The sequence below is a fragment of the Gossypium raimondii genome, chromosome 1 (genome assembly GCF_025698545.1).
Source record: "Gossypium raimondii isolate GPD5lz chromosome 1, ASM2569854v1, whole genome shotgun sequence".
Taxonomy (NCBI): domain Eukaryota; kingdom Viridiplantae; phylum Streptophyta; class Magnoliopsida; order Malvales; family Malvaceae; genus Gossypium; species Gossypium raimondii.
Genome location: NC_068565.1, coordinates 35,745,445 through 35,817,533, shown reverse-complemented (window position 1 = coordinate 35,817,533; position 72,089 = coordinate 35,745,445). Strand labels below are relative to the sequence as shown.

The window sequence follows — 72,089 nt, the reverse complement described above, 5'->3', positions numbered from 1 at the left end:
AATTAACATTACAAGTTCACCATTTCAATCGAAACTCTGTTTATTGTATATATTTCATCCCATGGTAAATGTAATATAGTCTAATATATATATATATATCTATAACATATCAACCACACATGCCTCGTGTTGTTCAAGTAATTCTTACTTAATTTCTTACGTAACTGCAAAATAGTAAGTAAATGAGATTACATTTTAAAATTTGTTTTAATGTGATGGGAAAATCAAAATGATTAACCTAATTAATCAATTTTAAAACTATTGTAATTAAAAGTCTGCATCTTATTAATACGGTAAAACATAAAGTTAAAAAAATTACAATAGTTATATTTTTCATATTCAATCTAAAATTAACTTAAATAAATTTAAATCCAAACAATTTAAATACCATATAATCTAAATCCAAAATAATTTTAAATCCTCAATCAAGAACTCTAAGAGACAAGATATAAAGATATTTTTATACAATTCTTAATACTACTTATAATCTATGGGAGATAATAAACAATATTTTGAAATCGGATTGATGGTCGAACCGATTAAATCACTAAGATAATAAACAATATTTTTAAAATCGGATTGATAGTCGAATCGATTAAACCACTAATTTTTAGCTCAACCAATCCGTCTAGCTCAAAATAAATAAATCGTTTAAAATTAAAATTTTTAATTTAATCAGATTTTAATCTAATTAAATTAATTCATTCCAATTTGCAAATCAATTAATTTTTACTTTTTCAACTAATTCTCCACATATTGATTTGATCCGTTTGGGAAGTTTGATAATAAACTCTTAATTAGACTCCAACCTGCATCCTTTTAACGTGTAAAAATAATAAAAATGTTTTAAACCCTAGGTGTCCCTTCTAAAAGTAGAAACATTGTTTACTTTTTATTTACTTTTCTTTTTCTTTTTCTCTTTTCACATTGTCTTCAGATGCGAGTACGAGCGCTAGGGAGAGACAAAGCGATATTATTACTGAGAAGTAGCATCCCCATCTTAAACCCAATGCTTACTCTCTTTTTTTTTTTTTTCTTCTCACTTTTTAGCATCCTTAATTTGAGTCTCAATCTTATCACCTTCAATATTTTTTTTCTTTACGAACTTCACAGCACAGCTCAATAACCTGTTGCTTCTTCAAAAATGGGATATCCCCATATCACTGACCTCAACTTGTCTCATTCATTCAACATTGCAAAGCCTTCACCCTTGGATCCTAACCCTACTAACACCACCAACCTTTTAGCTTTGAATCATGGTGATTTGGGTAAATCCCACTTCTTTTTTTAAACTTGTCATTCATTTTTCTCCATTGTTCTTTTAAATGATCTCTTGTTAACACAGAATATATTTATAATTTCTTGTTGTTGGTATAGCAAGTAATGCAAATGAGGGAAGTCATACGACAGAATTGAACACTCAGCAGCAGCAGCCATTAGGGAGTTCACGTTGGAATCCAACGCCGGAGCAGTTACTGACCCTCGAGGAACTCTACCGACGTGGAACACGGACTCCGTCGGCAGCACAAATCCAACAAATCGCGACGCGGCTTCGGAGGTTCGGGAAGATCGAAGGGAAGAATGTTTTCTACTGGTTCCAAAACCATAAAGCAAGAGAACGTCAAAAACGCCGCCGTCAACTCAAGACTGAACAACAACAACAACAACAATGTGATACCGAAAGCTTGGAAAAGAAGGAATCCGGTAACCTACATACATAGAATTTAAACATGAATGTTTTGAAAGAGAAGTGACGAGATTTCTTTTTGTTTTACTAGTATTTTCGTTGCCAATAGGATGCTGCGAAATTAAACCGACAAACAAGGGTTCTCCTTCAAACGTTAGTAAATTTTCAGAGGTTTGTTTCATGCCATATTATTGCTTACTGCAAGGCATAATTATAGAAGCTAATTATTATTAGATCAAAAGGTCAAAGGTTTTCAAAATAAAGTCAAGGGAAAAAAAAGATGAAAAAGCATTTGTTAGTATGTTGGGAAAAGAGAGGTCTAAAAGCTGCATTTCTTACTTTCTGTTGGGGCTGTTGTTCATGAAATGACTGAATATTTTTGGATTTATTGTGAGCTGAGCATGTTTATGATCAGCTTTAATTACTTTCTTTTTGTCTTTTTTTTTTTATTGCGTAGGAATTCATTTGGACGCATGGATTTGCAAAAAGTGAAGGAAATGAGTGGATGGAAATTGAGGAGAAGGAATTACGCATGGAGTTGTGTTGTACACCAATTGACCTCACCAACACCACCATAACAGCTTCATTGGACACTCAGAAAAATTTATGTTCATTCAAACCCCACCAAGAAAAAATTACCACTCTTGAAGATGAAAACAGAGAAGATCAGACCCTCGAGCTGTTTCCCCTTGGAAGCAACGATGGAAACGGCATTAATATCAGCAACAAAGACACCCAAGTTCCCATCAGAGCCATAAGTACAACCCCAAACAAGTATTTCGAGTTTCTTCCTCTGAAGAACTGAAGAAGAAGAGTAGCTTAGCATGTGGCTAAAAGTGCAGCAATTAAATACTAGTTTTCCATTTAAGTAAAGATGGATAAGGCTGTATTAGTTTTGTTTTGTTGTGGGGAACTAGGGACTGTTTCATCTGTGTCTGTCACGCATGGTGCAATTGTGAGATAAGGACATGTAGTTATTTTTGGGCTTTGCCTTAAAACGCATTCTGGACCATGTTGGCTAAACCAAGGAAGAGCCTCGTTCATTTTCCTTTAAACGATGCAAAAAATTACAGAATTTCTCTTTGTTTTTGTCTATTTCATACAACTCATTGAACAACACAAAAATGAAAGAGAGATGAGAAGGCCGTGGGGAGACAGAGAACAGGAGAAAGATGTGAAAGAGTTTGATGTAAAGTGACCTAAATTTTGGACTGCGCATATCTGGGGGTTTTCAGGTATATGTCAGTAATATTTTTGTTTTTATCATGTATGTTCAATTCCATATATTCCTAGGGAATTAAATTTGTACTGAACTAACAGTACACTAGTCCAAATGCAATATTGAATATCTCCTTTCCTTTGGAGACTAATCAAACCCATCAAAGTGCTACACATTAGAGTAATGTCACAAGGAACATGGGACATTAATGTCAATGGTTGTTCAACTGTTTGAATATTATTTGAGATTGCAGAGTAGTATATGAGAAAGTAGTCTCAATTAATCCATATATTGGTGTTATAATTTTCTTGCATTATGTATCTATCTGATCTGTAGAATTAGGTTATTACTGTTGTTTTACCAACAAAAGGTCAAAAACAGAAGCAAGGGTTGACCTTGATGACACCTGTTAGACGTTTTGTCCTTTCACCTCTTGAAAAACCCAGACATATTCATTCATTCACCAACAAAATAAGATTAAAAAGACCCCCCATGACAATGTTAAATTATGAGATAACGAGGGAGGTGGCCTGGAAAAACTCTGGAGAGATAAAGAAGATGCCTAATGAAGTTGTCACTGAAACTTTTGCAGCTGAATGTCTGCAGGGTATGCATAATGAAAGAAGCAGTGTTCAAAGAAAAAAAAGATAAGAGAAAGAAAGAGTAGGACAAATACAAGAAAGAAAGCGCGTATTGCCGAGAAAGACCGACCATGATCTAGTGAAAAAATCCAATCAAGTCCGGAAGCAGCCAGCATTAATTGGAATTGGCCAAAAATAGGGAAGCTAAGGGGATTGTCCTTGTTTTTCTTTTACTCTGATTTCCCAGCACTGCCTCGTCAATCAGGACAAACACAATCTCACGCCATGAACTTCAAAAAAAAATAAAAACCTAAGTGGAACAGTTGGGGTAATGGTTTGAGATTCCTTGAAAATCTGTTTGCAGAAGTAGACTAGCAGTAGTAGACGACCCATCCTTCAATAATGAAGAAAGCGTCAATATTTTCAGAAATTTATGGACCCCTTTACCCCATAGCTCTGATCACAACCTAGCCTTTTTGTTTTTCTTTTTACTCCATACTCTCTCTTTTACAATTATTAGCGTTACTTTGAATTTGACTTCTTTGCTTTCAATTTTTTCACTCCCTCCATCTTTGCATTGGTAGATATATGAACGCGATGCAGAAACATAATATGACATAACGTGTTTAATACATGCAACCAAATATCTTCAAACATGATTAATATGATACACATTCAATACGCGTATCAGAAAAAGTGAAATAAATAAGCATCTAAAAGTTTGAGGTACGTTATTATAAAATATGGTGCTTCTTTTTTTTTTTTTTCTCTCAACAGGGTTAATGTTAATAGCTATGTTGGAGTCATGTGAGGATGAAAGTACGAAAAAGCTAACTCATTAAATCTATGTACGTATATGTTAGAAGAGAAAGGATTATATGAATCAAGAGCGTCACATCATCTTGCATTTTTTTTATTTAATGACATTTCAGTAATTTTTTCATGTCATTGATACATAATTTTGATAATTTTTAAACTCAAGCCCAAACCTAAACCCTAAACCTTGAAACTTAAACATTAAATTTTTAAGATTATTTTTATTTAGTGTTTTCAAAATGTGACTAGATAATTTAATAGATAATTTTAACAGTAATATAATTAGACTTGAATTTTTTAATCTGAAAACTAGAGGCATTAAATTTCTGAATATAAATATAAGGAGACTAAATTTCAAATATACTGAAATGTATAGGAACTTAGAGTATGTTTTAATCTTCAAATTTTACCCTATAATTTGACCTAAACAAACAATCAACTCAACGCAGCATAGGCAAAGACAAAGAACCATACTAGTTAACTTGAATTAAATGATTATAAGAATAGTTATTTATACTACTTATAAAATTTTTAATTAAGTTGATATCACTAGTTAATTAGATACCAATTTAATTGAGAAAAAATATTATTGATGTCTTTCAATAATTTATATTTTTCTTAAAAATAAATAACATAAGATTACGATTTTAAAATCAATGGATAAATAGTTAAGTAGTGTGAATTTGACAGATTTTTATAGATAAATGTATATAAATTTTTTATACAACATTAGGGATGGGAGGGAGGTGACCAGATTTAAATTAGTGCCAAATAGTAGTGAAATTAAGAAATTTTTAGGGCGAAATTAAATTATAATTTTATGATATAAAAATGTAATTTTATTATTTTAATAGCTTATATCTTCATAATTTTTAAAAGATTAAATCAATTTTTTTATATTTTTAGAGGGGGTCAAAGTGCAATTTTATCTTTATTAATTTAAAATTTTAAAAACTTTAAGGAGTCTAAATAGAAAATTTTCCATTTTAGGGGGTTCGGGGCCCTACTAGCCCCCCTAGGTTCGCCCATGCTGCCAAACGAGTGCCTAATAAGAGCTTTAACCTAAGTCATTGACCCACATAATAAATATAACATAAAAGTAATTATGTCATTTAATATTTTTATAAGAAATATTCTTTAAACAATTTATATACTCCAATAACCACTCTTATTAACAGTAACTTAACTTTTAATATACACACATTTTTTGAAATATAATATATATACATGCTAGTATCTATTATCCAAATATTTATTTCTCATATTTTTGAGTATGCATCCCAAATTAAACTGGTACTTATTAAAATACATTATTTCAAAGATTTTAACAATATACAGTTCAATAATTATAAATATTAGATTGATATTTTAATAAAAAACTTTTATATATATCAAAAGCTATATATATATATATATGTGTGTATGAAAGGATATTTTATGAAAATTTAAATATACTTTAATAAAATTAAATATTTAAACTTGAAAGGTTATATCATGAAATAATATAGATAGATGATGAACATATATTTCTTTTGTATACTGCTATTTCAATCTCCTCTAAATCTTTTTCCCTTCTACAAATACAAAGTTGTTTTAAACCTATATTATTTCTTTTGTATACGGCTATTTCAATCTCCTCTAGTCTTTTCCTTTCGACAAATACAAAATTGTTTTTAACCTATCTTCTAAAAATATACTTTTATTTACATATTTTTTATATAAATTTTGTGTGACTTGATCTAGTAACCATTAATAGGAATGCCCATGGACCGGAAGGACAGATTTTGCATATCATTTTTGCATCCTTTATCCAATAAATGTTGAGCCAAATGTCAACCAAAAATCTAACATTTTCTAAGCTCCAATAAATTATAATTAGACCCCAACTCCATGCAATTAACACTTTGTTGAGAGGTCAATAAACAATGTGTTATAAGCGAAGGATCATTAAAATGACCAGGCATTTTGGTTATTAGTACATGGTGAACTAAGTTGCTCTGACTTTTAAGTGTCCGTGTCGAACATCTTTATTAGACTCCTATTATGGCATGGGAATGGCATTACAAATCTTCAAAATACATAGAAACTTAGAAAGAAATGAAAACGCCCATCTGGGTCACATATAAGTATCCCACACTTGCATCTGAGTTAACATAAACGGTGATCATCATCCTGTAATCTTACTTTCAACAAGAGGGAATAATTTTTCTTAGACACGTACATGAAAGCTCCATGCAATTACCAGGGACGAACTCTCAAGTCTGTCCAGAAGCGTAAAGGGGCTTAGGTTCAACTTTTCTTCGGATCCTGAAAAGGGGAAAAGATCAAGCGGAAAATGATCAATCATGACAAACTACAAAGAGAAGTGGAAGCATATAGTCTATCAAACAACAAATCTAATGCTGATATCTATAACAGATTTCTATATTCGATTACTATAATCAATTCATTTGTATGCCTCTTCGATAACTGAAGTATACTAATTAGTTCTTTTCTTTAATTATGTGAAAGAATAAACGAAAAGCATTTCTCTTTTTGCATCTATGGCATCATATTAATTGTGAATATAATGAAAAAGGAGTACAACTTTGATGATTACAACATATTATAATTTAGTATGATCATCAGACCGAGGAATATCAGATGAATTAGATCTTTTCTCAATCCCTCCAATGGTGAATGGCGACGGATGTATTTCTCTAGACATCTTTGGATAGCAAACCCACAGGTTTACTACCAGGAGGTAACTACATCAATTACCATTTTTAATCGGAATATTGTTTTCTCAGTGAGAATATAAACTATAGGAATATAGGTAAAGGTCTTTAGAGGTTGCCCTAGCATAGCTATACAATGACGAAATACTATGAGACGGTTGAATTGCTTCTCGATTATTCATCATCCTGATAAAATGAGAGTCATAAGATACAAAGAAAAGGCTTGATGATAACTTTGCCCCACAATCTTTACATTTTGTCATTTTGGCCCTTATTCTTTTCTAGGGACTAAATTTGGCGCTGAACCTATAATTTTATTTTTCTTTTATGTTCTTAATTGTCCTTTTTTTTTTTATGTTTCGTTTCTTAGGGAATTTTCAGGTTTGTTAATTTGATTTAATGTTTTATTTTTAAATATTATTTTTAATTCCACGTCATTTTTTATTTTTATGTTCTAATTTCTTTTCCAGATGTAAGCATTTTGCTGGGCCATTTAAGTTTGAACTGCCACGTCAATTAAATTATGGCACGCATACTTGCCACATTAGGACCGTTATTAACTGCCAAATTAGCAAATCAGTTAAAAACACACCAATTACAAAAAGATACAAGTTGAGGGTCCAATTTAGTCAAAAAAAAAAAAAGAAAAGGACCAAAATGACATAAAAGGTGAAGGTTGAGGGCCAACGTTGTCATTAAACCAAAAGAAAATGTTAAATATCAGCGCCTTCAATAAAAATACTATGCTTATCCTATGAAGCATGAAAGAATGGAATTGTGGAAAATAAAAAAGATGAACCATCAAAAGACGGACAGAAATGCTCAAAGGACTTACCAATTATCTTCTGCCCACTTGCAGCCATCAGTATCTACCGCATGCAAGCTGTATGCATGCCGTGAATTTGAAGACTGATTTTCAAAACTGTAGTATTAGCATAAACAGAAGACACAAATGGTTAGTAGCTATAAGGCCATTAAGCTATAATGAGCTCCAAATATAATTCTTTAAACTAACCTTTGATGAATAAGGTCACCATGAATTACAACCAAAGACCCAGCTTTTACTTCAATAGGCACAAAATCTTTCTGGTCATACGATGGGGACGGCCTATCAAAGTAAACTCCATCATCACCCCTAATGAACCTTCTAACAAGACCATCTGGAAACAAAAAATAAAAAGAGAGCAGATCAAAATAAGTTATCTTCTATATACTTTAAAAAGTTGTACATGGGGAAAAAACCCCTACTTTTTTGAGATTCAGGAATGGCCCAAAGGCAGCCGTTTACAACTGTAGCATCTTCTAGAGCTAGCCACAGACCAGTGCAAGTTTTAGGTTCAGTATAAAGAAACGAGTTGTCCTGGTGAGGAGTTACCTCACCTCCTATACCTGGTTGCTGTCAAAATCAGGTCACAGTTAAGTATGACTGGAAATTCAGTATTCAACAAAATCCAATTCACAGGATACAAGTTTCGAACTTCATCACAAACTATATAGTATTCAAATATTCATCTATTAACAAGATTAGTAGCGTCTTTTTCTGCTTTGGAGGAGATACAGAAGTTTGGATTTCCATTTTGGCGAAAGAAGTAAAAGCATCAAAACAATCTGCCATCACCTCAGAATGAAATATTTACATCTTTTAAATGAAAATAATAAAATTATTCGATTAACCATGGTTAACATCTTTTTTTTTTTATGATACACCGTGGGAGCAGACAGCACCAGAAAAAACAACATAGCCAGCAAATAGAACCTCACTGACAGAAATTCCTAATTTTTACAGAAAACTTCATGCCACTGCATGTCAATAGAAGTGCAGCAATAGCAAGGTCCCGTAGGATCCGCACAGACTACCACTAGAGAAGGAAAAAAACTGAATAATCAAGCATGAAATTAGTATGTAATTAGAAATAAATGGAGGCCAGAGAAAAAAAATAACTCCAGGATTATGAAAAGGATGTCATTCCATCAGAATTCAGCTCAATCTTAAAGCTTTATGCAAATATTAATTTCAACACCTTCAAAGAGCCAATTAGTTGTAAGGAGAGATATGAGCTAACATTATAAGTCAAATAAAGTTCCTGTAAAAGGAAACATCAATGAAAAATGGACACAGGTTTTATTGACTGGATATAAATAAAAGAAGAATCAACCTATATTAGCAAATACACTATTTCCCTCTAAAGTTAAACTATTGTATTCAAGTCACTAAAATAAGAACCTCTGAATTTCTCAGGTTACTAGCAAAGGGTGTTATCACTAGATAAACACTGCCTTTGTGGTCAAGTTAAAATCAAGCTAAATACCTTAAAGATATACATTGATTGAATGATCACGGGCTTCTTGTAACCTAAGGAGAAAAGCAAACTCGAAACCTTCTCAGAGCAAGAGAATTCTTTGAAAACTGGATCAATCTCATGTAACGCTGCACAAACAAATAAAACTGAAGGATTAGCTACAATAAACATACCTATAATCTATTTACATGAGCATGCAGCCAAAATAAGAGCATAACAAAACAAATATAAGGCCTTTGAAATCGCATACCATGCCCGACTTTATTAATAGAAAGTTCCTTCGGTTGCTTTAAATTTCCATTATCATCAAATGCTTTTTCTGCCAAAACAACAAAAAGAACCAAAAAAAAAAAGTGTAAAAGTAAAAAGGAATCAAACTTTACCACGTAAAGTTGGCAATCTTAACTTATTTAAAACTTCAGTAAAAAGAGTTCACAACATCCAAACCTTTCACTTTCAATCTCACAGCAAGTTCATATATCCCAAAAGTATATTTCTCAAAAGTAATTTGATTTTTTTCAAAGTAAAGTTAAGAAAAGAAGAGAAAAAGCTAGAATATCTAAGTAATAATAAAAACCTACCTTCAAAGAAAAAGGAAATCTTTTCAGCACTTTCATAGAAGTATTCACTGGTCAATTGTACCTACAAAAAACTCATATCGAGAAACTATCAAAACTTAAGGTTAAATTAAATAAAGTCAAATTATAATACAATTCCTCCAAGAAAGGAGGGAAAGAAAACAAACTTGATTTTTGGTGGAGAAAATAGAAGCGGTGGTGGTAGGGTCAAAGGCCTGAAGCATTCCGTCCATTCTCTTCCTCATAGCTTCAATTTCTGCAGGGCTAGCAAATGATTCAATCACAAGAAAACCTGCAAAAAAACAAATTTGAAATTAATGGAGTAAAGAAAAGAGTAAAAGAAAACAGCAGCTGTACAGAGTATGAAAAGAAATTATTTTGCTGAAAGCGGCGGGGGCGCTGACCTTGAGAGTCGAAAGATTGGCGCTGCTGTGGAGTGAGATTTCCAACGATGCCCATGGCGGTAGCTTTTGGCTGAGACACGGAGGATTGTCGAAAGGATTCTATAATTTGCGTAGCAAATATTTTTTTTCTATTTCGATAAAAATGAATCGAGTTCCCACCTATGAAGGAAATGAAGGAATTCCCAAAATGTCATTTACTTGGATCCGGACCCGGAAGCCCTGTAATTATAAAAATTGAGAAATAACCCTTTATAAATTATAATAGCTCCATTTATCTATTAAAATTTTAAATGGTTATCTCATACACCCTATAACAATATTCGAGGCATATATAATAGTATTTGAGATTTCTGTAATATTTGATTTTATAATTTTTTCAATTACAAGATTATAATAAATTAATAATATTAATTAGTGGAATTTATGTTCATCTTTAATAAAATTTACAAATATATTTTTATTTATTAAAATTATTTTATTTTATAAAATATAATTAGTAATTTTACATAAAATTTCAACATTTTATTGAAATAATATATTAACTAAAATTTATTATGTTTATTTCACTTAGTAATAGAGTTAATTTTATAAAAAAAATAGCATAGGTTGTTATAAAATCTAATTTAATCACTTTTTACTTGTTATTCCTGTTATTAAAAAAAGTTGTTATACAAGGTAAAAATAAAATAAAAATTGATTCTACAACAAATTTACTATTATAAATAAATGTTGCTATAGAGTATGGTTGTCATAAATAGGGTTGACTTTATTACTATAAGATTAATTATTTATTACTATTATAATTAACTGTTGATATAGAAGCTTGTAACACCCTCTACCCAACCTGAATCACTTAATCCGAATTTCGGATGTTACAAAACAAACACTTAGCAAAAATTTTACAAACGACATATAACCATTTTAACACATTTTTTATTTCTTATTTACTGTTCTTAACACCAAAAGTTTATAATAGAAAATGTTTTAAAATTTACATCAGACTTCAAAAACAACATATAGCGTTACAACTTTAAAATTTGTTAAAGACAGACTTTTCATGGCGTAGTGTACTAAGTGTCACGCTGCTATGATACCCTCTGTATGCATAATGACGCAACTCGAACTGCTCCTTGATGCAATCTTGGCTTGGTCCCTCCTAGCACACCCACTCTTAAAGCGGAACCTAAAACATAAACAAATACTTGTAAGTTCAAAAAAACTTAGTGAGTTTTAACCTAGATTACCTTGAAGCATTTGTTGTTTAATTCCTCATCTTGATTACCTTGAAGCATTTGTTGTTTAATTCCTCATCTTGAAGATTTTGGATTTCATTTCTGTCTTTGGCAGATACTTTCTTAATATCGATTGTATACATATACATCAACTTCCATAATTAAGCATCCTACACACAGTTCACTCATTGAGCAGATTCTAGACTTCACCACTCAATACAGATCTCATTCCTTTTCGGGAAACGAATACACTTCTCAGAAGGACATCTATAAAGAACCTACCTTCGACGGATCCTCACTCAGTCGGATGTTGAACACCTCCCTTAGAATAGGGTACTCACAGATACCATTCTTGGTGGATACTTATACTAACTGATCTTTTAAGACGAGCTTCACACAGATCCTACCTTTGATGAATCATCATACTAAATTGATAGTTATCAGATTACCAATCAAATCATATCTTAAATCAACCCATATCACAACTTATTCTGATGGATGAAATCTTCTAAGTCATCCCGCGAAATCCCAGACAACCATGTTACATATCATGAGAACACTCTGATTTGATAGACAACTTATACTTCAGATAACCTTTTTATATATAGTGTGAAACACTCATATTTGGCGGATACCAGATAATTCAGGTCACTTTCTTATATAGCATAAAAAATTCAGATCTGGCAATCTCTTAGACTACTCATAGTTACGAATACGCCAAATTTCCTATACTGATAGACTATTATGACAGATTCAACTTTTAAGGAACACTGCTGGGAGCTCTTTTAAGAAATGCCTTAAGTCATATTTAAATTTTTCCACAAGACTTACCAAATAAAGATATCTTCAAACTTACCAGATCTTTATCATAGCATCCATCAGTAGAGGAGTCTTAAAGCTTTCCCAGATCACACCACGTAGACAGTTAACCAGATTTTGCCACAATAACGTTACAGAATACGTTACAGAGGCATCATAGAATACACCATAAAGGCTTTACAAAATATGTCAGACATGCTTTACATAATACGCCACAAAGGCTTTATAGAATATGCCACAAAGCTTTGTAGAATATGCCACAAAGGCTTTACAGAAGACGCCACAAAGGCTTTATAGAATACGCCACAAAGGCTTTATGAGATAAGCCGCAAAAGCTTTATAAAACATTACGTCTTCACTATCTCGGCAGACTATCTCAGAGAGTGCCATAAGTTTCTCCCACATGGTCTTGTATATATTTTCATGCCGTGCTCTGCCAGTCCGGTTTACATCTTACTGGAGGCAACACTATGAGTATTCTCGTTTTCATATGATGCCTTAGGTCTCTACCACATAGTCTTACACATATTTTCATATCATGATATTCTTGTCCGGTTAGCAACGTACCTACCCTATTGGAGGCATCACAAATGGTTGTGTTACTCATTTAACACATAACATACTTACCTAGATTCATTCACACGCACTTGACAAATTCATACTCTTCCATACCTGATTTCACATGCGTACATACTACACATCATCTTATTCATGCAATAACTCATATACCTTATTTGTCATCATGTAGTAACTTTACAATACTTCATACATACATACACTCATTAGCTATTAGAATAGACATCAACACTTGATCTACCATTATAAACTAACATGCATGAGTCAAGATAAAGAATCACCTAAAACTTACTTTTACTATAGCTCAGAGTTTCAAATTCGATCGTCCTTCTCAAACTAGCAGCAACAATAGGAGGTTGAAACATCCAATGATTAACCCAAAAACCTTAACTTCTAGGTTAGCGAAGAAGAAATGAATGTTTAGGTTTAAGAAGAAGAACTAGAGGGTGGAACAAAAAGAAGAAAAACCATCCTCCGTGTTCCCTTCTTACCATATATATATATACTCAACTTCTCTTAGTGGATTTTGACAAGTGACAATATTTATTGAAATTATCCTTTATTTTCCCTACTAAAAATCCAAGGTAAGTAAAGGAAAATCTGGTGAAGTTGACGTCTAAAGATAGGCTAGTCAAGAAGAGAGTCAAATCAGTCCAGTCGACTCTCAACCAATCCCATTACGAGAACCAACTAGAATGATGTTCATATAAACCATGTGTATTACACCTTAGTGATGACTCACGTATGACGTGGCCTTAAAGACACTTTAGTCCCTTACAACTTTCTCATATACTTAGTAGGCACTTCAAATTCAGCCAAAAATTTGAGGTGCACCCTTCATTTGTTGCACTCTTTCTTCAATTGAAGAATACTCTTGGATGAAATCTTTAGATACTTTTACAGGCAGATACTTTATGCACCAATTTTAGTTAGTTAGAAGTTTGTAAATTGGCGGACTATACTACCATAGTGCACCAAAACAAGAAATATTCATATCTACTTGCTTTCGTCATGGATACGCAAACTTTGGGGTGTTACAACTCTCTTGTCCTTAACGAAAACTTTGTCCTTGAAATTTTTATTAACTTAGGAATCCCCACTACTAAGAATGCATAACTAACTCTTCGTGCTAGACGATAACACTGGTTGGCAGAATGCCCCACATAGTCATAGCTGGCTTTTCGTAGGTGACGTACACTTTCTAGATCCCAATTGGCGAGAATGCCAACAGTTAGTTTCAATTGGCAGATTCTCAACTTGATGGGTACTCCCGTGTTTTCAAACGTTATGTAACTCCAGTCTTGATAGATGTCAAGTTGCGATTAAAAGATTTAAAAGGTTGGAAAAAGTTTTTAAAGCTTCCCATAGACGTTTGGTTCCCTATAAAATTGAAACCTAAACATCTTCCCGAACACTATGTTGTATCATCAGAACCCTAACTTCCTTTCTGTCAAAGCTTCTTACTTCTTTCATCTCCAGTCATCATTTTCTAGAGGTAAATCTTGCTTTTTTTTCTTTCATTTCTAAAATTACAAAATGGTTCAAACAACCACTCGAAAGAGAGGCCATGGCAAGAGTAACAGGAAAGACAGTCCCAGAGGTTGGTTACATTCGGACCTGAGGTCCCGATAACACTCTCCATGTAATGGTTGTGATGTACAAATCTAGGACTACTGAAGAAGAATTAAATTGATATTTAAGATCCCGAGGCGCCCTTCAGCCAAACTTTACCTACAAATTCTAATGACCCCGAAGTTGTTGTCTGAGTGACAATATCAAGGGTTTCGTAATTCCCCTAATCTTATTGGAGGCTGGCTTCCACTTGCCTCTCCACCCTTTCTTCTGCGCAGTGCTCAATGAGTACGACATTACACCGGAACAACTATCTGCCTTATCCTAGTGGACCTTAGTGGCATTCTTCATAAACTATTATATACACAATGAGCCACCGATGTTGGGTGTATTCTAGAAGTTTTACCAATTAAAGGTAAAAAGACAATGAGCTTTAATTAGGAATGCCTACTTCTGTGTATGCCAAGACTGTAGACCCATAATCCAAACTTAAAACCTTCATTTGAAAAAGGATAACTTTGTGAAGGTTATCAACAAGCTCGAAACTGGGTTCGACTTTCCCATCTTTTGGTCTCTACCCTGAAAAAGTGTTTGTATGCAAAGTTAGCCTGTTAGCTCAGAGATTACATAGATTCAAATACAAATGGTTAAGGGTGTGGTGTGTACTAGAATTGTTAGAAATTGTCTCGGTTAGAAATGGTTTTCAATATTGCCTAAAAGAATTGAGTTCAAATGGTTGTCGGGCAAATGATCTCTTATTTTAGGTTGATTCTCATAATGTTCCTTTCGCTTCAGTGGCTTGGGCTCATGACGTAAGTGGTGATTTGGCACAATTTTTAGTAAAGGGCTTAAGAGAACCCCCCTTCTTTTTCTATGACACTTGTGGACTACGTCCATGCCACTGGAACATAATAAGTCATGGTACATCTTCTTCTTCTTCTAGTCAATCTAACTCTCCTATTGATGGTGTAAGGTCTTCTTCAAATTCTCATACCCCTTTTCCTGCTCCAGTACACGACATAAATGTCTTGGCCTTTTTGGATGAGGCTCATGCTAATAAGGGCGCTACTGCTACTCCACCTAGGAAAACAAAGACTAAGAAAACTCAGGAAAGACCTAGGATGGAAGAAATTACCCAAGAAACTGAGGATCGTGTGTGCCCACAGTTGATACAATGTAAACTCAAAAAAGGGCCTGTTACTCTGAGAGTTAATAGTTCTCATGTTCCGACCCTTCCACTAGTGCCAACCTTACTAGTGGAGTCCGCCCAAACTACAGACTCCCAAGTCCATACTACAGATCCTCATTTGGTTGAGGTTCCAACAAAGACAATATGTCTAAACCAGCTAGTGGTTCCTTCTTGTTCCTAACCCCAAGATACTTCCTTTGGCAAAGCAAATGAACTTTTTCCCTGACGAAATTTGTTAAGGTCAGAGCCATCTCCTTTCTCATTGGATGTCATCTTTTAGTAATAAAATAATTTTGTGCCTTAGTAGGTGAAAGGGGCTGTACTCTCTTATCACTCTTCAAATTCCCAATTATCTCTTTTTTTCCAATAGTAGCGAGGTCTTCCCAAGCCTTATCAGTAGAGTATGAACTTATGAGTTGGGCCCTCTAAAAAGCCTGTCGACAAAGCAGTGCCAAAGTGGTAAGATTAGAAAATACTGTAAAGTCTAGCGAATAATCTTTGGCTCAGCTACGCCAAGTTCATCAAGGTGCTATGAGCCAAATCAAGGACCTCAACTCCTGTATCCTAGCTTGGAAAGCTAAGTATAAGGATACCCAAACCAAATGTGTATAGTTGGAAGAGGAAAACAAGTTACTAAAGGATAGAGAGTACTCTTGGGAGGAGATGTTGGATTGCTAGTACACCCTGTGGCGTAGCAAAAAAAATATATTTCGATGATCATCAGCCATGGATCCATGTACGAGGAATGAATCGAGTTGAAACAAGGGTCAAAACTATACCTTTTGAAAGAAAAAAAGTGACGACTAACTTTGTTGGTGGGATCACTTTGAATGATGTCAATCACAAGCCATAACAATAACATCTTGGCCTCTACGTAATCCATCCAGTTAAAGAACAAACAACAAAAACTCTCTTAAACTTTTCAGAGTGAATTTCTAAGAATGGTTGCTAGACCTTTTTATTTGTTTTTCTTGGTAACCCTAACACACTAAGGGATTATATTCCTTTTATTTTCTTTGATATCACATATAAAAAAATGGGATTGTTCTCTTATTATTAAAGAAACAAATGGAAAGTCAGAAAAAGAAATTATATTCTTTCCTAAAGAATATCAATTTCCATGTCTTTTATATATTGACCTGAAATTAATTATTATATTTTTATATTAATAATTTGGTAAACTATATATAATTAATATTTTATACGAATCAATTCATTTATTAATTTTATCTATGTTCTTTATTTGTGTACAATAAGTTTGCACATATAATGGGTTCAATATTGAACTATCAAATTAAACTAATTCATGTGACAACTAAATACAATACCAAATGTATTTGGATTCTATTCGCTTCAACTATAGGGTGTGACCTTATTGGCTCTTGTAATATTAGTGGTAATACTAGAACGTTTCTAATATTAGAAGCAATGAGTGGCATCTAGCAATGTATCATTGTTACCTAAGTTACAAGAAGTTGTGATTCGACATGATCTTTCTGTGATAATTTTTTATGTGTTATATCTTTTTATCCTTAATATCTAGATTGGACAAAAAGTCATAGAATAGTCACACTTGTATAGTCTAATATCATATTTCTTGATATTCTGAGTAGACTACAATAAACAAATAAGTGTGATATCTCACATCAACTTATTCGAGTATTGTAACAACCCGGTTTGACTCTAATCGGAATAGTGGTTTCGGGACCACAAATCCGAATTAGAAAAATATTTTAATATTATTTTGTGTGTTTATTTTGTATGCATTTAATTGTGTGAAATTTTCGTGTTTTAATTTCGTCGTTTAAGTGTCTGATTTAATAAAAGGGCTTAATCGCATAAAATGAAAATTTAGGGGTTAATTATTAAAACACCTAATTGTTGTTGTCTTTATAATTTAGAGGTTTTATTATGCAATTATCCCACTATGTAAGTTAGTGGGTGGCAAAGGACTAATGTAACCTTATTATATATGTTTTATATATATATATTAGTAAAGGTTAATATAGTAAAATAATAATAAGGTTAATATATGTTTAATATAACAAATCAAAATGCCATGTTCTTCATCTTTTGGCCGAATTGGAGAGAAAATAAAAGGGGTTTAAAGCTTGTTTCATTCGGCACTTTCAAGCTTTGATTAAGGTAGGGATTTTGTTCGGTTTTTTATGATTTTTATGTTTTTGAGATCGTTGCTCCGATTACTATTTGACCCATGCTTGAATTTTTTATTTTGATGAATATTTTGAGCTATGCCATTGATGAATAATTGTGTTTTGTGATGTTTGATAATGAATAATGAAAGATATGTTTTAGATTAATATATTTTGTATTGGAATTTTTGGTGAGATTGAGTAAATAGGGCTAAATTGCAAAAATAATATTTTTAGAGACTAAAATGTGAAATAAATAAAATGTGTGGACTTAGATGGACTATAGGAAGATTCGGCCTAGATATGGTATATACAAATTTTGTGTATTTTGTGTTTTATGCAAAAAGGATTAAATTACAAAAAGTGTAAAATGTTAGGGCAAAATGGTAATTTGCCCATTTATGTATTTTTGGACTAAATTGAATGTTTTGATGAATGAAAAGGTTAAATTTGATTATGTTTAGATCATGAAACGAAGAAAACGAATTTGGATCGGGGGAAAACGAAAGTAATTGAATAGTCGATCGTGTTCGCTGATAACCGAGGTAAGTCTATTAGCTATTTAATTTTATTAAATCAACATATGAGTATGTATATCAATGGTATGTGTGTTGAGTTAAATTTAAAAGTATAAAAAAATTGGAATTGGAAGTATGAAATTATGTATACATATATATATGTTAGATTCGAATGGCTATGAATATGCAAATATGCATATGAATGTCCATGTAATAAATTTAGGTATGAACATATATGTATAAATTATATTCGAATATACATGTATATATATATGTAAAATTTGTTGTATTGAATTTAGGTATGAAATTTCAAAGGTATGAGATATATTTGAACATTTGTATAAGTTGAAGTGAATAAGTATGTGTACTTATGAATAATAATTATATTGAGTATAAGTATGAAATTATATTCAATTATATATATATGTTAAATTCGAATATGTATGAGTATTTAGGTATATGTTCTTGTTTCAAAATAAGTATAGAGTAATATATGGTTGTTAGATTCGAATATGCATATATGTACATGTATAAGATCTTGTATTGAAATGGTATATGAAACTATATAGGTATATAGGAATTCAAATGTTTAAGGTACCTAGTATATTATAAGTTAAATTTTATGATATTAGAAGTGGAATCTATAGTATGAGGTTATATATACATAAATATGTTTCGTTGAATCATTGAATTATTTAAGTTAGATTTGATGATTGGGATTTATATCTATCCATGTGTTTTAAAGATATAAGTTATGAATATTGAGCTGAATTTTATGTGGATTTTATATACAAATAAGAGATACAAATTCTGTGAATTGAGATTCTTTTGTTAAAGCTCAGTATCAATCGGATTTATTGCCAGTGAAATTGTTCAGACTATACGTCTAGCAGGCTAAGTGCCAGTGAATTGAATCGGACTATACGTCCAAAGAGCTAAGTGCGGTGAATTGAATCGAGCTACAAGCCTAGCAGGTGCTAAGTGCCGTGAATCGAATCAGATATAGGCCTAAGGTGCTAAGTGCCGGTGAACGAATTAGACTATAAGCCTATCAGGTGAAGTGCCAGTGAATCTGTTTAAATTAAGTGATTCTACGCATTGGGTATAAATATATATATGATTTTAATTATATGAAATGGATAAATATATGAACATTGTTTCAAGATGTTTGATGAGTATATAATCATTCGAATCTTTGTGATTTGTGAGTATGTATATATATATCGGTTGTCATGAAATCGTTTGATATTTAAGTGTGTATATGTATGCATTCGGCATAGGTGGATATATATATATGTATGCATTTGGCATAGGTGGGTATAAGTGATTATGTGCATTCGGCACTTATAGTTGATAAGTATAAAAATTTTGCTTTTGGTATATGTAATTGATCAATTATATATAAATGGATCCGAGGAAGTGCGAACAATAAGTACTCTAGAAATCAGTATATGCAGTTAATGATTATGTTAGTAACTTGATTATATGCATATAATGTATATACCTTTGTCCGCTTATGTATATTAGTTAAATATACATTCTTTTAGATTTAAACAAAATGACTTAATATAGCAATGTTTGGTTAGTAATTATATTTGATATTTGTGATTTCAATAAATTTACTTAAAGAATTATGTGATTCTTTTATATGTATTTTTAGATATGCTATAGACTTACTAAGCTATAAAAGCTTACTTTGATTATTTTGTCCATTTGTTTTATAGATTTTGGAGACGCGTTTCTGAGCTCTGGGGATCATCAGCATAGTCTATCACACTATCGACTTCTTTTGGTATTTTGTTAAATATTTGAACTTGATCTTATGGCATGTACAGGTTTGAGTACGATGTTGGTTAGATTTTGATTGTATATTATAAATAGCTATGCGAAAATGATTTAATTTTCATGTTTGTGATCAGTTTGGTTTTTTAAAAAAATGGTTGTGTTTGTTCGGTAATGCCTCGTAACCCTAATTCGGTGACGGATACGGGTTAGGAGTGTTACAAGTATGACCATGCATTTCTAGTTTGAGCTATCAAGAGGCCTAAGATATTGGTCCCATTATGTAGGAGGGACAAATCCTATCTTGATCAATCATATCCCACTACATAGATTGTGGCATACCCAACATCAGTCTTTATAGTATAACCTGATATGGTATATGTTTGATTGTGTCAAAATATACTACTTATGATATTGGGGCAATGATGATATCAAGTCTATGGATCATATACATAGTTATTACTATAAGTAACATTGTGACTATTACATAATAATCCAAGAAACATAATCATAGCAGGTCAGTCCAATATGTTGTTCTTTAAAACATACTCATGTATCGATTTTGACATCCCTATGTCAATGACAACACTTTGTCATCAATCAACTATAAATTAGCCTCAATGCATTATCATTGTCCAATCCCACAATAATACTTGACTAATGAATTTTTAAGAATAATCATATTATTCTCAGGACTTTATTATTAACTAGTTTATTTATATACAGAAAATTAACTGAAATAACAATGGCAATGCCTTATATTAACAAACAAGTTAAAACGAGTATGTGATAACAATCATCTCATGCTTGGTCTTTGGGCATACTCTAACAATCTCCCATTAGCACTAAGACCAATCAATCATATATCTAATACCAAGTGACTTAGTGTGACAATCATGCTTCTGTTTTGTTAAAGGTTTCGTTAGTGGATCAATGATGTTGTCATCTGTTGATACTTTGCATATTTCCACATCTCCACGATCAATGATTTCTTGAATGAGATGAAAGCACCTAAGTATATGTTTGGATCACTGGTGAGATCTAGGTTCCGTTGCCTATGTAATAGCTCTATTGTTGTCATAATGAAGTTCTATAGCATCTGATATGCTAGGTATAACCCCTAGTTCAAATATGAACTTCTTGATCCAAACAGCCTCTTTTGCAACCTTACTAGCTGCAATGTACTCAGCCTCAGTTGTAGAATTAACTATTGTATCTTGCTTTGAACTTTTCTAGCTCGTAGCGCCAACATTAAAACAAAACAAAAAACCGAATTGCGATCATGAATCATCCTTGTTGGTTTGGAAGCTAGCATCAGTGTAACCTTTTACACTCAACTCTTCATTGCCTCCATTATAAGGAATGTATCCTTAGTCATTCTCAAGTACTTAAGTATATTTTTAATTGTGACCCAATAATTTTCACCGGTATCAACTTGGTACCAACTCGTCATGCTTAAAGCATATGATACATCTAAGCGAATACATATCATGGCATACATGATAGATCCAATAGTCGAAGCGTATGGAATCTTACTCATACATTCTCTCTCTTGTGAAGTTGAAAGACACATTTCCTTCGAAAGTGAAATACCATGTCTCACAAGTAGGAATCCTCTATTAGATTCTTCCATGCTGAACATTTTCAGTCCTTTATCTATGTATGTACTTTGGCTTAGACCTATAAGTCATCTTATATATCTCTATAGATTTTGACTCTTAATATATATGTATCCTTGATATTCCATAATTCGGTGTAGCAAATTAAGCTTGTTTTTGCATTCAAGGAGCATGAATACAAACATTTTCATTATGTTTTAGTTGAGTTTTTAGACTTTCATTAACATTTAATAAAAAGTGTAATTTGAGTCTTTTATTGACCTTAGGGGTCGAATGAGGCCTAAGGGTCAGGTAACATACTTTATGAGTGTACAGGAGACCATTAGAGGGCGTACCAACTAAATATTAGTCGTTGTGTTGCAACAAAGGAAGTTTATGTCACAAAATAGGGAGCAGAGCACAAGAATCCCAAGACTGCCTTCAGTGTTGCGACACAACCAAGGGATCTCATAACACACCCCTGAAGTTACCTTGAGTACAAGGATACTGCCTTCGATGTCGCGACACAAGAACTAGGGTGTCGTGACATCAATGTTGTACGGGAAGTAATTATGAGCTTGGAGTGTTTTAGTCTGCACAATCAAATATTAAGCACGAGAGTGTCAGCTGACCTAGGTTGAAGAAAATGACAACCCTAACTCTATAAATAGGCTCTTAAACACTTGTTAAAGGACAATTTTCATACTTTAGAATTTTCTTTGTAATTTTAGTTTTTAGTTTTTCCTTTTTCTTAGGCTTAGGTTATTTTCAGTTTTGTTATTTGCATTTGTCAAGAGATCTGATTCATGGAACTTGATCAACTATTTGTGGATTTCATGCTTCAATTAATACAATTCAGGATTCCCTTAAACCTTCATCTATTGATTTGTTATTAATGTTTATCTTTCGAATCAAGTCTATTATGTTTTTAAGATCCATAAGGAACTAATCCTCTTATAGGGGATTAGTGAGTAGAGGTATGATTAATTGATTGTTGTGCAGGGTTTTCTTAGAGGATCAATTGTTCAAAGAGGAAGAACTTAAACCCTAGGTTTGATGACCTTAGGAAATCATCTAGGTGGGAATTAACCCAAAATTGGTATGGTCTATCCGTGAACAGCTTAACCCTGAACCGATTTGGATTGTGAGGTCGAGAGATAAGTAATTCTTGTCGACTCGTTAGTCTAGTGGAAGATTGAGAGATCCTACTAGGGTAATTACCAATTGATTGAATAGAGAACTTGAAGCAATAGTTATTTATGATTACCGAAGCGAGCTAATCAGCCATACTCAGACCTGATTCAGTTTCTATATTAAATTTCTCGAAGTTTTGCTTGTGTAGCTGATGCCGATGTATTTTTAATTTGCTAAAACTGTCAAATATGTATTACTTTCCATTAAATAATGTTTTTACTACTATATTGTAGGAACTGTTGTTCGGTCAAAAAGTTGGACACCTTCAACTTTTTGAAATCACACATAGGAAGAAAGATGGATCTCCTATGACTCCTGAAGCTGCAGAAATTATGGCACGTTTACTTAATACGATTTCACTTGTTTTACTTATTTATAGTGTTTATTTTCTAATGGTTTATTTCTTTGCTTGTAATGCAACTATTGTTAAGTTATGTTTCATTTTTTTTAATATATATTGCGTTCCTAACTATGTGATTTATTTATTAGGAAAAACTAAAGGATAAAAAGGCGGAGTACGAAGCGATTGCTTCCAGTGATAGTTCTGTTCATCTCGAAGACAATGATAACTGGATCATTGCTGAAGTTTTGGGTCCTGAAAGGTATGGTCGGGTTCGATTTCAACAATCTTTTGTTAACCCAACCCAATATTTTGGATCCAGCTTACAACAGTACATGCCTTCGGCGAGTCAGGCTCAAGCTGAAGTTCAGAGGTTAAAAGACCAGATCGCTGAGATGCAAGCGACCACAATTGAGGTTCAAAAGAAATATGAAGAACTCCAGCTACAAATTAAAGTAGAGGCGGCAGCGAGGGAAGCAAAGGTTGCAGCGAGGGAAGCAGAGCAGAGCAAAAAGTACGACGAACTCCAACAGCAGCTTCAGAATATGATGAAGATGTTTAAGCAGTCGCAACATCTGCCGTCATAGTGTATTGTATAAATATTTTTATCATTTTAACTTTTGACATTTTTGTAAAAATAATATGATTTATATTTGATTTATTGATATTAATATTATTTTATTCGTTTAATTTGAAATATTATATAGATTTATTGTTTTTGGCTGGTTTAGTTTGGGTTGCTTTTGATTTTTTGCTGCAGGAGGGCTGAATATATGAAAAATTTTATTTCACAAAAATCCCAAATTTAGTGGCGTTTTTATAAAAAGCGTTGCTACAGGTCACCAAACAACAGCGGCGTTTGTGGAGAAAGTGCCGGTAAAGAACATGACCTTTAGCGGCGTTTTCGGGAAAAGCACCGCAAAAGAACATGTCCTTTAGCGACGTTTTTGGGAAAAGCGCCGCTAAAGAACATGACATTTAGCGACGTTTGTTGGATAAGCGCCGCTAAAGAACATGACCTTTAGCAGCGTTTGTGGAAAAAGCGCCGCCAAAGAACATGACCTTTAGCAGCATTTTTATGAAAGTGCCACTAAAGAACATGACCATTAGCGGCGTTTATAGAAATAAGCGCCACAAATGTTAGCGACGTTGTCTTTAGCGGCGTGTTTTGAAGTGCCGCAAATACTTTTAATGGAACTAAAAAGCACCGCTAAAGGCCTAAAAAAACGCCGCTAAAAGTCTGTTTTGGTGTAGTGCTAGGCCTCAACGCCCCAAAATCACATCACAAAGGTGAGTACTCACAATCCTATAGCATGCCAACTATATCCAACAGTCTCATAATAACATAAGGCTAAATTATCCACTCTATTATCACATATTTACTTATTAATTTCCCTTCATATTCACTGTATATTCACATCAGTGGCACATTATAAACACTGTCACATGGCATGAGCAGCACACCCTCATATTCACTTTCACATCAGTCATCATAATCTTATAGCATATGTCATAACAATCTCATATATGTTCATAATTTCACAATTTTACAAGTATACATGTATCACATTTAATCATAGGCACGAGAACACTTACTCTCAGAATTTAGAGTAAGGGTTTAGGCTACCTTTAAATTCCTAATCACACAAATCTACAAGTAGCGATTCCAAAACACTCACCGAATATCAACTTCTTGAGAAATATGTGAGTTTTACAACGTCCCGTACTATGAAAATAATTTTCTTGATAATACTGATTTAAATATGTTTAGAGACATAGAAATGGAAGATGTTGTAAAATACTTGACTTAGGGTAGAGGTATACGGAACCATAGGTCGAATAATGCAATACCGACTAACTTCAATCAAGCAATTACATTCCTGGTAGCCAAAATGTGGATACAATTTATCTTTACTAGAATAGCACTTGCATTGAATGTCTCTAACATTAATACTTTTCGAGCTATTCTACTGTATGGTATTTTGCAGCGTTGTAACAGCCCATTTTGTAGTAGTGTTCGAAACGGTGGTTTGGGGACCACAAATTTGATGAGCGAGTTCATATAATTAGTATTTAAATTATACGAGTCAATAATAGTTTTTATATTGAATTCTGATTTGAGGAATTTTAACTAATTGAATTAAAAGTTAGTATTAGTGGTTCGGTTCGAAAGTTAAATGGTAATTGAAAATGAGGTATTAGGACCTCGTTTCCATAATTTAAAGCTATAAGCGAATAGAAGTTTGGTCTGGTAATTTTGATGATTTATTGCTTAATTACGGTAAAAGGATTAAATTGTAAAAGAGGTAAAAGTTAATTGCTTTTGATTTAAAAATAGTAAAGGGACCAAAATGGTAATTAAACCATGGTAAAAAAGTTCAAGCAGTGGTAACATGATTAAATCCATTAACTTTTGGGTTATTTGCTCATTCAGTCCTAATTAGTTTAGGATTAAATTGAAATTAAGCTTGTTTAGTTAAAATTTAAAATAACTGAAGGACCAATTGTGTAATTAAACCCTCCTTAAATGGATAAACAATAGAAATGGTGTGGAATTTTCTAGTTTTGTAGTTAATAGCTATTAGATACTTATTAATTAGTAATTAAAGAAAAGGACTAAATCATAAAAATTGTAAAAGTAACTCGCTATTAGTTTAAAAGGTTTAATAGGGGATTAAAATGTTATTTAACCCATAATTAAATATGGTCAGTGGTGGAGTTTTTTAGTGTAAAAATATGTTAATTTTATATTTTAAAGAATAAATTAATTAATTTAAAAGGAGAAAAAGAAAAAAAATACAAATTACTACTTATGTTCTTCTTACGCAAACTGAAACCACCATTTTTAAGACATGGGAGGTTCGACCAAGCTTAGGTTATCGATTTGGTGAGTAAATTTCACCTGTTTTAGTAGTTTTTATGTTTTGTAGCTCGTATTAGCTTAATCTAGCTAACCCGGGGACTAATTGGTAATACTATCAAATGTTTTGGATTATGCCATTGATGATTTTAGTATATTCTTGAAGCTTTAGGATAGATTATTAAGCTTGGTTGTTAAATAGGACTATTTTGTAAAGTAGTTTTTATTAATTTTAATGTAAAAAACTAAAATGTGAGTGATAAAATTGCAAGGACTTGGCATGGAATAACAACAAGTATGGGGTGTAGAGAGGTATGGAATAATTCGGCTGAAATTAATTGTGGTTAAAAATGGTTAAATTTCAAGTTTTGAGCTTAAAGACTAAATTGCATAAAAGTAAAATATTGGGGGCAATTTCATAAAAATCTCAAAAAAGACTTAATTGCATAAATGAGTTAATTTTGCTATTGGAATTAGTGAATTGAATGAAATCGTTATTTTAGATCAATAACGAGTGGAAAACTGAGGAAAAGAGAAGATAACTGAATAGTCCATGTACCTTTGTCATTGTTGTGCATTATTTATACTTCTAATTATTCTTATATTCTATGATAATATAATTTTTTTTAAATGTTATATTTTAGAATTGTATGACCTTGAAAACGAAAAATGGAATATCGATTATACTAAATGATTTGCTCAAACGAGCAATATCCACTGATTATACTAAATGCTTGCTCAAACAAGCATTATCCACTGATTATACCGAATGCTTGCTCAAACGAGCATTATCCACTGGTTATACTGAATGCTTGCTCAAACGAGAATTATCCATTGATTATACTGAATAAGATTTTCTATATCGATGATTGGAAACGAACACTGAAATAATGCTTCAAATATTATTCATTTGATAGAAGTTGTGATTGTCGGGAATTTCGTTGTCTAAATGTAAATTTTGATTTATCACGTTTAAGTGGGTAAAAATATATTGATTATTCATACGAACTTACTAAGCTTTATGTAAGCTTACTTGAATTTGGTTCATTTTTGTAGATTACATTTTTATGGACTCGAAAGATCAGATCAACGCGATAAATCACACTATCCGGGAATCTTTGGTAGACTATGATTTTGGTTTGATATATATGGCATGTAATAAGACCTTTTTGGATATGTTGTATTGGTACATAGTTTTGTGCAAGTTTACACTGTATCTTGTCTTGTTATGTTTGATTAACTGTGGAAATATGCTTTCTTTATCTAATTTGAATTATGGTATGAAATGAAAAGTTCTGACTTTTAAGGTAACACTCTGCAACCCTATTTTGATAATGGAACGGGATGTGGGCGTTACAAGCATAAACATATATGTGTAGATAGATGGATCATCGTAATATGAAGCTGTGTATAAGTGGCCAGAAGGTTGGGGTCTTCTTTCCTCACCTTATGACAGTGCTACATAAGAAGTCGAAGGTCCTAATGGAGGAAAATGAGCAGTTCATAAAGCCAACAAGAAGTCTGATTAGAGATTTGATATATACTAGTTTGTCGAGCTTTGGAGAAAGAAAATTACTTATTGGAACCAGAGGAGGAAAGAAAAGATGGATGTCCCAGCTTCGCTTCAAAGAAAGGAAAAAAATCAAAAGCTCGGAAAGAAACAAGTGGGAGCACTGAAGAAAAATTGATGGAATGATAAGATGGATGCAAGAGATGTGCCCAATACTTTAAGAATTTGCGCGGTGGAAAAACTTGAGAGTTTTGAATTACTCGTTAGACCTGTTTGGTCCGATTCAAATCCATCAAGAAGAAGAAGCAGAAAATGAGGAGGCAACCTAAGAAGAGGAGAATGAGGTGGATGAGTGAGACTTCTATAGGGGTGAGGATGACTATGAAACAACATTCCAGCCTCAATATTCCACACCAAAGGGGCCCATCATACGAAGTCTAACCCGACATGCACCTTTGACGGGTGGGAGCTCCCATTATGGATATGGCTCACGAAAAGGAAAAACACCAATTGAAAAGGGACACTAGCCTTGTTTTGATGATTCAGATGATGATTAAACTAAATTTTTCATTTTCTACTTTTTTGGGGATTGTATTAATTTGGGATAATCTTTAATTTTTGTTTGGAAGAGAAGAATTAACAATAGATTTTTGTTTTTATTTGCTTTATTTTACTGTTTTAAAGTTTTATGTGTAGGAACATCACCTGAAGAAGCATAACAAGTTCAAAATTTCAACGACCAGAGGAAGCACTCAGCAATAGCTTACAAAACTATCACAATCAATTGGGTAACTTCTTTCCTTATCTTTTCAGGGGCTATACATTGAGGGTAATGTGTTATCTAAAGTGTGTGTGTGGGTGGGGTAACATAGAAAATTTGTTTTAATTCTATGCTTTTCTTTAATTTTTATTGTCAATTGTGTGCTTGAGCTTGTAGAAATACAAGTGATTGGTTAGGAGCATGTATATAGGTTGATTGCATTTACTGTAAATTTGGCATGATAGTAGATTGTTTTAAGTTTTTGACTATTAGACTACTAAGTTCTATATATTACATTATAAATAAGCATTTAGCAATTGAATGTACCAAATGATATAGAGAGTACAGGGAAAAGAGCATACTAGAATGTATGATAGATGGTTGAATTTGTAATTGTTTAGTTGATTAAATTTGTAAATATTAAGATACCTAGGGATGACCTAAGGCATTGTTTGGTATATACCCAGAAGCCAAAAAGCTAACCCTTTTTTAGTCATTCTTAGTACCTATACTTGAGCTAGAAAACACTTCTTAAAGAACCTTCATACAAAACCCGAGCCAAAATGATGATTTGTATTTACCTTTTTCTTTGGTCTTGAACTACACGACTATAGACATTTGACCATACGTATTGAGGGTTAAGTAGATATATTACGGCGAATTTTGTGGAAATAGAGTGAAATAGGAAAGTTCAGTGTGATATAGTGATTATAGGCTAGCTTAAGAGTGCAAAACAAAATAAAAATCTAAAAAGAAAATCAAACGAGTAGAAAAAGTACGTGAAAAACAAAAGCATTTGTGAGTGAGATGTGTTGAAAAAGAAAGAATAGTGACAAAGTCATAGAAAAATAGAAAGACTCGTTCATTAGTGCACAAAAGAATCATAAGTTAGTCGTAGTTGCTACATTATGCTATGATTTCCTATGTTAAGAAATAAGGAAGGTGAGAGAAGGAGAAATAAGGCGGTGAGCGGGATAGGGTCATTAAGGGGGAGAATAGGGAACAATACGATGTGCCAAACTTTTTTCATGCTTAAAACTATCTTGATGCTTACTATTCTTGAATTCCATACTTGTCTTAAGCTTTAGAACGTTACAAGCCGAAAAGCCTTATGTGACTTAGTTAGACGTATTCATGAATTGACATCATACTTAATAATTGCATTAACAACCGGTTGTATTCTGTTAGGATAATCAAATTACCTATACAATTTATTGATGGATCCCTACATTTGAAACCCTTAATGTTTGTATGCTTTGTAATATACTGAACTTAGGTGTTTGATATTAAAAGTGGTAAGTCAGCTATATATCATGTCAAGATTATCTGTAAATATGAAATGCCTAGTTTTGTGCTCCAAGTTAACATTTGTACCATACTTGCTCAAGGGTCTTCTTTTAATTACTATTTCTTTTTCCCTTACTTGAGGACAAGTAAGGACTTAAGTATGGGGGAGTTTGATCTACCGTAATTCAGTGTAGCATATTTAACTAGTTTTCGCATTTGAGGAGCTTGAATACAAGCATTTTTATTATGTTTTAGTTGAGTTTTTTTATAATTTCATTTACATTCAAAAAAAACTGTAATTTGAGTCTTATATTGACCTTAAGGGCCGAATGAGGCCTTAGGGTGAGCTAATATACTTTCTAACTGTGCAGGAGACCATTAGAGGGCGTACCAACTCAATAATTGTCACTGTGTTGCAACACGAGTAGTTTGATGTCGCAACATAGGGAACAGAGCACAAGAATCCTGAGACTGCCTTCAATGTCACGACACAACCAAGGGATGTCACAACACACCCCTGAAGCTACCCTGAGTATGAGCATATTGCCTTCGATGTCGCGATACATGCACTAGGGTGTTGCAATATTGGTCTTGTATGGGAAGTAATTATGAGCCAGAGGCATTTTGGTCTGCACAGTCAAATATTAAGTGCAAGAGCATCAACTGACCTAGGGTTGAGCACGACGACAACCCTAACTCTATAAATAGGCTCTTAAACACTTGTTAAAAGATAACTTTCATACTTTAGAATTTTCTTTGTAATTTAAATTTTTAGTTTTTCATTTTTCTTATGCTTAGGTTATTTTCAGTTTTGCTATTTGCATTTTTCAGGAGATCTGATTTGTGGAACTTGATTAACTCTTTGTGGATTTCGTGCTTCAATCAATAGAGTTCAGGATTCTCTTAAACCTTCGTCTCTTGATTTGTTATTAATGTTTATCTTTCACATCAAGTTTATTATGTGTTTGAGATCCATGAGGAACTAATCCTCTTATGGGGGATTAGTGAGTAAAGGTTTGATTAATTGATTGTTGTGTAAAGTTTTCTTAGTGGATCAGATGTTCACGAGAAGAAGAACTTAAACCCTAGTCTTGACGACCCTAGGAAGTCATCTTAGTGGGAATTAACCCAAAATTGATATAACTTATCCGCGAACACCTTAACTCCGAACCAGTCTGGACTGTAAGGTTAAGAGATAAGCAGTTCTTGCCGACTCATTAGTCTAGTGGAAGATCGAGAGATCCTGCTAGGGAATGACTAGTTGGTTGAACAGGGAACCCATAGTGACAGTTATTTATGATTACCGAAGCGAGCTAATCACCCATACTCAGATTTGATTCAGTTTCTATATTAAATTTCTCAATGTCTTTTTCTTTATATTATTTTCTTCTTTATTTACAAAAATACCAAAAACCTTTCTTTACGTTTATTCGTAATATAATTTATTTAAAGTACTAATTAGCTCTATTTTTTCTTAGGTTAGGGTTAATTTAGTGCTCGCGTCCCTTAGGTACAATCCTCAGAGTACTCACCTACTTCGTTGTTACTATATTACAACCTGACCCATATACTTGCGGACACTGCCTGGAGCTAGTCAAGCCTCGCCCAAGTCCTTCATAGAAAAAAAACTTCCTAACCAAGTCTTAATAGTCCGTAGGGTAGGTATGTCATTTCCTATGATAAATATGTCATCTACATACAGTACCAAGAATATAATAGTGCCCCCAATAATTTTCTTATAAACACAAGCCTCATCTTCATTTTTGATAAAACCAAAATCTTTGATTTCATCATTTTAACAAAGATTCCAACTTCAAGAAGCTTGCTTCATTCCATAAATGGACCTTTGTAGCTTGCATATCTTACTATTATCTTTTGGATCGACAAAATCTTCAAGTTATGTCATGTACACATCCTCTTCTAGTTTCCCATTAAGGAAAGTTGTTTTGACGTCCATCTACCAGATTTCATAATCATGAAATGTAACTATTGTAAGTAAGATCCAGATGGATTTAAACATAGCAACAGGAGAAAAGATTTTGTCATAGTCTACACCATGAACTTGTCAAAAACCTTTAACTACTAATTTCCCTTTGTATGTTTGTACATTACCATCAATGTCAATTTTCTTTTTGAAAACCCACTTTCACTCTATGGGTTTAACCCCTTTAGGTGGGCCAACCAGGATCCATACTTGGTTTTCTGACATGAAATCCATCTCAGACCTTATGGCCTCAAGCCATTTCTCAAAATTTGGGCTCGCTATTGCTTCTTGATAAGTACTAGGCTCATCTTGATCCATAAGTAGAATATCACCATGTGTTGGAATGAGAAATTCATATCTCTCATGTATTAGGCTTGTGCCAAGCTTATGGTTGGATTGTATCATGCTTAATTTTAATGTTATGCATTGAAATGGTAAGTTATGCTCATGATTTATGAACTTAATAAACTATCCAAGCTTACGTAGTTTCCTTTCCTATATTTAATAGATAATCAGAAGCTCGATTAGGTTGGAATTTCGTCAGAGATCTATCAAACTATCCAGCAATTATATCGGTAGTTATTGATGTTTTGGCCACAATTATAATGGCATGTATAGGTGGACTTGTGTTTGAATGTTAGTTGATAAGTTTGGCATGTATATGTTATTTTGGTTGATGTACTTTTGGTACTTTTGATGCCTTATTGGTATGGGTTAATATGGCTAAGATATGATGCATACTTAGGTGACCAAATGGTATGTTTATAAGGAATTTCTAATGATCATGACAATGGTATGTTTGGCAGTGGTATTGATTTATATAAGTATGGTTGAGATATGGTAAGTGTACATGTTTAGGTATGTTTGGTTGATTGTAATTGAGGTGTGTTGTATAACATCTTGGTTGTATGTTAATGGTCTATTAAATTGGTCATTTTATGCATGTTTTGGTAAGGTTTTGGTGCTTTGAATTTGGGCACAAATTGTTTTTAGGTACAAGTTTGAAATGGTGATAGAAACGGCTTGATTTTGGCCAATTTCATGTCCACACGGCCTGAAACACAGGCGTGTGACTCTACCGTGTGTCACACACGGCCATACGACACGGCCGTGTGTCCCTTGTAGGTTTTAAGGTTTGCAAGTTAGGCTGTTAGACGGCCTAGCACACAGCCTGGCACACGGGCGTGTAAGGCCATTTCGAGAGTTCCATGACCTCGCACACGGGCATGTGGCTTGGCCGTGTAATCGAACTTCGAAAGTTACACGGGCACGAGCAAGGGCTGGAACACGTTCCTGTGTCCTAATTTTGAATGTTACATGGCCTAAGACATGGGCATGTGACTCAGTCGTGTGAGTCACACGACCGTTTGACCTCTACAGTTCAAGTTTCTAACTTTAACCTGAACTTTCCGAATGATTCCAATTTAGTCTCGAATTGTTTCTAAAGTGTTTTTAGGGCCTCGAAGGCTCGATTAAGGGACTATATGCATATAGATGAACTATTGATGTCATGTTTATGTTGAGGTACTAAATGTATGTTTTAAAGTTAGAATTTTACGGTAATGCTCTGTAACCTTATCTTGGTGACAGATATGGGTTAGGGGTGTCACCTTCACTTTGAGACATATCACACTAGCTCGCATAGAGCTGGGCTCACTAAGGAGCACAATCATTTAAGCTTGCATGGGGAGCTTCGTTGATACATAGCTTGTCACTTAAGCTCACGTAAGGAGCTTCGCTGATACACAACTTATCACTTAAGCTCACGTAGGGAGCTTCGCTGATACACAAACTGTGAAACCATTTCTGAAAACATTTTTTAAAACCTCAGCTTGCTTAGGAGCTCGTACAAAAATGTGTTCTAAAAATCATATTTTCAAACTGTATTTGAAAACAGAGGTTCATAGCTTTAAAACATATCTTTTCAGATAACTTACCTTTGAAACTTGTTTCGAAAACTTAATACTTTAAGACAACATATCAGTATAAATTGAAAAACATAGCAGTTAACATACTCCAAATAATTCCAGACCACTCATCGAAAAATGAAGAAAATTAAACAAGTTTAGCTTTGCCTTTATCCTTGTTGGTAGACAAACCGGCTGGCTCGCAACTAATATACACACATATTACTTGAGCAGAAGAAGACATACAGAATTCATGTAATGCGAACCTAAACAATCACACCTAACAAGTCAGAGGCTTTCCCTGATAGCACACACTCGTGTAACCAGGCCGTGTGCTTACACGGCTAAAGCACACACCCGTGTCTTAGGCCATGTAACTTCAAACTAGGGACACACGCCCGTGTGGCAGGCCGTGTAACTTTCTAAGTTGCCCCACATGCCCGTGTTCCAGGCTGTGTGCTAGGCTGTGTAACTCACTGACTTGAAACCTAAGGATATCATCATATGACACATGGCCGTGTGCCTCAGACATGGTCATGTGCCTCATACGGCTGAGACACACGTCCATGTCTCAGGCCGTGTGGACCCAAAATTTACCTAAAATCAAGTCATTCTAAGACCATTTCATGCATAACCTTAAAACATTTTTAAGCACACTTAATAGGGCCTAAACATCACTCAAACATACATCAAAAATGCTATTTCAAGAATCCTAATTCAACTAACCAATATGTCATTCAAAGGCACCATAATTAAAATCCAAACATAACATATCAAAACAGACCAAAAACACTTTAGTTCATGCATATAATCTAATTCAAAACTCTTACCAAAACCCATCCCAGTTAACCATTTCCATAAAATCATAAAATACCAATATGAAACCTTATATAAAAGCATTTGGAAGTGCCCAAAATGACAATACTTGGTGAAACATTAAAGTACTCCAATCTAACCATAACTTTCAAAGCATAAACATACCTAAATACTAATACAAAACATCATATGCCCTTCAAACCCATATTCATCTATATATATATACATGTCACTACCCTAATATTTACAAAAAACTACCAACTTGAACGGATAGTGTGAGCCGGTTGAATGATCCTTCCAAAGTGTCAGCAACGGTTATCTACAAAACAATCCACAAAAATCGATAAGCTTACAAAGCTTAGTAAGAACATAGTATAACACTTAATCTAAATACCATTAAATACAACTCATATAATATTTGATATAGGTTTACCGAAGTATAACCAGGGCACGAAAGTGCAATTAGGGGTACCGAAGTACAAACAGGGGCACGTACGTGCAATCAGGGGAACCGAAGTACAAAACAGGGGCACGTATGTGCAATCATTCAATAATTATTATGAACATTTAATTTAAGAAATATATTATAAGAATGCAAATTATAAATTTATTTACGTATTGAAACACTATAACTTACCTACTATTCGATTCTGGCCAACACGCAAAGACTAATTCGCTATTTTTCCTTTTCCTAGGTTATTGTCTTTTCTATCCAAGTTTTGATCTATATGATAATTAAATACAATAAATTAAACTTATACATATTTCACATTTCATTCAATTTCATAACCCTTAACTTCTCATTAATTACACATTTTCCCTAAACTTTTACAATTTTTACAATTTAGTCCTCTTACTCGAAAATAATCAAATTGACTATTTTCTTAGAATCAAGTTACAGTCGAACATTATATGCCCTTTAATATTCCGTATTGTACATCAAATTCACTATCAAACCTTGAGATTTTGACATTTTAACAATTTAATCTTTAAATCAAAATCTAACAAAAATCCCTTCACAATTCAACCAAATACCACGATCAAAGCTTCAAACACATGGTTATCATAAAAAACATTCAAGATTCATCAATGGTAACTTCAAAAAAATTTTAACAGATTCAACAACGAAGGTACGGGCTAGCTAGACCTAGTTGCAATGATCCCAAAAACATAAAAATCATTAAAAACGGGTTTGAATTCACTTACATTAAATGAAATGAGCTTGAACGAATACCCTAGCTTCTTTCCATGGTGATTTTCAGTGGAGATAGGATGAAATGAAGAAGATGAACATGATTTCTTAGGTTATTTTAGTTTTATTTACTAATTTACCTTTTTTCCCTTTAAAAATGATCAAAATTTCAATAATACCGAATCCATGTACATACACTATCAACATATATGGTATAATTACCATTCAAGTCCATTAACTTTCACTTATAAGGCCATTTGACTCTCTTAACTATTAGAACTTAATTTTTTCACATTTTACGATTTAGTCCTTTTCAGTCAACTAAGCATCTAAACATTAAAATTTCTTAACGAATTTTTAATACGACCTCAATAAAATCCTGTAGACACTGAATAAATAATAAAATAATAATTTACTCATCAAAATTATGGTCTCGAAACCATTATTTTGATATCACTAAAAATAGGATATTACAAGTCTCCCCCTTAGGAAATTTTATCCTCGAAATTGTAACCTAAGAGTAGATTCTGTAACACCCGTAACCCGTATCCATCCCCAAAATAGGGTTACAGAGTATGACAAAAAAATTCAACACTTAAATATTCATCTTGAAACATTTCAAAAATCACATCAAATTCCATTCAAACATAAGCTTATTGTTCCTTATTTGAACCCTCAACGCCATAAAAACACTTTAGGAACGATTCAGGACTAAATTGGAAACATATAGAATTTTTGGGAAAAGTTCAAATTTTTCATACTATAAGGGTCACAAGGCTGAGACACAGGCCCATGTCTCAGGCCGTGTGGACATTCGAAGTAGGGACACACGACCGTGTCCCATCCCGTGTCACTGCCCGTGTAACTCTTTAACTTGGGTCACACGGCCAAGCCACACGCCCGTGTGCCAGGCTGTGTAACAGCCTGACTTGCAACCCTTTGAAACTTATAAAGGACACACGGCTGAGGCATGCGCCCGTGTCTTAAGCCGTGTGGACAAGAAATAGGCCATTTTTAAGCCATTTCCTTCACCCAAATTGTGCACACACATACAACCCATTTGCATCCAATTCAAGCATCCAAAATGTACCTAAAATATGCAAAATCAAGCTAGCACAATATGTAACAACCTAATTTTGGGCCTAGTCGGAACAGTGGTTTCGGGACCACAAATTCAACGAGAAAAAAATTTATGTTTATTATATTTTTATGGTCTATAATTTCACGAAATGATTTTGTGAAAATTTCGTTCGAAAATTTCAACGTTTGGGCACTCAATTTAGTAAAAAGGACTAAATTGTAAAAAGTGTAAAAGTTTAGTTCTACATGTTAGAAGTGTCCAATTGTTATGAAATTTTAAATTGGAGGTCCTTATATAGTAATTAGACCATTGGTTAAGTTGGTGGACAAAAATGCATATGGTTAGGCATGTTTCCAAAGTTTTTCATTAAAGGCATTTTGGTTATTTAGTTATTAAAATGAATTAAAAACAAAATTAAAAGCCAATTTTTGTCCATCTTCAAGCTATGGCTGAATTTTGCATGAAGAAACCATGACTAGGATTTTTCAAGCTTCCAAGCTCGATTATAAGTCCGTTCTAGCCCCGTTTTTAATGATTTTTACGTTTTTGAAATCCTCGTAACAAGATCTAGCTATTTCTACCATTAATTTGAACTAGGGTTTGTGTTTAAAAATTTACCCATGAATGATATGCATGTATTTTGATGTTTTATGGAAGAATATGAATGTTTGGGGTGTGATGAACGTCTTTTACTAAGTGATTTCCGATGAAAATGCCTAAAAGGATTAATTTGTAAAAGTTATAAAATATGTCACAAGTGTGTGAATAAGTGAGTATTTTGGACTACTATATTTATGAAAATGGTTCGGCTAGGCCTAAAATGTAAGGAAATTGAATAAAAATTATTTTACAAGCCTAGGGGCAAAATCGTAATTTTGTGAAACTCTAGGGGAAAATGTAATTTTTCTAAAGTGTGATTTTTGGACTAGATTGAATAATGTGAGTGTTTATAAGTTTAATGTGTGATTATAAATCAAGAAAGACGAGAAATTGACTTTGATCAGTGAAAAAGAAAAGTGAGAAAAAGTGAAAAATTTCCCAGTTGAACCTCCGGAATAGAAAAGATACGAATGAAGTGACAGTAATGATCACTTGTGTGGCATGGACTGTGTTCAGGCCACTATGTGAAAGTGATAGTAATGGTCACGTGTGTAGTACTATGTGCAGGCTACTACGTGTACTGAGTATCATTAATTATAAAGGTGATTGCTATGTGTTGATTCCACCGGGAACCATTGATTATAAAGGTGGTTACTATGTGCTGATTCCACAAGGTACCATTGATTATAAAGGTGGTTGCTATGTGCTGACTCCACTAAAAATCATTGAAAATAAAGGTGGTTGCTATATGCCGATTCCACCGAATGTAATGGATTATAAGGGTGGTGCTATGTGCTTATCCACCGTGTAATGATTATTATTCCGAAGTGATCATCAGGAAATTGGCTAAGTGAAAATACATGTGATCACGTAACGATTAAGTGTAATCAAATAAAACCATGTGATGAACAATGTGCTTGATATTTAATCGACCCTTTGGTACAATGAAATGAAGTAATGAAATTATGAAAGAGTAAATTTAACAACAAAACAGTTTAGGACAACAACAGTTGTGTGAGTTTGAAAAATCACTAAAAAAAGTGAAAATCGAATTAGAAGTTGAATGAGATGTTGAATAAAATCTAAATGAGTCTATTTTAATAGAAAGGAAATAGAGCAAGCAAAAGATTTATATATTTTGAGATATTTTAATTTTAGTGAGACAGGTCGAATGATTACGTAATCCCTATTCTAACTTTAGAAAATTGTTAAAATTTTAAAAAATAATTATGGTCTAAAATTTATATTTTAGAATACTTAATGAGTATATTTTCAAAATAAAAAACTAAAACATTATCTCAATTCTGTAAAATGAGATATTTAATTTTTAGTGAAGAGGGATCAAAACTGTCAAACAGTGAAATAGGGGAAACTTTAAAGAATAAACTGTACTTATTGGCTAAGCCAAAAATTCTGAAAATTTTATGGTAAGAATATATGTGAGTATAGTTTTGGGGAAAATTAATTAATCTTAATTTGGAGCTCTGCATCTCAATATATAAATAAATCATTGACGCTGACTCAGGCAGTCAGCTTGAATTTACATATGGGAAAATAGTAAAAGTATGTATAATGTTGTTTAAGTGTGTTATACACATTAAGGATGAGGAATGAAGAGAAGATGGAGGAAAAATTGTGAAATATATGAATGATTTGTGTATAATTGGTAATACGCTCGATTATAATTGATAAACGATGAAATAGAAATGACGCATATATTTGTGCATTATTGGTCATGGTTTAAGCTCCTGTGGGAAAATAAAGTTTCATAGTATGTGTGTATGATATATTTGGTATATGATTTGGAACAAAGTAATGTCATGAATGGGTATTGAGTTAACACATGTTAGTAAGTTTGATACATGAATAAATATTGTGTTCATCCATGCTTATAATGCTTATGTTATATGTTTATTTGGCTGGCATATTTGGTATACATGTTTAGGCTTTGGCCAAGTTGTGGCGGGATTATGCCATGTTAAATCTATAAGTTATGCATCGAAACAGTAAGTGCCTAAATGGAAATATGCTTGTGAACATGAAAGGGGAGGTAAGGTTTAAATTATGTAATCTCTAGTGAAATGGTTTATCATGTAGTTAGTTCCAAAAAGAATTATGTTTCAATGCAATAGCTTGCAACTATGGTTGAATGATACGTTTATGTCTTGTGTGATAAGAATAGGAAACGGGTGTGGAAAGGTAATGAAATAATAAGTTCATACTTGAAGTGTAAAATGACGAAAAAAGAGGATGATGAGTTGAACTGATGTTGTTATTTAAGCTAAAATGATATTTTCATTGCAAAATTAGGAATTTCATAAATGTGTTAATGAATGATATAATCGATAAACATTAATTTAAATGGTAAATACGTATTAGTATTGATCTTAATGATATTGAATTGTAAGTGAAATAAAAGGAAATTGCTAGTGATATGATTTGAATTGTAAGCATGAGAAATTGTGAAATGAATGAAAAGGAAATGAAGCATTGAATTGCATGAGTATGTATCGGGTCTAGTAGGCCCTATTTATTATGAATATAATATTTTGAGGATATATAGTGAAGAATTATAAAAATGTGTTAATAATTTGAAAATTTTAATTTAGATGAAATTTTATAACTCGGTTCAATACGTTTACAAGTGTATGTGTTCTGGTAATGCCTCGTACCCTATTCCAGTGTCGAATACGGGTAAGGGATGTTACACAATATGGTACCTATTCATAGAACAAATATGCCAAAAGGTGCCTCAATTTTCACGACATTACATATACTCAAACACAAGCATAACTTAGCCATTTAACAACTCAATAATAGCAACCAATTTCTATACCAAATTCTACCAAAATGACCATACCAAAATCAAATTCAAATATACCAAAATGGTCACTAAAACATACATCAACTTGACCATTCCAAAACCAAGCACAAAAAGCACTAAAATGCCAAATTATCAACCATCATAAAACCACATATATACAAGCCAACATGACAACTAATTCATTAACCAAAATACCATATTTACATGCCAAACATAATGGCTATTTCATCAAGAACAAAACACCTATACATGTCATTATAACCATGACTTCAAAACATCAAAATCTACTAGTAATGCCAATGGATAGTGTGATAGGTCTCTGACAATCTTCCAACCCGAACGAGCTTCCGATTAACTATAAAACAAAGAAAAAGAACACAAAGTAAACATATAATGCTTAGTAAGTTCATAATACATAAACGATGCTTACCATTACAATGCATAAGCTTAAAATAAATATGGATTAAATCCAACACAAGCTTGGCACAAGCCTAAGCATCACCAACAACCCAAATTAGTGCTTAATCACATAAATTCAATATTAACACATAATAAAATAACTTTCATAAGTTTAAATAATATGAATTCATACTTTCCACAGTCATGAATGTACATGCTTACTACCTTCCATAGTAACAAAGTAACTTGCATCAAAAACTCTTACCGAAGCTCACACAAAGTGTAATCACGATGGTCGTCACCATCCCTTTTCATAATTCGATGGTCGTCACCATCCCTTTTTATAGTTGATGGTCATCACCATCCCTTTTCATAGTTGATGGTGATCACCATCCCTTTTCTTAATCGATATCCGAAGCTATCCTTTTTCATAATTCGATGGCCGTCACCATCCCCTTTTCATAGTTGATGGTCGTCACCATCCCTTTTGATAATCGATAGTCGAAGCTATCCCTTTAATTGGTCGATGATCATCGATACGCCGTTGAATTTTTTCGCCGAGACATAATTTGATATCATAAAATGATAAAATTTAAAACAAACTTTAACATGCTATTTAAACGTACGAACTTACTGCGACGATAAAATGTAGAAACAGAGTTGATTAATCTGAAGCTTTCTCTTTGCCTCGATCTAAAGTCGTACGAGGTCTATCTTAATCTAAATGAATAAATTCAATAAATTTAATAGTCATTCTATTCAATTCATGCAATTTCATCCGTACCCAAGTCTAGACGAATTTTATATAGGCTCATAGCAGCCCATACATTTCATTTTTTTCACATTTTCACCATGAATATTTCATATTTTTCAATTAAATCCCTAATTGACAAATTTATCAAAAATCACTTAACAAAAGTTGTTTATCTAACAACAAAGGTTCATTTTCTTCCATCAAACATCACAACCAACATGTATGCATTCATGAAAAAACCCTAATATTTTAAAAATTTTGCAAATTATTCCCTGGGGTAGCTAGATTAAGCTACAACGATCCCAAAAACATGAAAATCATTAAAAACGGGACAAAAACACATTTACATGCACAAGGAATGTTGGTCGAACCTTCAAGCTTCATTCATGGAGTTTTCTTAGTTTAGTTTCGGTGAAAGAAATGGACAAAAGAGATGATAGCTTTTGTTATTATTTGTTTTACTTAAATTATTTATTAAAATAATTACATTTTTAACCTTTGTTTAATACTTGAAAATTCATCCATTTAATGTCCATCTGTGTCCACTCATGATTAAAATGGTTTAATTACTACATAAAACCTTCAACCATTTAATAGCATGACCACTAGGTCCCTTTAGCTTATTGAATTCAAGTTTTGCACCTTTTACAAAATAGTCCTTTTTATCGAATTAAGCATGCAAACGGTAAAATTTCTTAACGAAATTTTTATACGATACTACTAACATGCTGTAGACATTAAAATAATAATAAAATAAATATTCTCACATCAGATTTGTGGTCCCAAAACCACTGTTCTGATTTCACTGAAAACGAGCTGTTACAGATTCGGATATTGTCATTTCATTGATTCCTCGATTTCCCAGGTAACCTCCTCAATACCATGCTGATGCCACAAGACTTTCACCAATGGTACTCATTTATTCCAAATTTCTTTGACTTCCCGAGCCAAAATTTTCACTGGTTCTTCAGGATATGATAAATATCGTTGTAGTTCGATTTCACTATGAGGGATCATGTGTGAAGGATCAGATCTATATCGTCTTAGCATTAAAATGTGAAACACATTATGAATTTTCTCTAGTCTAGGAGGCAATTCTAATCTGTAAGCTACAGGGTCGACTCTTTCAGTAATCTTATAGGCCCGATAAATCTTGGACTCAACTTTTCTTTCTTGTCGAATCGTAGCATTTTTTTCCATGGAAAAACTTTTAAAAATACCCGGTCGTCAACAACAAATTCTATATCTTTTCTTTTCAAATCAGCGTACGACTTCTGATGATCAAATGCAACTTTCAAACAATCTCTAATAATTTGAATCTTATCTTCAGTTTCTCGAATCAAATCAATCCCTACCATTTTGGATTCACTCAACTCGGACCAATACAATAACATTTTACATTTTCTTCCATATAAAGCTTCAAACGGTGCCATATTTATACTGGACTGATAACTATTATTATAAGCGAACTCAGCTAACGGTAAATATTTTATACTTGGATGGTGGAGTTGGTTAAAATAGAAGAACTGGCTGGGTAAGTTGAATTAGCTGGGACAATGGGGACATCGGCTTGAGACTGAGAAGTCATGTTGTCTATGCTCACTGCACCAAATGTTGATTCGTTCTCATTCCCTCTGAATCGTTGTAAGGAGTAGATAAGCTCACATGGGGTTTGGTGGCCTAAAAAATCATGTTCTTAATAGGAGATTGGACGTCTGGGGAAGCGAATGGTGGTGCCCTCCTATAAAGAAGGTGGCTAGCTTCTTAGATGGCCTATCGTGTTGCTACGTGTCTCAAGTTGGTAAAGGGATTCCAAAAATCACAGAAGCAAAATAATCTCAAAAGAAAAACAATTAAAGAATATATATGGGCTTTCTCAAAATGCACTATTCCACTACCAATTCTACAACAAATGGTAATTCAACGCATATCGGTGTATATTATTAGTCATCATAGTCTCAATTTCCCAAAAGTAATTCCTATAGGGCATTTATGGCTAAATTTTAAAAACATTCACAGTAGCTCTCCACTTTCCGCCGCAAGCCTCGCAAAAAAGTGCAAAAACAGTTGTCTCGAGAAAGGTCACTTATGACATCCTCGGCTTGAGGGAAGGGGAATATTGTTATACCTCTACAACTTGAGACACATGGTAGTACAATATCCCATCTTAGAAGCGCATTCCACTCGTTACAGACCGAGTGGTCATCAGAAGCTTTGCCTTCCAATTTGACTATCCAACCAGATAGAATGTAGATGCTCAAAGAAGCTAGCCATTCACTTCTTGGGAGGGTACCACCATTTGCTCCCCCATTAAGAACATAAATCTTTAGGCTACCAAATCTCACATGGGCTCAACTACTTCGTACTACGATTTAAAGGGAATTACAACGTATCCTATCACAGACATCCTCGTTGTAACACCCCAAACCCAGTCTAAACATTATGACCGAATCAAGCGATGTCACATTGTAACACCCCTTACCCGTATTCGACGCCGGAATAGGGTACGAGGCATTACTAGAAGACATACATTTGCATACGTATTAAACCGAGTTACCAAATTTCATCTGAGTTAAAACTTTTAAATTATTAATGTGCTTTTATAATTCTTTACAACATATCCTCGAAATATTATATTCATAACAAATAGGGCCTACGATACCCGATATTTACTCATGTAATTCAAAGCTTCATTTCCATTTCATTCAATTCACAATTTCTCATGTTCACAATTCAAATCAATTTCTCAATCCAATATATATATTTCAATCATCTAAGAATATAATTCAAGTTACACGAACTTACCAGGCTAAATTGCAGAAATACCAAAATTCAAGGACATTTTGGTAATTTTCTATTTTCCTCGAATTTCCACCCAATCTTGATATAATTAAGATTTCATTCAATTTATTAATTTAAATAATAAAACAATTCATTTCATGCAATTTGGTCACTTTTTGACATTTTTACCAATTTACCCTTAAAATATTACTTTTATTCAATTTAGTCCTTGAACCTAAAACATGCAAATTGGTCATTTTTAATGAGAACTCATGCTAGTTGAATAATCATTTAATTGCCTCCTCCTCCTCTCCATTCCACATCCTTAATGTATAATATGCTTATATGTAACATTATCTATAATTCCACCATTTATTTATAGCTGTCCACTTGCGTCATAGTCACTAAATTATTTATATCTTGAGCTAAAAATTCAAAATTAATATCCGCTAAATTCCTATGAAACTAGAGTCACATATCTTCTTACCATAATATTTTCAGAATTTTTGTTTAGTCAATAAGTACCGTTTATTCTTTAAAGTTTCCTATTTCACTATTTGACAGTTCCAACCCTATTCACTAAAAATTAATTATCTCTTTGTACAGAATTTGGATGATGTTTTTGTTTGTTTATATTCAAAATATACTAATTAAGGATTTTAAACATGTAAATTTAAGCCTCTAATTAGTTTTATTCAATTTTGATGATTTTCCAAAGTTAGAACAGGGAACCCGAATTCATTCTAACCTTGTCTCACAAAATTTATTATATCTCATGATTTAAAATTTCATTACTTACACCGTTTCTTCTATGAGAAACTACACTTAATCAAATTTAATTCCATATTTTTTCGTCCTATAATTCGATTTTCACAATTTATGGTTATTTTTCAAAGTTAACCTACTGCTGCTGTCCAAAACTGTTTTAGTGCAAGATGTTGATTACTAAGTTTATAACTCCCTAATTCCCTTTCTCTATAATATTTCCCATCATTTTCACTTATTTCCTTTCACTAATATTTCAAGAACATAAGACTTTATTTAAGAAAACTCTACTATAACATCATTTACATGCTTTTTCAACAATAACAAACTTAAAAATATATTGAAATCTTGATGTTCTTACCTTGTGCTATTGATTTCAATCTTTAACTTGATTTTCTCTCTCTTGTAGCTTCTATTTCTTGAATCTAACTTGACATTCTAGCTCCCCATTGTCTCCTTATTATTTTTCTCTCTTGGAAGCTATGAAAATTCTTTTGATTTCTAGGTGAAAATAGTGAATTTTTGGTGAAAGGACCAAATTATAAAGAAAACAAAACTTTCTTTGTTCTCTTCTCTTCTAACGTTGGTTGCATGGAAAGATGATATATTTTTTTTCATCATCTTTCCTCCATTTTATATTTATCATTTAATAATAAAATAATACTAAAAATCTTAATAAAATATTAATTAAATAACATTTATCTAATTAATTAATTAAAAATATCACAAACATCATCATTACCTTCTAGAATTCTCTCTCTATTTGACCATTTTGCCCTTTATAATCTTTTGAAATTCCATCCTTAAGTCATCACTTAATTTGGTAAAATTGCAATTTAGTCCCTCAAAATTTTCACCTTTTCAATTTGGTCCTAATTCATCCATTTTCCTTAGTTTCTAGATTATTCCACCCTTAAAATATTTACACTATTGGTCCTTCAACTTTTTCGTATTTACACTTTAACCCCTCAAATTTTGAGTATTTACTCTTGGGCAACAAAACTTTTCTCACTTTTGAAATTTAATCCTTTCTTGAATTAATATGTCATAATATACTTCCCAATGTTGACATAACTCAATATTACCCTTTTTATCATTTTATTTTCTTATTTTATTACTATATCAAGGATATTAACTTACTTTCTTATTGTAGTAATTTTCGGGGTATTACACTCGTCCTATCACGAACATCCTTCCTACATATCCCACAATGATGACCTAATAGCAAATTTGCCACGTTAATGCCGCCTCACACAGGACCTCACCTATAAATAATCCCCAAGACGATGAAGATTAAGAAGGAATCGACTCTCAAACATTCTAGTCACATACTACTACTCTGTTCTCAACCTATCTTCACCCTCTTTATTTCCTTATTTTATCATAAATCAATATTACCCTTTTTATCATTTTATTTCCTTATTTTACTATATCAAGGATATTATATTACTTTCTTATTGTATTAATTTTCGGGGTATTACACTCGTCCTATCACGAACATCCTTCCTACATATCCCACAATGATGACCTAATAGCAAATTTGCCACGTTAATGCCGCCTAACACAAGACCTCACCTATAAATAATCCCCAAGACGATGAAGATTAAGAAGGAATCGACTCTCAAACATTCTAGTCACATACTACTACTCTGTTCTCAACCTATCTTCACCCTCTATATTCTTTAGGTCTCACCCATATAAGGTGAACTAGCCTCCATCAACTCCACCACTCTTGTATTCCTTCCTTGTTGATCCCTCACATCAACAATATTTAATTACTTTTATGATTTTAAAGTTTTCAAACATTAAATCAATTTAAGAAAACAATATTTTTATCGACCATAATATAAATATCAGATTTATTTGGAAGTTTATGTAGACATTGTGATTATATTGTTAAAATTATCCATCAATGTAATGAAGTTGATGAGATAATGTCTGTAACTAGTGAAACTTGTAAAATTTATGTAAAACAGATGCATGGATTGAGTATTGTTTGACAAAACCAGAATATAATTATCAGGATCCCCAGATAATAGCAGGCTTTGCCTTAATGCCTTAACCGTCTTCTGCAACAGTAGCTAATAGGTATGGAACGTTTGTTTTGATGTTCTATAAGCAAATCACCGAAAAGATTGTACCCTGCCTGTTTTTCTGCTTGCCATTTGAAGTTTTAACTCTGTTGCACTGGTAACCAAAAAAATAAGATCAAGGATTATAAATCCAGAAAGATTTAATAACAAACAAATTCTCGAAACTGGGACAGAGTAATTTACACCAAAACTGAATCATAAAACTGGTTTCTCACAAAATTCAATATGAATTATCAATAATAATACCCTGATTTCTCACAACCTACACCAAAATTTCTTCCAAATCAAACTGCAACTAATTTACAGAAAATCATAAAACCAGGGTGTGAAAGAATACCGTGTTAACAGTTTGATAGATGCAGCAGTTGCTGCTACAGCAAAATCACAAAACAATAATGCCAGGGACATCCTCCGTTAGCAAAATCGTCAATTTTCGTTCTCTGAACATCGTATACAAAAAAGATGCAGCTGAGAATTTCAGTATGACCTCTGAAAAATGTCCTCAAAGCTCCAAATTTGAATTGTGTGCCCTCTTTCCACATAAAGAGGATTAAAAGAATGAAAAAATTAGACAAAAGAAAAGGGGGGGCCAGTGCCAATATGTGCTAGCTATGTTTACAGGAACAAAATACATTCACCCATCAAAATCCTCCAAGATCACGTAGCTGATGATGATCTTGCTGCTTCTGATTTGTTTGTACGACACATGCAATCAGGGCATGGGAAGGTATATATCGAATCATTGGGCCTTTTGAGCTCAAATCCCTTTGTGTCACTATGAGACCTCATATTCAGCATTTGTCGCTTGAAAGTTCTCCACCTGGAATTAAAAAGAAGGTAAATTTGAATCCCACAGGTCTTATTTCCAGTTATCACAAATAGGATGCATGTTTCACTATAAAACATCTCAGCCCTCCCTGGATTACCTTAGAGACGTTTCCAAAATTTATCAAATGTAAACCATCCCATCAAGTATTTACTTTGCAAAAGAAGAAACCTAATTAATATTAACTCTCAAGTAGAGTGTACAATACAACCGTACGTCTTCTGAAATGTGCAAATATATCCCCAATAGTATTGCCAACAGTATCATTTGCTACCCTATTATGGTCACAAAACAGACAGAGAAAAAATCCACTTTTGGCCCGAACCTAATTGAAATGTTGGTCTATTTATATTTTCATATATATAAAATCTATGTATGTATTATAAATAAATCATTTTGGTCCATGCTTCAAGGGGGAAAACGGTAGAAAAGTTAAATACATACCCAATATTAGGGTTATCAAATAGCAGTGCCAACCTTCGCTTGTCTGGTCGAATTGTCTTGGAATGTCCGCTGTACAGGTACCTCCTGTGGCCCATCAGAAAATGAGGAAAATTCCCACCTTGAGTAGTCACAAATACCTCGCTATGAAGGCAAACAGTATAGTCTATGGCAGCCATCCTGGAAGAAAATCTCTGAAAGCAATATTCCAAGTCAAAGAGATTATAGAAAGTCCAATCACAAAAGCATTACTGAAGGACTTAATGAAGTGCTCAAATATTTATATGCTTCCTGACCTTATATGGAACAAGTTCTTCCTCAGATGCCAGCATCTCTTTTGTTTGCAAGTTGGGAAACATTTCCAGTAAAGGAGCCATTGTTTTCTCAGAATTGTATATCTTTCCAGAAGCCAAAAAGATATATGTATTATTATCAAATCCCATTCCTCTAAGCATCAATCCAACCTATTAAGTGCAACAAAATATTAAATAAATTATCACAGATGCAACTGTCGATATCCTTGTAGTTACATGCATATGAAAGATCTTGGGAACATTTAAATTAACATATAAAACACAGCTATCACATAGCCAAGGTAATTAGACTAGGCACTCCATTATTTCCAGCGGAACCAGAATTCATAAAGAAGCAATAACATTTGAGATTAGTCCAAGCACTACACAAAAAAGTTGATTCAGTCCTTATTCTATTATTTGCACAATTCTTACTCTTTTGACCCTTATTTTAGATATAATAATAGAACAGGGGCTAAATCCTAATTTAAGGGGAGTACAGGGACTAAATTCAGAATTTGACATAACGAAGCAAATTCTTCCACTGCCATGATCTTTACATAAACTATTAAGCAAATTCAATCATGGCATAATGAATGATTTCTTTTCGAGGTACACATCCTATAAACTTGATAGCAAAGGAGTTTGAAATTTTCTAGTTTTCTTACACATCCTATAAGCTTGATTGCAAAGGAGTTTGAAATGTTCTAGTTTTCATTTTGATGCCACATATTAACAGCAAAAACAGAGAAATTTTATCAAGTATTAGAGCAATTTAAGAGCCTCTGACAGTCTATCTTCAGCGAACACAACTGTAAATAATAAACTAACAATAACCTCATTCCTAAAGTTGTTCTTTACCAACCCTAATCTACCAAGTCGCATGCCTGCCCCCCTCCCCCCCCCCTTTTTTTCTAATGACAACAATAAATTGAACCTTTATTTAAACAAAAAAAATCAACTGACAATACCTCTAAAGGAGTCAGTGGGCATTTTCCATTAATCCTGATTGCTCCAGGGCGTATAACTCGACCAGGTTTTGTAAATTTTCCTTTCCAGCCTCTTTCCCTTGCTTTTTTCATGTCTTCTTTTTCCAGTTCCCCACCATCAAATACACAACAAGAGAAAGCTACCATATCCTGCATAAGAAAAATATAGTATACACTTTCCAAAAATGGAGTTGATGATTACTGCTACTAAAAGTCATTACAGAAAAATTATCAACCTTCGTAATACATTTTCTATTAAAATAATACTAACCTCCTCAAACCGAAGATGAACAGAAAGATACTTGCCACCACTGTTTGCACTGCGCTCTTTCATTCTTGCAACCAAAGTTTCTCCAAGCCTTAGTATTGGACTTGAAAACCGTAAAGCTTCATAATTTGCCAAGCATCTGAGTCTTTGGACAGCAGGAGGAGCATCAAATGATAAGCGGTTTGCAAAAGGAGAAATTCTTATAACCCTGGGTCATTCAATCAGAATAAAGTAGCAAAAATTAAGACAGACATTAAACAGTGTAATTTATCCACAAATAAATGCAACTAGAAGAAGGTAACAGTGACGAAAATGTGTCCATATAAGCTATACACATAGCAAAAAATAAGTATTTTTGCTCATATCATCTTCCTATGAGCACTAACTTTTATAATTACCATTTGGCACTCAAGTAAACAAAGCTAAACTTTAAAATATATAGTTATGCAACAATCAGTGCTGAAACTCACTTTTCTTCAAGCAGCTTGGGCAGGACCACATCCCTGTAATACCTAATGGATGACCATGCTTTAATTCTGAAGTTGTAAACATTGGTCAAATTATGGTCAAATCGTTCCATTATGTACTCAGGAATCTTATCAACAACTCGTACATCGTTCTTTAAGGTACTGATGAAATACTCCTCATCATATATGTCTTTGAATTTGCTGGAAAAGCAAAACCACATATGGGATTCAATCAATGCGATGGCAAAATGATTGGCAAAATATGAGATCAGAAAATGTTTTGTAAGTATCAAGTTCAACACATAGAGAAAGAAATGATCTGTAAAAATAACAAATGAGGTAGATGAACCCAGAAATATTGAAACTATATTTGGTTCAAGGAAAATTTGAAGAATAGCATTTTAACAATTCTTTAGCATCTAAGAAAATTGTTTAGATTATAAAATATTTTATTTCAAATCTCTTTTCACTTTAAGACCTTCCTGAAAAATCTTCTTGCATTCTAATTTTACAATAAACAAAGCCTATAAAGAGCAAGTCTTGAACAGAAAATTTGAAACTATGTTTGGTTCATGGAAATTTTGAATAGCATTTTAACAATTCTTTGGCATCTAAGAAAATTGTTTAAATTATAAAATATGTTATTTCAAATCTCTTTTCACTTTAAGACCTTTCTGAAAAATCTTCTTTCATTCTAATTTTACAATAAACAAAGCCTATAAAGAGCAAGTCTTGAAATGAAAAGATGATAATGGCACTCTGGCTTGAGACTATCATTTTTCCTTGATGGCACATAAGCAACATGGCAACTGAAAATAAATTATAACAGACCTGGGATCTCGCCATATGCTATGAAAATGGAAATTAGGGATTAGAAGGGTTGCATTAAGATAGCCTGCCACAGCAACTGCATTGCAGATCTACAAAATGTCCAAAACCACGTACATAAAAAATAAATTAACAAAACCATAAAAGAGACGAGCTTTATAGAGGTAAAGCACAAATATTAAATACAGACTAAAGAGGAATAGAACCAACCGATGTCCTCTGTTGATTTAAGCCTCCATTTGCCTCAACATATATGTAACCATTTGATTCAGGTAAACCTATAGTAGTTAAAAGAAACAGCCAAATTTTAAATTAATGAAGATAGTCAACAACCATAACCATACTCGTGAATATAAACATGAAGCATTCATGAGTGCATGTGCATTAAGAACACAAGTACTACAAATGTGCAAAGCACCAGAAATGGAATATAAAACTCTTATATGTAAGACATTTACACTAGCAGGTTAATGAAGCTCCTGAGGTCCTCATACATACTAGGATTCTTGCAAAAATTTTAAGGAGTTACTCTTCACATAATTGACTTCCATATTTCCTCTCCCTTGTCTCTTTCTTTTCCTTGAAATAGCAATCTCACACTCCATTACTCAGACTTGACAGTTTAGGCAAAAGAAATCACATCAACCAAACATGATATAAGGTGTTGGTATGAAACATGGCATTCACACACGTTTAACAGAAAGAAAGTCATCTTCTAATGCTATAATTTTCTCCTTAGCGCAATCAAAATATTATCACAAAACTTTGTCAAATCACAGATGCAACAATAAAAGACATGCTATTTAAATAGTTATTAACAAAGGAACTTAGCTGGCAACACTGAGCACTACAAGATCATTGAATTACCAGCCTTAAAACCTAGCCAGTAAATATGCATAGTGGTCTGACCTTTTCAAACAAATGATGTCTACATCTAATCTAGAATTATGGATAGCTTGGAATATTATAATCTGTAATTGGGACGAGGCAGGAAGCTTGACAAAGTATTTTAGCTTCCATCAGTTATAACTCTAAATGAATCAAGTCTCAGATTCCGATACCTTTGTGGCATGTAATAATATTGTCTTATGTGCCAAAACCATTTGCTTAGGAATGACTACTCCTCCCGTTTTTGTTAGTCAAATATTGATGCTTGCGAAAGTTACCATCAACAAGAAATTGAGTAGATACAAGAGAAAAAAAAGAAGAGAGAATTACCTTCACCAAAATAATAGAAACAATGAGATTCAGAAATAGAGGCATTGTTTATATTACTTGTCAGAAAACTAAAAGAACCTAATTGATGTCAACAAAGCAACAGAAAACTTTCATGAGCTACTTACAATAGAATAAAGGGAATATGAATTCATACCTTCATAAGACTTGTTTACACAAGGTCTCCACTGCCCCCCTTTATAGGAATTTTTCCATACAGTCAAAATCTACAACAAATTCAATAAATAGGCAGATATAATCACAAATCAGCATCTGATGTAAATCTCCAAAATCAATTTAAAATGCAGCAAGTCGTAACATGCAGATATTTCAGGAAAATAATAACAACACACGTTGAATGGATAAAAACTTTCACATGACATAATTAGAGAGTATCATTGTATTACAATTCATATTGCTCTTAAGAACACCAATGAGAGAAGCTGGAAAACAAAAAGTGAAATTTCAGATACGATACAAGGCATCTGATCATCTAATCGAATTATAAGATGATATCATGGCAACTGTTTCAATGTTTTTCAGACCCATATTAGATCCAAAAGATTGTTACTGCTGGAAATGAGCATGCACAACAAGACACAAGGGTCTACTGCCTGAGAAAACAATGGTGAAAAATAAAAAAGAGAAAGAACAATGATAAAAATTGTTTCTTTGATTAAAGCATTCTGTTTTGTTGAATTTTGCATTAAAAAATATATATCCAACCTCCTAAACTTTTAATAATTTTTAGAATGATAGAAAATAACACAACAAAAAACCAACGGAAAAAATAAAAGCTAACTACATTGTCCTAGTTCCCAAAATTCAATCAAGACCAAACCCAGAAGGAAAAATAGATCAGACAACAAAAAAACTCAAATTTTGAAACGAGCAACAAACAAAACCAACCCAGAACAGAAAACCATATAAAAAGCCGAACCGCAAGCGCAAAATCCAAAAATTCACCAAATAGATTAAAAGGAGCAAATCAGATACCAGTGACTCACCGCGTCAGCAGAGGAATTATCGGCATTCATATAAATTTTAAGTTTCTCGTAAACCTGGGGACTCCGGTAAACGGAGCCGGGTGAGGGTCGGTGTTTAACAACAGGAATGATATCAACGGAAGCGGTGCCCATGTAAAGAAGCATCCCGGAGATATAAATGAGAGGAGCAAAGAGGAAAATCCGTTGTCGACGAAGAAGAACAGAGAGAAGTAAGCAAGAGAAGCGATGGGCAATGGTCCGCCCCGGTTGGAACGGGCTGCACCTACCCGACTTCCTCCCGGGGCGGTACCTCGGTGACCGTAGTGGTGATGCCGGTGGTGATGGGGTGCTTTGGCCGCTATTAGGAACCCTATTTTTGGCGTGCATTTGAGAAAAAACAAACACAAAAATATAGAAAAATGAAATAAAATCAGTTCCTCTGTTTTCTTTTCCTTATGGCAGCTACATCATAGAGGAAGACGAAAGCTTTGTATATGTTTGTTTTATTTATTATTATGTATATAGCGACGTCATAGAGAGAAACGGAAGAGGAGAGGAGAGAGGAAGAAGGAGAGGGAAAGGAGGAGAGAGAGGAAATGAAATGTAATTTTTTATTTCATTGCATGTAGCGAATAAAACAGAGGCTAAAGAAAAAAAGGAGAGTACGTGACGTGGTCTTTGGAATGGAGGGACTGCCAGAGGAGAAGAAGGGAAATAGGAAAGAGAATGTATTTGTGTTTTCCGTTTAGCTCCGTCACGGTTGGATTCGATTTTAAAAATACTTATTATGAATATTACCAATATAAAATATAGTTTTTTTATTTTAAACATAGTGAAAATTTTAATTAAATAATAAAATAAGTACTTTATTTTTTTTTCTTTTAAATTTAGAATTGTTTTTTTTAAAGTACTACGTATTCTGAGAGGTGTCTATGTGTGATTTCTTTTGGACAGAATAGACTAGCTGAAGCCTAGACACGAGCTTAAAAAAATTAAATTAATTTCCGAGTCATCTTTTATACTTAGAAAAAAAATGCATTTACTGTGAATAATGATACATGGATCTATTTGTCTTACCTATTCTTTTCATTCATTCCACAATTATCGATTCTACATGTAATTTGTTTTTGGTTATCTCGAGCTAGCGGAAGGACTGATTGGATATATATAATTAAGGCTCAAATAATTTGTAATTAAGTTTCGACTCTATGCTTATTAATTAGAATATTATTTAATCATGGAGACATTTCATTATATACCATGAATGAACTCTCTCTTATTATATATCATTGCGAAAGCTACTTATTAAGTGCTCATTCAATGACCTTATTATAAGTGTGTTATACTCATAGAATATTCTTAATCTCTTTGGAATAAAATTCGTTGTCTCAATATTATCCTATTTTATCCCATGGTATCCATTACATTTTGCAATATGAAAAAGTCAATTACTAACCCATAGTGTGACACCCCACACCCGACGTGATTGTCAGGTCTAAATGTGAGACCATATTCGTTCTCGGAGCAACTCGAACTAACTTCTACTTTAAATTCAATATAAACATCAAGCATTAATCAATTCATGATAAGATATTCACATTGATTAAAATCATTTTCAAGTCATTTAAAACAATTTAAAAACATTTTGAAATAAGTTCTAAGTGTTCAAGGGTGATTGAGACCAAATATAGGTCTCCGAGGGTCAAAACAACTCAAAATAAAGGAGGAAACCCTGTTTGCCCCCATTTGTATCGATACAAGTGGGTACTTGTACCGATACAAGTTCTTGTCACTATTCATTTTCTGCTACTAACTTACTTGTACTAATACATCTGGCCACTTGTACCAAAACAAGTTTGTCAAGACCCAAAAATCACCCTTAAAGTAACCTATTTTGACCTAAAACATCAATAAATCAAATCCATGACATATGATACTTAAAATACATGTTTTAAACACCATCCATTCTTATCTAAACACATTCAAATACATGGTCACCATAATAATCACAACATCTCCAAATTCAAACATCAAAATAGCTTACTTAGTATGGAAGCAACAAATGATACATGACATAAACATTATAAATGAATCATGCATACTAACATATTCTCATAATCATACCATTGCACATATATAAACATGCTTAGATTACAAAACATTAGTATTAGAGATATCATATCATCAAAATGGACTCCAAAACTAACTTTTGACAATAAGTACATGCCAACTCAAAACATAACATACAAAAGGCTATACAAACTTTGTTGAGCCAAGAAGTGAATGTAACACCTCTTACCCAGTTTGGTCATCAGACTCGAGCTAAAAATGTTACTACAACTATCAAAACATATCACGTTCAATTTAGGCTCAAAAATTCGATTAAACAATAAAATACTTCATAGACCATGCAAAATATTATTTACAAACTAAACTGAGTCTCAAACAAGCTTACAAAGCTCTTAAGTCGACCCGAGAACAAATAAGGATCAAACTGGAAATTTTTCAAAAAGAAGGAAAATTTTACAAACAAGGGTCACATGGTCGTGTAGCTCACTGTGCCCGTATAGATTAAAAGTTTCCTACCTTCTAGTGATTACGCGGCCATGTCACTAGCCTGTATGTAACACACGGTCATGTGCCAACCTGTGTAGAACCTAAATGTACCTTTTTGTGTAATTTTTCAATTCAACTTTACAATTAGATCATATATATGCATTTAACCATCTTTAAAACTAACCATGCCAAACATATCATAATTCATCACCCTAAACATGTAACCAATATGCCTTATTGGCACCGATACATAATAAAGTGACATAAACCATTATAAGTCATTCAATCATGCATTATAACATGTATTAACATCTCATTTTCATATCAAAACATCTATACTATCTTAATCACCTTAATTCCATTATCCACATTCAAAATTGGCCATCCAAATGCTTCAGTCATAGATTACCATAACCCTATCATTCACACTTATATACATGATATATAGACATTAAAAGTCAAACACCATATAAGTTCAACTTGTGATCAACCAAAATAAAACATATTGAAGATACAAAATGACACCCCTAGGTACATGCCAATTAACTAATAAGGAATTTCACCATCATTATTGAGTCTAGGATCTTCATTGAATGCTGAAGTCAATGCATAGGATCACATACTTAATCTAACCTGTGCAGGAAAACAACTAAACATTGAGTAATCTATACAAAGACATCACTATAAGCAATTCAATACGAGAAGTTTTAACGAGAACTTTCAAGATTTTGTTAAACTATGACATTATACCAAATGTATTATTTATACTGTAATAGCATACCATACTCCAAATTTCATACCAGTCTTTCAAAGTGAATAATTTACACTTGGCGCTCATCAATACATCTGGCGCCCAGTGCCTCATCAGACAAGCTGAAGTAATGCAATTGCGCCCAGCGCTCATTGATTTAATTAGCACCTAGTGCCTTATCAGATAAACTGAAGCATTACTTGCACATTTACTAAGTAACAAATTTTCTATAGAATTTCAATTATATCCTAACAACCAAAATTCATAACTCAATTCAACAAGTCATCTTATAATATAACATTTTCAATCCAATACAAAGTCAATTCCATACTTGCATCAAAATACACTATTTTTTATTCTATACGTTCAATATTTCATCACGAGAATCAACATTTCACAACAACTTGATTCCATCAATTATTCTCAACTTACATTAACCTTTGATCATGCTAAGCAATGAAAGTATATATAAATTTAAATGAATTAATTTATGGAGTTACAAATCGTAAACTCCAACCTATACATATACAGTTAAACCATGTAATATCACTTGATACATATCAATTTCATCAACATCCACTAATTGCCTTTCAACTAAACCAATGTACCAAAATATGGTACCCAAATTATACCAATTCAACTTGTAGAAATCTAACCTATATTATATAACATTCAACCATTTATAATCCATTCAATTCCATAATATTTACTTCATACTATTAGTCAATTGCTATCTAGTCAATATCTATTTCACATATAGATATTTCATAGCATCACAAATTACTATATTAAAGGCTACAAGTATAACTTGTACTAATTGTAACTCCTCAAACCCGATTCTTAAGGAGGATCTAACATTGACGCATCACTGCCTTAAAATCTTTTCCTTTAAACTTGTACAGGCATGGTCTTCATAAAAATACAGTTCAAATAAATATGAACGGTAAATCCTTTGTGAAATTAATGATAAATAAGGTTATACATTTCTAAGGAAAATGAAAAACATAGAAACTCTTAAAAACCATATTTGGCGTAAACATATATTTAACTACAGTGTCATATATGTATTCATATAATTAGACAAACCTTAATCATTCAAAGTAAATAATTTGATACTTTGCAAAAACATAACCACTTCACTAAGGTTTCTTTGAATTAACGGTTTCAAAAGAATAACATTAAAATACAAAATTTATTGTTCAAAATGACACCATCTTGACACCATCCCCATGCCATGCATAATACATACTTAGAAATCTCACGGAATAGATGTCCTCTGGTGTAGTCTTTGAAAGTCTTTTACTTCGTCAGCGATCTTGAGAAGGAAAGGTAACTAAATAAGTTCAAAGAACTTAGTGAGTTCCAAAGCAAACAGCTCAATAGCTATATATAATACAAATAAACCTTTCCAACTCAACAAGTCGTACTGTTCGCCCATTGGTGAATACCATACACAAATAGACTTTACTACAGACACTATTCCTTTGGCGTATACACTATGTCCATGCAACGATACAGACAACCTATTTCGTGCTAGCCACACCCAAGTCCATGATCAAGCCTTAGAATTCATTTCATTCAGTTCATCATGATTTGCCAATCTGGTTTGCAATAACTCTTACCCTACCAGAGGTTACATGATCCCTTTTCATGTATCGTGATTTACCAGTTCAATGCTCCTTTCATTGAAAGCATCGCCATGGTTTCGTTTTCATAACTGAGTTCACATTGTTCATTCCAGAAACAGTGGGTGATGGTTTAAACACAAAAAAGGCCCTTACTCTATTTACATAGACAACAACTCAGGCTTATAATCACGAACATTTATTACCCATATCTTATAGGATAAGAGTGCTTACCTCAATCAAACATAAACGAGAACATTATACACACACATGAAAGCAAGAAGGAACTCACTAGAAAAATGTTGCAATATTAGATAGAAAGACTCTTGCCTTTATCACAAGAGTTTTCAGGAGTTTCATGAGCTATAATATAAGGAGTTAACTTATCATATCATTTTACCCGAAAAATTAAACAAGTTTAATAAGAACATTAACAGGAAACCAAAAATCTAGAATTTTCCTCCCATACACCTCAAAGTGACCTTAAAGCATAAAACCCTAAGGCCCCGTAAATAACCATGAAAATAACTTGAGTTTCATCGATATTTACTCGGTACCAAACAATGGTGGAGTTGTCTAAATACATCGAACCCAAGTCTTCAAGCAAGTATTAAGTCTAGAGTTTTCCGAGAGAAAAATTACTGAGGAAGTTTGGGAAAATATGGTTGCCAAAGAAAGCATAAAACTTGCTTAGAAAGCCAAAGCTTGCTTTATACAAATATACATGAAAAGAAAAAGACACTTAGTGGATAAGTTTGATTTCCCTCCAAACCCGTCGTTCCTTGTGACTAATCACTTCTCTTTCTTCATAAATGTGGGTTTGACAGGTTACAGAAACTTATTCCTATATTAACCAAATTCTTATTCGTTTAACCAGATTGTTCAATCAGGATAACAAAATAATAATAAAGCACACAGTTCTTCCAAAGTAAGGCCTTAAGACTGAGGGCTTAATCATTTCATTTAACAGCTAGAGTGGCGTATACTCCTCAAAAGAGTCTGCCAAACCACCAAGCTTGCCTAATGCAGACTTCACCTGAAGGTGCATCCATAGACACATATACTTAGTCAAATTTAATACCTACCTACTCAGAACTTACTCTATATGCCTTACTTCTATAAACAAGATTCGAACACTCGGGCTTCGCTGGGAGGGATGTTACACTAATACTGTCTCACAACTTAATTATTTGTTACTACATATTTTTCATATCTATTTCATATTTCCTATTTTTCGATTTAATCTTTTTAATGCCAAAACATTATATAATAGTAATTCAACTATAAAGAAAAACAATATAACACAATACAATTTATGTTTTTTATTGATTATCTCCCAATTATCTCAAATCTCGATCTATATAATAATTTATTTCAATTTATTGATTTCAAACATCTTAAAACAACCTATTGTAATCATATATTAATTCAATTTCATTTTTAGATGTCCCTAAAATTTTACATTTTATTTAATTTAGTCCCTAAACCAAAACAACCATAACTTACAAATTTGACATTGATTTTCAATCCAATTTCAATTACATCATTCTACAGCCCTCTATTATATATAATTTCAAAATTATGCATAAATTTTTAATTTTTCACACTTTAGTCCCTATGTTCAAAAACTAACAGTTAAACTTTACAAACTAATCTAAGCTTTAAATGTAACATCCCGAAATAGGGCCTAAACAAAACAGTGGTTGTGAAACCATGAATTCGAGATAAAAATTTTATTGTGATTAATTTTTATGATTTACTGATTGATTGGATGCATGTGTTAGAATACCGATAAGAAATTTCAGCGATTGCATGTCTGAATTGCATATTAGGGTCTAATTGCAAAAGTGGGTAAATATGAGCTTTAGATGATAAAGGATTTAATTGAAGTGAATAATTGAAGTAGAGGTCCTTAAATGGTAATTAGACCATTAGATTTTCATGGACAAAAATGGGCATACATAGATAAAAATAACTAAAGTTTTAATGAAGGGCATTTTAGTCATTTGGTAATAAAAAGAATTAAAAGGGAAAAAGATGGCAAAATGTGCTCATCTTCTTCCATAGGGCCGAAACTTTAAGGACACCATAGCTAGGGCTTCTTCACTTTCTCAAGCTCATAGTAAGTGCATCCAAGCCCCATTTTTAATGTTCTTTTTACGTTTTTGGAGTCCTCATGGCCTAATTTAGCTTATTCTACCATTAATTCATGTTAGGGTTCATATTTAGAAAAATAACCATAGGTGAAATGTGTTTATTTTGATGTTTTATGATAGAATATGAAGCTTGAAATTATGTTAAACAACTTTTGCTAGGCGATTTTAAGTGGAAACGAGTAAAACGACATAATCGGTAAAAATACCTAATGTTCATAAGTAAATGTTAGAGTGGGAATTTGATGTTGACATAGAAGAAGAAGATGTTCAGAATATCATAAAACATAAGAATAAGGGATGAATTTTAATTTCTGAGCTTTGGGGTAAAAGTGTAAATATGCAAAAGTTTAGGGGCAAAATCATAATTTTTCCAAAGTTCGAGTCAAGGACTATTTTGATGAATGTGAGTATTAAATAAGCTAAATTTACTATTATAGATCAAGAGGAACAGAATCTAGAGTTAGACCGGAGAAAGAAAAAGGTTGAGGACTAAGTTGCTAGATTTGATCGTATTTTGTACCGAGGTAAGTTTACGGTAAATAAATGCAATATTTCAATAATTATTATTAATGTTGTTATTTTCCAGCAACTATGTACTTATTTCATGAAATTATTTAATGTTGACTCAAGTATGAGATGATAGAAAATCAGTGTTAAAAAGTCCCATTGAAACATTAGGAATGTATCGGATACAAATGTCATGGCATTAGGGGGATGAGACCCCATGTAAGACCATGTCTGGGACATGGAATTGACATTATTGAGGTTATGATAGGTCCCAAATAAGACCATGTCTGGGACATGGCGTTGGTACCGAGATGAGAGGTCCCCCGTAAGACCATGTCTAGGACATGGCATGGGCACTGATATGAGAACTCTCATGTAAGACCATATCTGGGATATGACATTTGCAGTACAGGAAACGTCCCATGTAAGACCATGTCCGGGACATGGCTTTGGCATGTTATTATCAGACAGGAGACCCGAGTATCCTTAGTATTCCAAGTGGTTCAACGGGCTAGTAAATAGACTATGTCACATGAAAGTTCAGGTAAAAACATAATAAATAGATTCAGGTGAGTTATAAGGGTTAAGAATATTTCAGTTATCAGTTCAGAAAGAAATTTCAGCAAGGGAGGAGAAGTTATAATCATGAGTTATTTAAGTAAGCAAGTAAGTAAACAAGTAAGAGAGTAAGTAAAGAAGAAGCAAAGACCATGATACTTGATGATGATTTATGAGTATAATTATTTATCACAAATGTTGTTATTTATTTGCTTGTAAACTTACTAAGCTTTACGCTTACTCCCGTTATTTTCCTTCTTTTCTTTATAGTATCGCCAAGCTAATTCGAGGATAGTAAGAATTTCAGAGATCGTTTCACACTATCAACAGACATCTCGGTGTTTTATGATTTGAACGATTAAGTTATGACATGTTTAGGGACTTAGTCATTTTGTGTGTGTGACCTTATGATATGGATAATGAATAGCATGTAAATACTCGATATGATTAGCTATCGAAATGGCTATTTAAGAACATATTTTGGTGTTATGTTTGCCTAAATGACAGTTAATACAAAGAAATTATAAAAGAGTAAAAATTTGCAATGGAACAGTTTTTGGATAGCAGCATCGATGTGATTTTTAAAAATCACCAAGGATAGTAGAAATGGAATTAGAGAGTGAATGAGATATAGAATTAAATCTTATTGAGCCTATTTTTATATGAAAGAAATGGTGTAAGCCAAGGAATTTTATATTTTGTAATATGTGAATTTTAATGAGATAGGGTCAGAATGGTTTTTGAAGTCCCCTCTTATGACTTTATAAAATCATAAAAAATTGTATACAAAGAATTATGAGTCATAATTTATATTTCTAGATTACTTAATGAGTCTATTTTCAATAGAAACAAGCGAAAGCACCATATGAAGCCCGTACAATGAGATAATTGATTTTTAGTGAATAGAGGTCAGGACGTCAGATAGTGAAATAGAGGAGACTTTAACGAATAAACTGTACTATTTGGCTAATCCAAAAATTCTTGAAATTTTATGGTAATAATATATATGAGTCTAGTTTCAGGGAAAATTTACAGATCTAAATTTTGAGTTTTGTAACTTGAGTTATAATTAAATTAGTGACTGTTACGCAAGTGGATAGTTTTATTGTCAATAGTGAAATAAATTATTTTGATTTGTTTAAGTATTCGAAAAATTTTTAATGTTCCCGGTTTGGACCCGAACCATTTCCATTGCATGTTTTAGGGTTTTGAGGGTCCTTTTTAAGGATACATTGAATGAACATGAGCAAATAAATTTTTTTAAAAGCAAATTTTTATGCTTCGAACTAGTAAGTTAAGTCAGGTAACGCCTCGTGCTTGACTCCGGTAACGGTCTCGGGTAAGGGGTGTTACATTAAAGCTAACATTTTAACACCAAAACTTTAAGAATTCATCAATGACAACATTTTGAAACTTTAACAGTTTAACAATTGAGGCATGGGTTATCTAGTTTAAGCTTCCACAATCTCAAAAAACATAAAAATTACAAGAGCTTTCGTATAATCTTTCACATTCTATCATTCATCATATTAGCATTTATATTCAATTAACCAATCAAGCATAAATTATTCATTTCACATATCAACTAGCACAATCAATCATATACTACATAGTTTATGGCCCCTATTAATCAAGCACGAACTCAAAATGGATACACAGATCAAACCACCAATACACCAATATAACATGCATCCAGTGCTCATCGATATGTCTAAATTAATATGCGCCTAGTGTTAATCGGTATAAATGAAAGTAATGTGTGCCTAGTACTCATTAGAATGTCTGAAGTAATATGCACCCAGTGCTCATTGGTATAAACTGAAGTATCTTCGTATAATGAATCCTATGACATGCCAACTATACTCATAACTTTATCCGAGACTATTTAATAAGGTATTTACAACATTATCATGTATAAGTTCACATATCATTAATCGTTACATAACATTTCATTTTACTTTCATTTCATTACCATTCTTTCACTTATCTTTTATGTTTTACAACACATTTTATCAAGCATTCCTATCATTTATTTAATATTTTCATGTACCCATATTCACGAAATTTCAATAATCATCAAAATACAAGTTCACAAATCATCAAGTCATAGATAAATCTTACCATTCATGAAACAATAGACCAAATATTACCTTATTCAATTAATACTTAATAAGCTATGAATTGAAATCAAATCATGAAAGCATAAATCGAAATAGGGCTACTCATCTACGACTTTCGCTTTTCCCTTATCCCTTGATGTCCCCGACGTCGTCTTTAGCTATGTATGATAAATTTGATTATGCAAAACTTATTAGTTTCACAAATAACACATAGAAACACATAAATTAAACATGAAATACAATCTATTCATTTTGGTCCATGAAAACCCTAAAATCCGAAAACTCCATATCTTCCAGTTCTCCCTATTGAATCTAAAACTGATTTCATACTTACTTACTAAGGACCTCAAATTATCAATCTATAACACTTACTCCTAACAATTTTCATTCTTTAAAATTTGGTCTTAATGACATATAATTAACCACATAATCTAAACTTAATTCAAGCATGAATGAAGATTTCCCATTATGTTCTAACATAATATTATCATATTTTAAGCTTAGCATTCATCAGTTCTTAACTTCAAACTTCAATTCACCAAGAATTCAACCATGGCTTAAATTAAACTTGATAATTTGAAAATATAATACTTGGATTAGCTAAATTAAGCTTAGGAGACCATGAAATCATAAAAACTTCAAAAGAAAATATGTTTACCTTGATGCAATTTGGAATGACAACGGCTAGGGGAAACTTAGCAAAACTTACTTATTTTCCTAAGGCATGGACTACACAAACAAGGAAGAAAGAATATGGTTTTAATCTCTTTCCCACTCACATAATTATATACTAGGATTAGTAAAGTAATTAAGTTTAATTAAACCGAAATGGATGGCTATGGTTTATTATTAAAAACTTGGTGGAATTTGATGGAATGGATTAAACATAGTCACTAATCACATTTCTAATATGATCATATTACATTTAAGACCTTAACCAAATTGCTTCATAAGTCATCTTTCATTCCTTTAATCAATTCTTACTTAAGCAATCCACTTTGCAATTTAGTCCATATACTATAACTAACAAATTTCTCGATTCAATTTTGAAATAATTCAATATTATAATATCGTACTATGTATGTAAATTCCTCGTTTAATATTCCCACTAATTCAAATTATGAAATTCGACTTCAAAATCGTGCTTTCTAACACCTGCTAAAATCGAGTTGTTATATATAGTAATTAAATAAACTGTCTTATGAAAAATAATTCATGGCCGTATTCCTTTTTTAACCACCATGTAATGCCAATGGGAGGATATCATTTACCCTTATAGGGCTATAATTCAACTATTGTGGAATGATGTTACATTATGCAAAAGTCATATACCTAATGTACTAGCTTTCGATTCTTTATCTATTTGAACTTAGGCTTTTAATACATCACAGTATACGAGTCATGCATACATAGATCATCATCCATTCAAGATTAAGGTATATCACACTATGAACATCACAAGTGAATAAATCCATAAATGGATCTAGGATAAATTCAACTTGGATCCTATCTAATGTATTGTCAGTCTAGACAATCACATCTATGTCTCTATCTTTTGGGAGTCATCCACTCCAATACACCTGACGAGGTATCTCTCCAATTGGACTTGATAGACGACATAAGAGTTTATTAATAGATTTGCTCAATTTTTATTACATTACGGACTGTTTAGATTATCTACTAATATAAGTTGTCTTCTTGAATTATGATCCGACCTCTTAGTGCAACTTAATATTAGTTAAACAATAGATAACCAATGAGCCAAAACTTTATTTCATTCTTCTTTTTGAAAAAAATCATTGAGGACAAATACATATGATATTAATGAGTAATCGACTTTTATTTAAACCAATTTTTCAAAAATTTACAAGTACAAATTGAAAAATTTACTACACTTAGAGTTCTAGATCCTAATACTAGCTTTATAAATCTTTATATAGTCAAAATAAAGCTCTTCAAGCTTGGTTTGATAAGCTCAAACAATTTCTTACTAAGCCTCTTAGGTTTCAAACTTAATGAGTTGATTATTCCTTGTTTATTAAATGGTTTGATAGCTCAACAATGTATTTGATAGTGTATATTGATGATATAATGGTTGCTAGTAGCAATGCTCAGGAGGTTAATGATATTATAGTTCCCCTCAACAATAAATTTTCACTCAAAGGTTTTGGGAGTTTTAATTATTTTCTAGGTATGGATATGCATTACACACAAAAGGGTTATTTTTAAGTCATAAGTTTTGAAAAAAATCTGGCTTGAAAATGGTTGACGACCATATAAATTTTAGCCTCAACGGAGCATCTGACGGATCTCTTATGTTCCATACGTACGAACAAACCTATAAAATCATTGAAGACATGGCTATGAATTTGTACATATAGCCCAATGAGAGGTTTATGTACAAATCGTAGCCTCCAATGGTGAAAGCGGTGAACAAAGAGAATGACGATGTTTGATTCCAACAAATACTAGAAGAGCTTAATCGTTTGGAGACACCCGACAAGCCAACGAGAGTGAAGCCACATTATGAAAGCCAACCAGAGAGGCGAGCTAAGTAAATAATAGGGATTGAGATCCCTATTCAAATATCCACAATTCCACTTGGAGGGATCATCTAAATTTCAAATGGGGAGGCAACCAAGGAGGTGCAATTCAAACCCAAACTCGACAAAATCCTCCTTACCAACCTCCGCCAATACAACAAAGAGCTGTGGGGAATGACCATGCTCCATGTGGTGAAAGATTTGACCGACTAGAGGGGGAGATACGAATAATAAAGGTATACATTTGACAAGTCCAAGATATATGCGGAGGACTTGAATCCTGAATGGATAATCTCTACAACCAAATGAGTTAGTTAATTGCGATGTTCCAAAAACAAAATGGCCAGAGTTCCTCTAGCAATATAGAGAATAATACTCAGAGAGATGGGAATGAACACGTAAAGGCAATTGTGTTACAATTGGGCAAGGAATTAAAGTATCCAACCAGGTCCATTCATGAAGAGGAAGTGATTCCCAAAGATGTCATACCCATGGAAAAAGAAGATGTTGTGCACCATGAACCTATTGAAAAGGTAGCCAAATTAGTACCTAAATTAGTAATCTAAACTCACATCATAACGAAGATACCCCCAGAATTAAAATATTCGGTTAGCTTTACAATCTTAATCGAAATATGGGATAAATTTTGTAGTAAAACCCTTTAGAATTTAGGGACTAGCACAAATTTAATACCCTTATCGATTTATAGAAAAATTGGATTCGAAGAGTTAAAAGACACCTCAATCACGCTATAATTAGTTGATGGATCTTTGGTGTACTTGAAAGCTGTGCTCGAGGATACATTTGTCAAGCTACAGGGATTCATAATCCCTGTCAATTTTATAGTTCTCGACTATGAGAAAGATCAAGAAATCCCCATTCTATTGGGAAAGTAGAATTAAAATATTCGGTTAGCTTTACAATCTTAATAGAAATTGGGGATAAATTTTGTAGTAAAGCCCTTTAGAATTTAAGGACTAGTATAAATTTAATACCCTTATCGATTTATAGAAAACTTGGATTTGAAGAGTTGAAAAACACCTCACTCACGTTACAATTAGTTGGTTGATCTTTGGTGCACCTGAAAGGTGTGCTCGAGGATACATTGGTCAAGCTACAGGGATTCATAATCCCAATCAATTTTGTAGTTCTTGACTGTGAGGAAGATCAGGAAATCCCCATTCTATTGGGAAAGTCATTTCTGGCCACTTCTAAATTGATGATTGGTCTCGAATGAAATGAATTAATTGTAAAGATAAATGGCAAGGTAGAAGTGTTCAAATGTGGCTACAGTTCCCAAAGTGAGGGATTAGTTAGGCAAGAATGTCATTTTTATTTAAATTAATCCTTAACAGCCTTGATCGAAGACATTTATCGAGTTCTACATGTGTAGGCACTCATAAGAGGAGATAACAAGATAAATGGCAAGACTTCGATGGAGAAAGAAGAAATTGGAAGAGCCGAGATAGTTGTGAATGCTAATTGAAGTCAATGCTGAAGTTTATAGAATTATCAAACACATCTGGTAGCACGGCATATCATTAACAATTTAACTTTAATAAATTTGTGAAATATTGTAAATTAGTTTCAATTTCTAGTTTGTATTTAGATTTTAAGATAATTACAATGTAATTACATGTTTGAATTAGACAAATTCAGGTTTTTAGACGTAACGGGATGAAAGGAAGTTAAATGGGGACAATAGCGAATGACCAGAGGACAACGACATACCCCGAAGGGATTTGAACAGTTTTGTTTCGTGCCACGTATAGGCCATGGTGTGACATAGGCACTTTGAAGCCACACTAACTGATGTTAGAGGGTCGTGGCACTATATGAGCACTTCGAAACTAAAAGGGGAAATATTATGGAGTCATGTCGTGGCATACACAAGTTGTTGCATGCCAAGCCTTTGCCTTCAGCCAAATCGAGTTGTTTTAGGGAAAAAGCCTATCAAAAATCTATTTATAATCACCCATTTTAGGCATAAGAACATTCATCTTAAACACCCAAAAGAGATAAAACACCCTATTGGAGCTGTCGCACATCTTCCCCACCATCGAGCTTCGATTCTTCACATTCCCAACCTTCGATTCACATAAGTAAGTGTTCTCTTTTTCTTTTAATTTTAGTTTTCATCTTTTATTTTGTTACATTTCACATCAGTCGAGACCCGAGGTTCGTCGACAACTACCCAAGGTATCATGTTCTAAACTCGATCTTTTTTATTTTTATCATTTGGGTTAGTTGTTATTTTACTTTAACTTGGAAATGACACCACGAAAATAACAATGATCCACTCAAGCACCGAGTAATCCCAGTGCTAATCGCTTCCATAATACGGAGGTTGAAAAGTTTTTCCTTCAGATGAGTGGATGTTTTTTCATATAGGAGTGTGGGTTCGATCCCACCATGTTTGCTTGCGACAAAATATGGGATCTAGTCCAACCCCACTGTTGGTATAACTTTTGCACAACCCTAATAGAACCGACGGTTGGCGCATTTATCTACAAATTGTATACCTCCGTAAAAGATAGAGAGAATGCAAGCAAAGGGGTGAGATAATCATATGTATGAATGTCTGGGGAAAAAAGGTGTCGTTTACACTTGAGATATTTTTCGATACTACGATACCCCTTTTCTACCCATGATTTTTAGAGACCTTAGACTTACTAAAGTTTGAAGAATTTGAAATGGAGGGTGTTATAAACTATTTGAAGGAAGGGCGTGGTGAGTGGACTGGCCACTCCAACTCTAAGGTACCATTGAAATTTAACATGACGATCATGTTCCCAATGGCCATGATGTGGATGCAATTTATTTGCACTTGCCTGGCGCCTACCCATAATGCCTCTAACGTTATTACCTATCGAGCTATTATGCTTTACTCTATTTTGCAAAAAAGATGAAATTTGTGTAGGCCACTGGATTACGAGGAGATGCTGAAGTGTATATGACACCGAAAGCAAGGTATGTCACTAATCAAGCCATTCACGAGACCAGCGAGGAGCATGATTGGGGAAAACTTGTACGGCTAGTTCCTCGAGCCTTAAAGCATAGGGGCGACACTTAAAGGCTGACGATGTGGAAGGGTAAAGAACACACGTCGAAGAGGATGAGCCTCATAGACATGCGATATTGGAGTGGCAGACCCAATGGATGCAAGGCACGAGAGACATTCTGATATGCATTGCAAAATAGAATAGGTGGCCCACTCCAGCACAACTCCCGGATATGTTCGAGAGGTTCCCACCGCCAGGCGAGGAGGGTGTCCATGATGATGAGGAGGAGACCTCTATCGCACCACCAGACTATGAACGAGTATTTAAACCAGACCACTCATCAACAAAGGGTGTGGTGATCTATGACCCAAGCCAGAACAACCCGACCCAGACTGTGGGAAGGCGGGCTGCGAAAATGTTGGCAGGGTGCGATAAGGGCAAGGCCTAGATGATAGGAGTCGAAATCTGAGCTCGACGGAATTTGACCATTTTTATATATTTGGATTTTCTACTATATATTTATTTTTAGGATGATTTTTATTTTTGTTGTGGTTTAATTAGTTAGGATTTACTATTAAATATATTTGTAACAACCCAAACCCAGCCTGGACGCTATGGCCGAATCTGGTGATGTCACATGATAGTGTGTTTGAAAACAGATGCTCGTGTTGAAAAACCATAACTTTGCTTAAAACATTTTCTGTTTAGATCTCTCATTATCTTTTATTAATCCTAAAATAATGATTTTTATTCAGCCGTTACTTTGCAAAATATTATACGTTGCGAAAGCTTTTTAAAATAGTTTGTGTCCTCGTGGGTATTTTGCTAAAGCACATGCAATTCTTTTAAAAACCCGTGTTTTATCTACCTCTGGCAGATATAAAACATAAAGCAGTATAAAATCCAAATTTAAAGCAAAAACTCATAGCGGCCATTAATACAGAAAAATACCCCAAATAAAGCTTTAAAAAATAAACCTAATTAAATACGAAACAATAAAAAGGAATTGTGTGGCTACAGTTGAGTCCTCCGCCGCTCCGATTCACCTAAGTCTGGGGATTACCTGAACAGATGAATCAAAAGGGTGAGTTTACGAAAACTCAGTGTGTAATCCCCGCATAAACAAGCAGACAGTATGCAATCATATTTTGGGCCTAAGCCCATTTCGGTAACAGTTTCAATTTCAGTTAGGGCCTTAGCCCATTACAATACAGAACTAGTCATGCATTTGGGCCTTGGCCCATTACAGTATTAATACTCAGTACAGTAACAAATATGCAGTATCAAATCCTACCCAACTAGCCTCTACACTCCAACTCCATCTAACCCTATATTCCATGTGGGGATATAATCAGACCACCCATCCCTACACTCCAAGTAGCACCGAATGCGGCACTAGACAGTAGTTTGTAGTTGAGCTGCGAGTAATTTATGCTCGAGGCCTTTTACTACAAGTCCTCCGAACATTATAACTCCACCCCAATGCAATGCAATATACATATATGACATGCTAAAACATAATATCATGCATAAAATCAAGGCATACAGTATCAAACCAGTGGGACATCATCATGCTTAATAACATGCATAATCATATCCGTCATACAATCATTTCAGTCAATTAGGGGTCTAGGTAAGCTTATTGACCCTACAGTAGGTCTACAGTCGACTCGGGCGACCCATGCAACCTTTGCAGTCAAAGAGTGAAAATGGGCCCACGATCCATGTTGCATGCCCATGTGGGCCCATATGCCCGTGTGGCCCACACGGCCAAAAATGGCCTCCTAGCCCAATATTCCCATACGCCCGTATGGTTCATCCGTTTGGAGCCCACGCGCCTGTGTGGCCCATACAACCCAATTTGACCCGGCCCATGAATCGCACATGGCCAACCTCGTCGATCACATGCCCATGTTCGATCACACGGCCTACCACACAGGCGGCTGCACACCTGTGTGGTGTCGACAATCACATTTTTTAGCTTTTTACGATTTTCATTTTTAGAGTTGTGTTTACACACCTGGTTCGTTTTCGATTGTTAATCACTCCTGAGCATTCCTGAACCTATATTTGACAATTGGAAACTCAATCCCAGTCACTTAATCTGAATTACTTACAACAGTCAATTCCTAAAACTATCGACAAACACTTAATCTCAGTCACTTAATCTAAAATACTTACAACAGTCAATTCCCAAAACTATCGACAACCTTACCTCGCTTGAGCTACCCTGGTTTTTTCCACAATCATAGCGACAATTGGGATCTACCAGCCCATTGATTTGCGCCTAATCAGAATATGGCTCACATCAAATGAAGATTCACTGAATACTATAGAAAAGAACTCACTTACCAACTTACCGAATGACACAATCGCACGTTTACCCAAATGGTGAAGAAGAAAAAAAGAAAAAGAGAGAACTACTATGAGATTTTCGACAGAGATATGATCAAAAAGAAAAAAGAAAAAGGTAGTAACACGGTTTTGAAGAAAAGAACAGAGAGGACACAAAAGAATCAACAGAAATTCGGCAGGGAGTCTTCTACAAAAACATCAGAATTTGATAAAGCCAATATTCTGAGAAACAAAATTAATCCCGATTTTGATAACTCCCCTATCCAAATCTCCTTAATTATCCCCATCAACCTCTCCACTATCAGAATTTTAGACCAACTCAAACTCTCACACGACACAAGCAGCAAAATAAATCCTTTGTTTGCACAGGGATTCGAACTTAGAACCCCCAGGAAACTAACACTCCACTTAACCACCAGACCAGCAGGCCCATTCTGTTAATAATTTACCAACAACTAATTAATAACCTACTGACTAGAGGTAGGGATTTATTCATAAAAACAAAAAATTTTCCCAAGCTAAGGCTTGAACTTGAGGCCTCCCAAACACTCCTAGAACACTTAACCACTAAAGCAGACAAATATTTGTGTCAATTAATTATAAAAACATAAACAGGTAATTTTGGGGCGTTACAACTCTACCCCCTAAAAGAGAATTTCAGCCTTGGGGCGTTATAACACTACCCCCTAAAAACATAAACATGTATTTTTAGGGC

The 72,089-nt window shown here is 33.3% G+C and overlaps 3 protein-coding genes across 7 annotated transcripts; 1 reads left to right on the top strand and 2 right to left on the bottom strand.

The window, feature by feature from the left end:
• Nucleotides 1-982: 982 nt before the first annotated feature.
• On the top strand, nt 983-3,104 carry LOC105785703 (WUSCHEL-related homeobox 6). 3 transcript variants are annotated; one of them, XM_052628001.1, is made up of 4 exons: nt 983-1,259; nt 1,378-1,704; nt 1,779-1,858; nt 2,145-3,104. In XM_052628001.1, exons 1-4 carry the CDS (start codon nt 1,145-1,147, stop codon nt 2,490-2,492), a joined length of 870 nt encoding a protein of 289 aa, XP_052483961.1. In that variant the 5' UTR covers nt 983-1,144; the 3' UTR covers nt 2,493-3,104. The 3 variants fall into 3 exon arrangements, with proteins under 3 accessions (XP_052483961.1, XP_052483963.1, XP_012467283.1); XM_052628003.1 differs by having other exon boundaries at nt 985-1,268; nt 1,779-1,840; XM_012611829.2 differs by having other exon boundaries at nt 989-1,268.
• Nucleotides 3,105-6,301: 3,197 nt separating this feature from the next.
• Nucleotides 6,302-10,487, bottom strand: LOC105785702 (phytanoyl-CoA dioxygenase). The gene is made up of 9 exons (XM_012611828.2): nt 10,303-10,487; nt 10,066-10,190; nt 9,902-9,962; nt 9,571-9,639; nt 9,330-9,448; nt 8,269-8,416; nt 8,036-8,180; nt 7,856-7,942; nt 6,302-6,610 (listed from the first exon to the last, which is right to left on the bottom strand). Exons 1-9 carry the CDS (start codon nt 10,355-10,357, stop codon nt 6,559-6,561), a joined length of 861 nt encoding a protein of 286 aa, XP_012467282.1. The 5' UTR covers nt 10,358-10,487; the 3' UTR covers nt 6,302-6,558.
• Nucleotides 10,488-47,066: 36,579 nt separating this feature from the next.
• On the bottom strand, nt 47,067-53,816 carry LOC105785700 (protein ESMERALDA 1). 3 transcript variants are annotated; one of them, XM_012611826.2, is made up of 10 exons: nt 53,223-53,816; nt 52,373-52,442; nt 51,211-51,278; nt 51,004-51,092; nt 50,176-50,373; nt 49,709-49,913; nt 49,420-49,587; nt 48,452-48,619; nt 48,192-48,349; nt 47,067-47,708 (listed from the first exon to the last, which is right to left on the bottom strand). In XM_012611826.2, the coding sequence occupies exons 1-10, from the start codon at nt 53,586-53,588 to the stop codon at nt 47,546-47,548; spliced, it is 1,653 nt and encodes a 550-aa protein (XP_012467280.1). In that variant the 5' UTR covers nt 53,589-53,816; the 3' UTR covers nt 47,067-47,545. The 3 variants fall into 3 exon arrangements, with proteins under 3 accessions (XP_012467280.1, XP_012467281.1, XP_012467279.1); XM_012611827.2 differs by having other exon boundaries at nt 48,159-48,349; nt 48,452-48,553; nt 53,223-53,815; XM_012611825.2 differs by having other exon boundaries at nt 48,159-48,349; nt 53,223-53,813.
• Between the last annotated feature and the right edge of the window lie 18,273 nt (nt 53,817-72,089).

Bases quoted from the DNA above. Each gene is read 5' to 3' on its own strand.
- LOC105785700 (XM_012611825.2), bottom strand. From the start codon at position 53,588: ATGCACGCCAAAAATAGGGTTCCTAATAGCGGCCAAAGCACCCCATCA. The intron at 52,443-53,222 runs GTGAGTCACTGG...AATTTGTTGTAG, and splicing joins ATAATTCCTCTGCTGACGCG to ATTTTGACTGTATGGAAAAA. The intron at 47,709-48,158 runs GTATGTATTTAA...TTTTAATTCCAG, and splicing joins TTTGATAACCCTAATATTGG to GTGGAGAACTTTCAAGCGAC.
- LOC105785703 (XM_012611829.2), top strand. From the start codon at position 1,145: ATGGGATATCCCCATATCACTGACCTCAACTTGTCTCATTCATTCAAC. The intron at 1,705-1,778 runs GTAACCTACATA...TTGTTTTACTAG, and splicing joins CTTGGAAAAGAAGGAATCCG to TATTTTCGTTGCCAATAGGA. The intron at 1,859-2,144 runs GTTTGTTTCATG...TTTATTGCGTAG, and splicing joins ACGTTAGTAAATTTTCAGAG to GAATTCATTTGGACGCATGG.
- LOC105785702 (XM_012611828.2), bottom strand. From the start codon at position 10,357: ATGGGCATCGTTGGAAATCTCACTCCACAGCAGCGCCAATCTTTCGAC. The intron at 9,963-10,065 runs GTTTGTTTTCTT...AGTTTTTTGTAG, and splicing joins TTTTCTCCACCAAAAATCAA to GTACAATTGACCAGTGAATA. The intron at 6,611-7,855 runs GTAAGTCCTTTG...TCCCCTTTTCAG, and splicing joins AAGTGGGCAGAAGATAATTG to GATCCGAAGAAAAGTTGAAC.